This window comes from Bubalus kerabau, unplaced genomic scaffold (assembly GCF_029407905.1).
Source record: "Bubalus kerabau isolate K-KA32 ecotype Philippines breed swamp buffalo unplaced genomic scaffold, PCC_UOA_SB_1v2 scaffold_37, whole genome shotgun sequence".
Lineage (NCBI taxonomy): Eukaryota > Metazoa > Chordata > Mammalia > Artiodactyla > Bovidae > Bubalus > Bubalus kerabau.
In genome coordinates, this window is record NW_026577891.1 from 3536191 (window position 1) to 3605888 (window position 69698).

Here is a 69698-nt window from a genome sequence, read left to right on the forward strand (position 1 = left end):
ATGCATAGGAGGAGGAAATGGCAACCCACTCCAGTGTTCTTGCCTAGAGAACCCCAGGGACTGCGGGGCCTGGTGGGCTGCCATCTATGGCGTGGCACAGGGTCGGCCTCAACTGAACCACTTAGCAGCTGCAGCAGCAGCAGCAGCAGTGCATAGATATCAAAGGGGATGAGAACAGTCAGGTAGGATCACATATGTCACCGTGAAACAATACTTCTCCTCTTAGCCAAAGCTAACAAAAGATTTCTGTTCTAGGTCAACCTAGAAGAGATCACTTAAGAGGTAAAGAAACTTAAACTCCATTAGCAAAGGCAGTTCAACATCTCAAGAAAACTTGTGCTAGGCACAAAACTCTTTTCTGGGGGCCTACTTTCCCTACAACCTCCTTATCCCATTCTGTACCCATTCCTTTGCTTCTCCCGTCCTGAAAATGCCACCTGTAAGACAGAACTACTTCGTTTTCCTTCTTAAAGTGTGATTGCATTCCATACATTCTTGTAATAACAAGTCATACATTTCCCTTCAGCAACCAAGAACTGACTCTTATATTGGCATTTGATAGATTGGTGAGCATACCTATCAGTGATAATAGCGCCCACCCCGCTTCCTGCAAGAACAGAACAAAACAAAACAAAACAAAAAAATTGCTTTCTTACATTTAATATGTTCGGATGGTGCCAGTCACTATTCATGCAGAGTCAAAAATCTCTTTTGTTTCTGTGTAAAAGGGAGGTCCTTTCAAGTCGTGAATGTTTCAGAAGTTTCATTTATTTGGAAGTGACCTAGCTATTCAATACACTGTCGTCACTTAGTTTAGCACCAGGATAGAAACTCAGGTAACCAAAACACCTGGAGGAACGATTGTAAGTTCAGTTCAGTTCAGTTGCTCAGTCGAGTCTGACTCTTTGTGACCCCGTGGCCTGCAGGACGCCAGGCTTCCGTGTCCATCACCAACTCCAGGGGCTTGCTCAAACTCATGTCCATCGAGTCAGTGATGCCATCCAACCATCTTATCCTCAGTCATCCCCTTCTCCTCTGCCTTCAATCAAGACTATGAGAGGCGGATATTTTAGAGTATAATTATTGTAAAGAGTTTGTCTAAAAGCTCATATCACATTTACATTTTTTACATTGGTTGTTGCTGTTTCCAGATACTTTCTTGCTGACAAGCTTGTGACACATATAACAATAGAGCAATTTTTACCTTAGAATAAACCTAGGCACTATGAACATGTTGTGCTTAATGTTGTTGACTCTTAGACATGTCTATAGTGGAGGAGCAAAACCAAAAATACTAGATATTTAATATTGACTAGTTCCCAGTTCACGGGACTCTGACATTCATTTAGGTCAATGTTTTCTTGTATTTCCAGCAGTTTGATTTGGAAGGGCTGCCTTGTCTTGAGACCATTGAAATCAGAACTCAGAACTTGAGCAATATTATCAAAAAACACAAGGCTCACACTGACACATACCTTAATCCAGACAGACAGACAAGACATCTTCCAGTTTTCCGCCTGAGATTTAAAACATTTCTTTGAGCCGTTTTCCTGGGGAGTGGGGGGGGGGAGTGGGGGTGGCAGCGAGGCAGGCTTGGGTAACAAGCTAATTGTTGGTCATTGCATATGCAAAGAACCAGCTTTCCGGGTTCCAAGGGAAAAAGTTTCCTTGGTACCCAATTTTGTTTGGATCTATAGACTCTCATGGCCCTCCTAGGTCAGGACATCTTTCCTTTCTGTAGTCCTCGTTTTATCCCTAAATCATAGACAGCTTGGATTGTCTCTGTGGGGTGGATGTATTGTCCTCATGTTTGACCTGGCGGCAGTAGCGAGGTCCGAGAGCCTCTCCTGGAACCGGGCGTGGGGATGGGGCTCACCAGGAGCCCCTGGTGGAAGTGGGCAACGCGCCGGGAGTGCGCCAGGGGCGGGGCGATCCCGGGCGGCGCGGGTCGGGGTTCTGGTCGGGAGGGGGTGGGGGGCGGTAACAGTTGTGCTCTCGGGGGTCCCCACTGCAGCTGGAAACGCGCTGGGAGTGCGGCAGGGGCGGGGTGAACCCGGGTGGCGCGGGGCGGGGTTCGGCTCCTGGCGGGGGTGGGGGAGGGCTTCCCAGTTGTGCTCTCGGTGGTGGCCACTGCGGCTGGAAACGCGCCGGGAGCGCACCCGGGGCGGGGTAAACCTGGGCTGCGCGGGTCGAGATTTAGATGGCTGTGGGTGGGGGTTCGGTCCCAGTTGTGCTCTCGGGGGTCGCCACTGTGGCTAGGAACGCCCATTTCCTACGCTCCTGTGTCCCCAAGGATCCACATCTAGTGGGTGCAGCGGAGGGCTGCGGGCCACAGGTCAGGGAACTGGGACTGCTTGGAGCAGGGAACCACGTATTCCGCCCTCTGTTGGCACATTCTCGGAGCTCCCCAACCTGGCGGTTGCAGAAAGGCCTCGCCCTTGGTGTCAAGGCCTTTACCGATCCACCCCTTTGCTGAAAAATCTCAGTCTGCACGGTTTTCCCAAGCAGCCTAGTGTCCCCTGGAAGTCCAAGGGACAGAACACTGAACTCTGGCCGGCTGGCCCAGCCCTGCTTCTGGCACTTTGTAAGCCAGCGGGCCCTTGAGCACCTGCTGGGATGGGAAAGGGAAGGGTCCACGGATTGCACCCTAGAAACTTAGTAGGGTGCATGGATTTCAAACCCTGGTGGCCGCCCAGGCAGCAAAGAAGGGGGGAGGGCACCTTGCTGCCCTTTCATGGCAGAATCTGTGGCTGTCCTGATGCGTGGGCCTTTTCATGGGGACTTTGTGCAATAAAAGTTTGGTGTTTTGGTACTGAATAATTAGAAATTGTAAAAAGTTTAAATTATGTGGTGGTGTAATTAAAAAACAAAACAAAACAAAACCAAGCCCCAAGTGTTTGGCACAGGGAGGGTTAAGTATTGAAGGCCTGTTTTCCTTGCACTGTGGCATTCTATCAAGAAGTGTGCAGGATTTTTTTTTTTTTTAAGAAAAGTGTTCGAAGTGAGGGAAACAGGAAACCCAGAGGTGCCCCTGTATTTTGGGGAAGGCCTTAGGAGGTCACTTGGAAATGCTGCTGGCTGTGGGGGAGGGGGGAAGATGGGCTGTGCAGGCTTGTCCTTTGCATTCGTGTTCTTGTGTGTAGAAACCCAGCTCAGAGCCATCTCCTGATGTGTAAGAATTTCGCAGACAAACCTTGAGCTAAGGAATGCATTTGTTCCTGAGGAAATGTTTGTCTTAAGCGATGTAAATATCCTATGTATATCTGCTGGACTCTGGCTTCAGGTCGGTTCCCCCAATAGGCTCAGAAGTGACTTGAACAAAACAGTATGTTTTCCTCGTACCTTGTTCTCCTAATCTATGTTAAGGAAATGATATATTTGCCTGGAATACTGCCTTTCTTCAAGATTCATGTCAATCAGTTTTTGGCCCAGGATGACTCACCTGCTGCCAATGTGACCTCAAGGCATGTCGTGGGGGAGGGACCTGGGGCCATTCCCTGAGACAGTGCCTTTCTTTCCTTAGCTGACTGCTAGTGCCTGTAGAATATCTGGCTAGAGCCCAGCAGGGCGTACACCCCCCCTCAAGTCTAAGTCAGCAGCTTTCTCTATCTCATTTATACTTTAATAACAATTGATGACACAAAAGCTCTGAGCGATCAAATCATATCAAATCTTCATTTCAGATTGAAGATGCATTCCATGGTATTGCCATCTTAAGTCTTTCCATTGTTATGGAATACCTGTCCATGTATTCAGGATAGTTTTCAGCCAGGGTGTATAAGTTCCAGTGTGCCAGTCTTGTCATCCTCGTTACATCCATGGCAAAGTGTTGTATTCATGTTGACATTATTGAAAGGGAATTTTTTTAAATTCCTTTTCAGATTATTATCTGGTAATATATACAGAAAAAACTGTGTAATCTTTCGTTTTTATGAGTTTGGACAGCTTGATAGTTGTCTTTAATTTCTTTCCTTTCTCATACTTTAAGATTTTCCGGGCACCGTACATGTACTGCCTCACCCCTAATCTCAGTCATGTGTTCAAAGAACTTCTGTCCTTTATTTGTTTACTTATTTTTTGCAACATTGAATTCGTTTTGACTATGCTGGGTCTCTGCTGCAAGATGGAAGTTGCTAGGACCTCTGGACTTCAGTCTTCCATCTCTTACTGACCTCTTGTTGACCTCTGCAGAATCCTGGTTGGTGGGAGCTTGTTAGTTCCTCGTTCCTTACCAGGACCTCCTGTGGTAAGTGTTTTTCTCTTCTCTGTTGCCTTGTAAGGGTGGATGGTCATTGGCATCCCAAAGCTAGCTAGAAGTCAATTATTTAGGCAGGCTTGTGCATAGATATGGGAGAAGGCAATGGCACCCCATTCCAGTACTCTTGCGTGGAAAATCCCATGGATTGAGGAGCCTGGTAGGCTGCAGTCCATGGGGTCGCTAAGAGTCAGACACCACTGAGCGACTTCACGTTCACTTTTCACTTTCATGCATGGGAGGAGGAAATGGCAACCCACTCCATTGTTCTTGCCTAGAGAACCCCAGGGACTGCGGGGCCTCGTGGGCTGCCATCTATGGGGTCGCACAGAGTCGGACACGACTGAAACGACTTAGCAGCAGCAGCGGCGGCAGCAGCAGCAGAAGCAGTGCATCGATATCAAAAGGGCTGCAAACAGTCAGGAAGGATCACATATGTCACCGTGAAACACTATTTCTCCACTTAGCCAAAGCTAACAAAAGATTTCTGTTCTAGGTCAACCTAGAAGAGATCACTTAAGAGGTAAAGAAACTTAAACTCCATTAGCAAAGGCAGTTCGACATCTCAAGAAAACTTGTGCTAGGCACAGAACTCTTTTCTGGGGGTCCACTTTCCCTACAACCTCCTTATCCCATTCTGTACCCATTCCTTTGCTTCTCCCATCCTGAAACGGCCACCTGTAAGACAGAACTACTTTGTTTTCCTTCCTCAAGTGCCATTGCATTCCACATACTTTCTTGTAATAACAAGTCATACATTTCCCTTCAGCAACCAAGAACTGACTTTTATATTGGCATTCGCTATAGCCCGCCCCCCTCCCCCCACCCCCAAGAACAGAAAAAAAACAAAACAAAACAAAACAATTGCTTTCGTACATTTAACATGTCAGGATGGTGCCAGACACTATTCATGGAGAGTCAAAAATCTCTTTTGTTTCTGTGTAAAAGGGAGGTCCTTTCAAGTCGTGAATGTTTCAGAACTTTCATTTATTTGGAAATGACCTAGCTATTCAATACACTGTCGTCACAAGGATAGAAACTCGGGTAACCAAAACACTTGGAGAAACGTTTGTTAGTTCAGTTCAGTTCAGTTGCTCAGTCGTGTCTGACTCTTTGGGACCCCGTGGCCTGAAGGACGCCAGGCTTCCGTGTCCGTCACCAGCTCCAGGGGCTTGCTCAAACTCATGTCCATCGAGTCAGTGATGCCATCCAACCATCTTATCCTCTGTCATCCCCTTCTCCTCTGCCTTCAATCAAGACTATGAGAGGCAGATATTTTAGAGTATAATTATTGTAAAGAGTTTGTCTAAAAGCTCATATCACATTTACATTTTTTACTTTTGTTGTTGTCGTTTCCAGGTACTTTCTTGCTGACAAGCTTGTGACAGATATAACAATAGAGCAATTTTTACCTCAAAAGAAACCTAGGCACTATGAACATGTTGTGCTTAATGTTGTTGACTCTTAGACATGTCTATAATGGAGGAGCAAAACCAAAAATACTAGACATTTAATATTGACTAGTTCCCAGTTCACGGGACTCTGACATTCATTTAGGTCAATGTTTTCTTGTATTTCCAGCAGTTTGATTTGGAAGGGCTGCCTTGTCTTGAGACCATTGAAATCAGAACACAGAACTTGAGCAATATTATCAAAAAACACAGGGATCACACTGACACATACCTTAATCCAAACAGACAGACAAGACATCTTCCAGGTTTCCGCCTGAGATTTAAAATATTTCTTTGAGCCAGTCTTCTGGGGAGTGGGGGGATGGGGGTGGCAGCGAGGCAGGCTTGGGTAACAAGATAATTGTTGGTCATTGCATATGCAAAGAACCAGCTTTCCGGGTTCCAAGGAAAAAAGTTTCCTTGGTAACCAACTTTGTCTGGTTCTATAGAATATCATGGCCCTCCTAGGTCAGGTCATCTTGCCTTTCTGTAGTCCTCGTTTTATCCCTAAATCATAGACAGCTTGGATTGTCTCTGTGGGGTGTATGTATTGTCCTCATGTTTGACCTGGCGGCAGCAGCGAGGTCCGAGAGCCTCTCCTGGAACCGGGCGTGGGGACGGGGCTCACCAGGAGCCACTGGTGAAGGTGGGCAGCGCCCCTGGAGCGCGGCAGGGGCGGGGCAAACCCGGGTGGTGCAGGGCGGGTGTCGGCTCCTGGCGGGGTTGGGGGAGGGCTTCCCAGTTGTGCTCTCGGAGATGGCCACTGCGGCTGGAAACGCTCTGGGAGCGCACCCAGGGCGGGGTAAACCTGGGCTGCACAGGTCGAGATTCCGCTCGCTGTGGGTGGGGGGTCGGTCCCTGTTGTGCTCCCGGGGGTCGCCAATGTGGCTGGGAACCCGCCGGGAGCCCGGCAGGGCCAGGGAGAAACCTGGCGGCGCGGGGCGGGGTGGGGGGTCCGTTCGCAGCGGGGGTCGGCTCCTGGCGGGGGTGGGGAGGGCTTTCCAGATGTGCTGTTGGGGTCGCCATTGCGGCTGGGAATGCCCATTTCGTGAACTCCTGGATCCCCAAGGATCGGCATCCATTGGCCACAGCGGAGGGGTGCGGAACACAGGTAAGGGAACGGGGACTGCCTGGAGCAGGGAACCATGTATTCCGCCCTGTGTTGGCACAGTCTCAGAGCTCCCCAACCTGGCGGTCGCAGAAAGGCCTCGTCTTTGGGGTCAAGGCCTTTACCGCTCCACCCCTCTGCTGAAAAACCTCAGAGTCTGCGCGGTTTTCCCAAGCAGCCTAGTGTCCGCTGGAACTCCAAGGGACAGAACCCTGAATTCTGGCCGGCTGGCCCAGCCCTGCTTCTGGCACTTTGTAGGCCAGCGGGCCCTGGAGCACCTGCTAGGATGGGAAAGGGAAGGGTACGCGAATTGCACCCTGGTGGCCGCCGAGGCAGCAAAGAAGTGGGGAGGGCACCTTACTCCCCTTTAATGGCAGACAGAATCTGTGGATGTCCTGCTGCGTGGGCCATTTCATGGGGACCTTGTGCAATAAAAGTTTACCGGTGACCTTAGGGAACTTCCCAGTGTGCTTCTGACAGATGAGGGATGCTGTGGAGTTGGCGGGGCCTCTCAGGACTCCGCTGGGTTTGGCGCAATGGAAGAGGGCCTCATCTCCAGGGAAGGCAGGAACCTCAGGCTTCCTCTCCGTTTCGGACTCCGACCGCAGGGTCCCTGCAGAGTTGGGACAAGAGAGTCAGGAATCGTCTTGTCTGAGGAAGGGAACTCCGCTTGCCTCTCGAGGTGCTCAGGGGGTCTCAGGCCCCTTGTTGAGCTGTGTGTGGAACCTGCGGGTGTTTCGGGACGATGCACGACAGTGACAGTGCCCCTTCGTGTTGTGCCTTCACCCACTGGCTTGCCTTCGAAGAGGTGTCCGGGCCTCGGGTTCTTTTCAAGAGCAGACAGGGAAATTGGGGTCTTTCGGCATGTGGGACCACCCACGGGGCTAGTCTCAAATTTCCTAGTGAGGCCGGCTTCATCCTGAGGTGTGCCGGGAAGGCCGGGGACCCTTCAAGACAACGCAGGGGGATCGACTCTCCTGTCGCGGTCAGGAGGGGAGAAGGGGCTCGGATGAAGTGGGGCCGGAACCCTCGGTGTTACCCTCGAGAGAAACCGGCGTGTGAGGGACTTTTGGGGGATGCATGAAAGGAGTCAGGTACCGTTTCGCACTTCAGGACAGAACCTAGGACTTCCCTTGAGACGCCGTAGCGGGCAAGGGCCTCATCTTGCGAAGAGGTGGGAACCTCGTGGTGTTTCTCGAGATGCGGCGGGATTCTCGAGTTACGACGGGGATCTTAGGCTTCCTCTTGGGTTGTCCCTGGTAAGCCCAATCTTCCCCTCGAGTTGCCAGGGAAAGCTGGGGGTTGCGCTCGAGTCACTGCAGGGCCGAAGAGACCTCACCTAGGCGTGTGTCCGGGACCTAATATTCCTCTCCAGGGAAGGCAGGGATCTCGGGGTTGCATTCCAGGCTCCCCCGGGGAGTCAGGCCTCGTCTCGAGGGGAAGCCAAGGACTCCGCCCTCCTCTCGAGTCGCGACGCGGGTCTCTGGGAGCCCCCTGAGCGGCCTCAAGGGAGTCCGTCCTCCTCTTCCGTTTGGAGAGAGGACCCGGGATTGCTCTCCAGGCCATGCAGGAAAAGAAGGCCCTCAGCTCGCGAGGACGGGCGCGTCTCAGGGGTTTCCTCGAGCTGCGGCGCCCGTGGGGGTTTTCTCCCGAGGAACGACGAGGATCTCAGGGAGCCTCTCGTGCGGCGCCAGGGAAGTCAGGTCTCCATGCGCGTGGCGAGGGGGAGCGCGTCCTGGCTCTCGAGTCACGGGAGGGGACAAGGCCCTTGAGACGCGTTGAAGAAGGACTCTCGAGGTCTTTCTCGGGGGGCGGCGGGAAACCCTCGTTTCCCTCGCCTTCTGCCGGGGACCTTAGGGAACTTCCCAGGGTGCCTCTGAGAGGCGAGGGATCCTGTGGAGGTGGCGGGGCCCCTCGGGACTCCGCTGGGTCTGGCGCAACGGAAGAGGTCCTCATCTCGTGGGGAGGCAAGAACCTCAGGCTTCCTCTCCGTTTCGGACTCCGACCGCAGGGTCCCTGCAGAGTTGGGACAGGAGAGTCAGGCCTCGTCTTGTCTGAGGAAGGGAACCCCGCTGGCCTCTCGAGTTGCTCAGGGGGTCTCAGGCCCCTCGTCGAGCTGTGTGTGGAACCTGCGGGTGTTTCCAGACGATGCACGGGGGTGTCAGTGCCCCTTCGGGCTGTGCCTTCACCCACAGGGTTGCCTTCGAAGAGGGGTACGTCATCGGGTTCTTCTCAAGAGCGGACCGGGGAATCGGGCTCGTTCGGCATGTGGCACCACCCACGTGGCTCGTTTCGAATGTCCTCGTGAAACCGGCCTCCTCTTGATGTGCACCGGCAAGTCCGGGAACCCCTTCCAGACCACGCAGGGGAATCGCCTCTCCTGTCGCGATCAGGAGGGGAGAAGGGGCTCAGGTGAAGCGGTGCCGGGACCCTCGGTGTTCCACTCGAGGGAACCCGGCGTATCGGGGAACTTTTTGGGGTCTCATGAAGGCTGTCAGGTCCCGTTTCGCACTTCAGGGCGGAACAGGGGACTTCCCTTGAGACGCCGTTTCGGGCAAGGGCCTCATCTTGCGAAGAGGTGGGAACCACGTGGTTTTTCTCGAGTTGCGGCGGGATTCTCGTGTTACGACAGGGGATTACAGGCTTCCTCTTGTGTCGGCCCTGGGTAGCCCAATCTTCTATTCTAGTGGCGAGCGAAAGCTGGGGGTTGCGCTCGAGTCACTGCAGGGCCAAAGAGACCTCATCTAGGCGTGTGTCCAGGACCTAATGCTCCTCTCCAGGGAAGACAAGGATCTCGGGCTTGCATCCCATGCTCCCCCGGGGAGTCAGGCCTAGCCTCGAGGGGAAGCAAAGGACTCCGCTCTCCTCCCGAGTCGCGACGCTGATATCTTGGTGCCCCCTGAGTGGCCTCAAGGGAGTCCAGCCTCCTCTTCACTTTTGAGAGAGGACTCGTGATTGCTCTCCAGGCCAGGCAGAAAAAGAAGGCCCTCACCTCGCGAGGACGGGGGCATCTCAGGGGTTTCCTCGAGCTGCGGCACCCGTGGGGGTTTCCTCCCGAGGCACGACGAGGATCTCAGGGAGCCTCTCGTGCGGCGCCAGGGAAGTCATGTCTCCATGCACGTGGCGAGAAGGAGCGCGTCATTGTTCTCGAGTCATGGGAGGGGACTAGGGCCTCAAGATGCGTTGAAGAAGGACTCTCGATGTCTTTCTCGGGTTGCAGCGGGAAACCCTCCTTTCCCCCGACTTCTGCCGGGGACCATAGGGAACTTCCCAGGGTGCCTCTGAGAGGTGAGGGATGCTGTGGAGTTGGTGGGGCCTCTCGGGACTCCACTGGGTTTGTCGCAATGGAAGAGGGCCTCATCTCGAGTGGAGGCAGGAACCTCAGGCTTCCTCTCCAATTCTGACTCTGATCGTAGTGTCCCTGCAGAGTTGGGACAGGAGAGTCAGGCTATGTCTTTTCTGAGGAATGGAACTCCGCTTGCCTCTCGAGTTGTTCATGGGGTTTCAGGCCCCTTGTCAAACTGTGTGTGGAATCTGCAGGTTTTTCCAGACGATGCATGGGGGTGTCAGTGACCCTTCGTTTTGTGTCTTCATCCACAGGGTTGCCTTCAAAGAGGTGTCAGGGCATCGTGTTCTTATGAAGAGCGGACTGGGAAATCGGGGTCGTTCAGCATTTGGCACCACCCACGTGGCTAGTCTCGAATTTCCTCATGAAACCGGCCTCAACCTGAGGTGTGCCGCGAAGGTCATGAAACCCTTCCAGACAAAGCAGAGGATTCGACCCTCCTGTGGCGATCAGGTGGGGAGAAGTGGTTCAGATGAAGTGCTGCTGGAAACCTCGGTGTTTCCCTCAAGTGAGACAGGTATGTCGGGTAACTTTTGGGGTCGCATAACGCGTTCCAAGTACCGTTTCTCTCTTCAAATTGGAACGTGGGACTTCTCTTGGGGTGCTCCAGCGGGCAAGGGCCTCATCTTGGAATGACTGGGGAACCACTTGGTTTTTCTCTAGTTGCGGTGGGATATTTGAGTTACCACAGGGAATTCATGCTTCCTCTTGTGTTGGCCCACAAAAGTCTTATCTTCCATTCGAGATTCGAGGAAGAGCTGGAGGTGCGCTCTAGTCACTGAAGGCAAAAGAGACCCCACCAAGGCTTGTGTGCAGGACCTAATGTTCATGTCAAGGGGCGACAGGAATCTCGGGGTTGCATTCCAGACTCACCCTGGAGTCAGGCCTCGTCTCGAGGGGAAGCAAAGGACTCTGCTCTCCTCTCGAGTCGGACGGGTATGTCTTGGAGCCCACTGAGTGGCTTAAAGGGAGTCAAACCTCCTCTGGTGTTTGGAGGGAGGACACGGGATTGCTCTCCAGGCAATGCAGGAAATGAAGGCCCTCATCTCCCGATGACTGGGGCGTCTCGTAGGTTTTCTCGAGCTGTGGCGCTAGTGTGGGGTTTCTCACGAAGTAAGACTGGGAGCTCAGTGAGCCTCTCATGTGGTGCCAGGGCAGTCAGGTCTCTATGCACGTGGTGAGAGGGAGCCCGTCATTGTTCTCGAGTCATGGTAGGGGAATTGGGCCTGAAAACGTGTTAAAGAAGGACTCTCGACGTCTTTCTTGGGTTGCAGCAGGAAACCCTGGGTTCCATCGACTTGTGCCAGTGACCTCAGGAAGCTTCTCAGCGTGCCTCTGAGAAGTCAGGGTCACTGTGGAGTTGGGAGGGGCCTCTCGGAACTCCACTGGGTTTGGTGCAATGGAAGAGGGCCTCATGACAAGTTGAGGCAGGAACCACAGGGTTCCTCTCCTGGCTTCGAATGCGTCGTATCTGACTCGGATCGCAGAGTCCCTGCAGAGTTGGGACAGGAGAGTCAGGCCTCGTCTTGTGTGGAGGAATGGAACTCCGCTTGACTCTCGCGTTGTTCATGGGGTGACAGGCCACTTGTCGATTTGTATGTGGAACTTGCGGGTTTTTCTGGACGATGCACTGGGGTGTCACTGCCCCTTCGTGTTGTGCCTTGTTCCACAGGATTGCCTTCGAGTTGGGTTCTGCCATCGGGTTCTTATCAAGAGCGGACCAGGGAATCGGGGTCTTTTGGCATGCCACACCACCCACGAGGCTATGTCTCGAATTTCCTCGTGAGACTGGCCTCATCTTGATGTGCGCCAGGAAGGTCGGGAACGCCTTCCAGACAAAGCAGGGGAATCGAACCTCCTGTCGCGATCAAGAGGGGAGAAGAGTCTCAGATGAAGTGGTGCCGGGAACCTCGGTGTTCTCCTCAAGTGAGACTGGTATGTCGGGGAACTTTTGGGGTCGCATCAAGGGTTCCAAGTAACTTTTCGCTCTTCAATACGGAACGTGGGACTTCTCTTGAGACGCTGTAGCGGGCAAGGGCCTCATCTTTCGATGACGGGGGAACCACGTGGTTTTTCTTGAGTTGGGGCGGGATTCTCCAGTTACAACCGGGAATTCAGGCTTCCTCTTCAACTGGCCCAGGGAAGTCCAGTTTTCATTCGAATTGTGAGTTAGAACAGGGGATTGCTCTCGAGACACTGCAGGGCCAAATAGACCTCATCTAGGCTTGTGTCCAGGACCTAATGTTCCTCTGCTGGGGCGAAAGCGATCTCAGCATTGCATTCTCGACTCACCCGGGGAGTCAGGCCTCGTCTCGAGGGGAAGCCAAGGACACCGCTCTCCTGTCAAGTTGCGACGGGTATATCTTGGAGCTCACTGTGTGGCCTAAAATGAGTCAAGCCTCCTGTGGAGTTTGGAGAGAGGACTCAGGATTGCTCTCCAGGCCATACAGCAAAAGAAGGCCCTCATCTCGTGAGGACTGGGGCGTCTCGTCGGTATTCTCGAGCTGTGGCTCCAGTGTGGTGTTGCTCACGAGGTATAATGGGGAGCTCAGGGAGCCTCTCCTGTGGCGCCAGGGAAGTCAGGTTTCTATGCGCGTGGCTAGGGGGAGCGCGTCATTGCTCTCGAGTCATGGTAGGGAAATCGCACCTCAAGACGCGTTGAAGAAGGACTCTAGAGGTCTTTTACGGGTTGGGGCAGGAAACCCTTGGTTCCCTCGACTTGTGCCGGTGATCTCAGGAAGGTCTAAGGGTGCCTCTGAGAAGTCAGGGATACTGAGCAGTTGGGAGGGGTCTCTCTGGACTCCACTGGGTTCGGTGCAATGGAAGAGGGCCTCATCTCGAGTGGAGGCAGGAAACTCATGTTTCCTCTCCTGACTTCCCCTGGGCCAGATCTGACTCGGATCGCAGTTTCGCTGCAGAGTTCAAACAGGAGAGTCAGGCCTCGTCTTGTGTGGAGGAATGGAACTCTGCTTGCCTCTCCAGTTGTTCACGGGGTGACAGGTCACTTCTCGAGCTGTGTGTGGTACCTGCGGGTTTCTCCGGACGATACCCAGGGGTGTCAGTGCCCCTAAGTGTTGTGCCTTCATCAAAAGGGTTATCTTCAAAGAGGTGTCTGGGCATCAGGATCTTATCAAGAGTGGACCGGGAAATCGGGGTCTTTCGGCATGTGTCACCATCCACGTGGCTATGTCTCGAATATCCTCGTGAGACCGGCCTCATCCTGAGATGCACCGGGAAAGGTGGGAACCCCTTCAAGACAAAACAGTGGAATCGACCCTCCTGTCGCGATCAGGAGGGGAGAAGGGGCCCAGATGTAGTGGTGCCGGGAACCTCGGTGTTCTCCTCGAGTCAGACTGGTGTGTCGAGGAACTTTTGAGGGCGCATCAAGGGTGCCAATACCGTTTCGCACTTCAAGACGGAACGTGGGACTTCTCTTGAGACGCTGTAGGGGGCAAGGGCCTCATCTTGGGATGACGGGGGAACCACGTGGCGTTTCTCGAGTTGTGGCGGGATTCTCGAGTTTCGACGGGGAATACAGTCTTCCTCATGTGTTGGGCCAGGGAAGTCCTATCTTCCATTCGAGTTTAAAGGGAGAGCTGGGGATTGCTCTCGAGTCACTGCAGGGCAAAATAGACCTCATCTAGGCTTGTGTCCAGGACTTAATGTTCGTCCCTAGGGGCGACAGGGATCTTGGGGTTGCATACCAGACTCACCCGGGGAATCAGGCCTCGTCTCGAGGGGAAGCAAAGAACTCCGCTGTCCTTTTGAGTCGCGATGGGTATCTCTTGGAGCCCACTGTGTGCCCTAAAGGGAGTCAAGCCTCCTGTGGTGTTTGGATAGAGGACTCGGGATTCCTCTCCAGGCCATGCAGGAACAGAAGGCCCTCATCTCACGATGATGGCGGCGTCTCGTGGGTTTTCTAGACTGCTGCGCTAGTGCCGGGTTTCTGACGAGGTACGAGAGGGAGCTCAGGGAGCCTCTCGTGTGGCGCCAGGGAAGTCAGGTCCCCATGAGATGGCTAGGGGGAGCTCGTCATTGCTCTCGAGTCATGGTAGTGTAATCGGGCCTCAAGACGGGTTGAAGAAGGACTCTTGAGGTCTTTCTCGGGTCACTGCATAAAACCCAGGGTTCCCTTGACTTGTGCCTGCGACCTCAGGGAGCTTCTCAGAGTGCCTCTGAGAAGTCAGGGATACTGTGCAGTTTGGAGGGGCCTCTCGAGACTCCTCTGCATTTGGTGGAATGTAAGAGGGACTCATCTCGAGTTGAAGCAGGAACCTCAGTGTTCCTCTCCATTTCTGACTCAGATCGCAAGGTCCCTGCATGTTGGTACAGGAGAGTCAGGCCTCGTCTTTTCTGGAGGATGGGACTCCTCTTGCCTCTCGAGTTGTTCTCGAGGTGACAGGCCACTTGTCGAGCTGTGTGTGTAACCTGCCCGTTTTTCCGGATGATGCACAGGTGTGTTAGTGCCCCTTCGTGTTGTACCTTCATACTCAAGGCTGCCTTCCAAGAGGTGTCCGAGCATCGGATTCTTATCAAGAGCGGACCGGGAAATTGGAGTCTTTCAGCAAGTGGCACCACCCACAAAGCTACGTATCGAATTTCCCCATGAGACCGGCCTCATCCTGAGTTGTGCAGGGAAGGTCGGGCCCCCTTGCAGACAAAGCAGGGGAATCGACCCACGGGTCACGATCAGGAGGGCAGAAGGGGCTTAAATGAAGTGGTGCCGGGAACCTCGGTGTTCCCCTTGAGTGAGACCGGCGTGTTGGGGGACTTTTGGGGTCGCATCAAGGGTGCCAAGTACCGTTTCGCATTTCAAGACGGAACCTGGGACATCTTTTGAAACGCTGTAGCGGGCAAGGGCCTCATCTTGCGATGACGGGAGAACCACATGGTTTTGCTCGAGTTGCGGCAGGATTCTCGAGTTATGACAGGGAATTTAGGCTTCCTCTTGTTGGCCTTGAAATCCAATCTTCCATTCGGGTTGCGAGGGGGAGCTGGGGATTGCGCTAGAGTCACTGCAGGGCAAAAGAGACCTAATCTAGGCTTGTGTCCAGGATCTAACGTTGCTCTCCAGGGGTGACAGGGATCTCGGGTTTGCATTCCAGACTCATCCGGGGAGTCAGTTCTCACCTCGAGGGTAAGCAAAGAATTCCGCTCTCGTCTCGAGTCGCGATGGGTATCTCTTGGAGCCCACTGTGTGTACTAAAGGGAGTCAAGCCTCCTGTGGAGTTTGGAGAGAGGACTCGGGATTGGACTCCAGGCCATGCAGGAAAAGAAGGCCCTCATCTCGAGATGACGGTGGCGTCTCGTGGGTTTTCTCGAGCTGCGGCGCCAGTGTGGGGTGTCTCATGAAGTACCACGGGGATCTCAGGGAGCCTCTTGTATGGCGCCAGGAAAATCCAGTATTCCATTCGAGTTGCAAGTTAGAACTGGGGATTGCTCTCCAGTCACTGCAGGGCAAAATAGACCTCATCTACGCTTGTGTCCAGGACCTAGTGTTCCACTACTGGGCCAACAGGGACCTCAGGGTTGCATTCTCGACTCACCCGGAGAGTCAGGCCTCGTCTTGAGGGGAAAAAAAGGACTCCGCTCTCCTGTCGAGTCGCGACGGGTATCTCTTGGAGCCCACTGCGTGGCGTAAAGGGAGTGAAGCCTCCTATGGTGTTTGGAGAGATGACTCGGGATTGTTTTCCTGGCCATGCAGGAAAAAAGGCCCTCATCTCGCGATGACGGGGGCATCTCGTGGGTTTTCTCCAGCTGCGGCGCCAGTATCAGATTTCTCATGAGGTACAACAGGGAGCTCAGAGAGCCTCTCGTGTGCTGCTAGGGACGTCAGGTCTCCGTGCGTGTGGTGAAGGGGAGTGCGTGATTGCTCTCGAGTCATAGTAGGCGAATCGGGCCTCAAGACGCATTGAAGAAGGACTCTTGAGGTCTTTCTCGGGTTGCGGCAGGGAACCCTGGGTTCCCTTGATTTGTGTCGGTGACCTCAGGCAACTTCTAAGGGTGCCTCTGAGAAGTCAGGGACACTGTGGATTTGGGAGGGGCCCTTCGTTACTCAACTGGGTTTGGTGCAATCGAAGAGGGCCTCATCTCGAATGGAGGCAGGAACGTCAGGGGTCCTCTCCATTTCTGACTCGGGTCGCAGGGTACCTGCAGAGTATGGAGAAGAGAGTCACGCCTCGTCTTCTGTGGAGGAATGGATTTCCCCTTGCCTTTCGAGTTGTTCACGGAGTGACAGGCCACTTGTTGAGCTGAGTGTGGAACCTGCGGGTTTTTCCGGACGATGCACGGGGGTGTCAGTGCCCCTTCGTGTTGTGCCTTCATCCACAGGGTTGCCTTCAAAGAGGTTTCCGGGCATCGGGTTCTTTTCAAGAGCGTACCGGAAAATTGGGGTCTTTCAGCATGTGGTACCACCCACGAGGCTACGTCTCGAATTTCCTCGGGAGACCGGCCTCATCCTGAGGTGCGCCGGGAAGGTCAGGAACCCCTTGCAGACAAAGCAGGGGAATCGACCCACCGGTCGCGATCAGAAGGGGAGAAGGGGCTCAGATGAAGTGGTGCCGGGAACCTCGGTGGTCCCCTCGAGTGAGACCGGTATGTCACGGCACTTTTGAGGTCGCATCAAGGGTGCCAAGTACAGTTTCGCACTTCAAGACGGAACGTGGGAATTCTCTGGAGATGCTGTAGCGGGCAAGGGCCTCATATTGCGATGACGAGGGAAACACGTGGTTTTTCTCGAGTTGAGGCGGGATTCTTGAGTTACAACGGGGAATTCAGGCTTCCTCTTGTGTTGGCCCAGGAAGTCCAATCTTCCATTCAACTTGTCAGAGAGAGCTGGGGGTTGCTCTCGAGTCACTTCAGGGCAAAGAGTCCTCATCTAGGCTTGGGTCCAGGACGTAATGTTCCTCTCCAGGGGCGACAGGGATATCGGGGTCGCATTCCAGTCTCACCCGGTGGGTCACGCCTCGTCTCGAGAAGAAGCAAAGGACTCCACTATCCTCTCGAGTCGGGACGCGTAACTCTTGGAGCCCAATGAGTGGCCTAAAGGGAGTCAAGCGTCCTGTGTAGCTTGGACAGAAGGTTCACGCTTGATCTGCATACCATGCAGTTAAAGATGGCCCTCCTCTCGTGATGACGGGGGAGTCTCATGGGTTTTCTCGAGCTGCGGCGCCAGTGTGGGGTTTCTCACGAGATATGATGGGGAGTTCAGGGATCCTCTTGTGCAGCGCCAGAGAAGCCTGACTCCATGCGTGTGGCCAGGCAGATCGCGTCATTGCTCTCGAGTCATGGGAGGGACTAGGGCCTCAAGAGGCAATTAAGAAGGACTCTCAAGGTCTTTCTTGGGTTGGGGCGGGAAACACTCATTTCCCTCGACCTCTACAGGGGACCTTAGGGAACTTCCCAGGTGCCTCTGAGAGGTGAGGGATACTGAGGAGTTAGAGGGGCCTCTCGGGACTCCACTAGGTTTGACGAAATGAAAGAGGGCCTCATCTCGATTGGAGGCAGGAACCTCAGGCTTCCTCTCCATTTCTGACTCCGACCGCAGGGTCCCTGCAGAGTTGGGATAGGAGAGTCAGGCCTCGTCTTGTCTGAGTAACGGAACTCTGCTTGCCTCTCGAGTCGTTCAGGGGGTCTCAGGGCCCTTGACAAGCTGTGTGTGGAACCTGCGGGTGTTTCCAGAAGATGCATGGGGGTGTCAGTGCCCCTTCGTTTGGTGCCTTCCCCCACAGGGTTGCCTTCAAAGAGGTGTCCGGGCATCGGGTTCATTTCAAGAGCGGACCGGGAAATCGGGGTCATTCGGCATGTGGCACCACCCACGTGGCTCATCTCGAATTTCCTCGTGAGACCAGCATCATCCTGAGGTGCGCCGGGAAGGCCGGGAACCCCTTCCACACAAAGTAGGGGAATGGATTCTCCTGTCGCGATCAGGAGGGGAGATGGGGCTCAGATGAAGTGGTGCCGGGACCCTCGGTGTTCCACTCGAGGGAACCCGGCGTTTCAGGGAACTTTAGGGGTCGCATCAAGGGAGCCAAGTACCGTTTCCCACTTCAGGACGGAACATGGGACTTCCCTGGAGACGCTGTAGCGGGCAAGGGCCTCATCCTGTGAAGACGTTGGAACCACGTCGTTTTTCTTGAGTTGCATCGGGATTCTCGAAAACTACAGGAATTTCAGGTCTCTCTTGGGTTGGCTCTGGGAAGCCCAATCTTCAATTCGAGTTGCGATGGAAAGCTGGGGGTTCTGCTCGAGTCACTACAGGGCCAAAGAGACCTCATCGAGGCGTGTGTCCAGGACCTAATATTCCTCTCAAGGGAAGACAGGGATCCCGGGTTTCCATTCCAGACTCCCCCGGGGAGTCAGGACTCGCCTGGAGGGGAAGCAAAGGACTCCGCTTTCCTCTCAAGTCGCGACACGGATCTCTTGGAGCCCACTGAGTGGACTCAAGGGTGTCGAGCCTCCTCTTCAGTTTGGAGAGAGGACTCGGGATTGCTCTCCAGGCCAGGCAGGAAAAGAAGGCCCTCATCTCGCGATGACGGGGGCGTCTCATGGGTTTCCTCAGGCTGCTGCGCCTATGGGGGTTTTCTCACGAGGCACGATGAGGATCTCAGGGAGCCTCTCATGCGGCGCCAGGGAAGTCAGGTCTCCATGCGCATGGCGAGGGGGAGCTGGTCATCACTCTCGAGTCATGGGAAGCGGCTAGGTCGTCAAGAGGCGTTGAAGAAGGACTCTCGAGGTCTTTCTCGGGTTGCGGCGGGAAACCCTCGTTTCCCTCGACTTCTGCAGGGGACCTTAGGGAACTTCCCAGGGTGCCTCTGAGAGGTGAGGGATGCTGTGTAGTTGGCAGGGCCTCTCGGGACTCTGCTGGGTTTGGCACAATGGAAGAGGGCCTCATCTCGAGGGGAGGCAGGAACCTCAGGCTTCCTCTCCGTTTCGGACTCCGACTGCACGGTCCCTGCAGTGTTGGGACAGGAGAGTCATGCCTCGTCTTGTCTGAGGAATGGAATTCTGGTTGCCTCTCGAGTTGTTCCGGGAGTCTCAGGCCCCTTGTCGAGCTGTGTGTAGTCCCTGCGGGTTTTTCCGGATGATGCACGGGGGTGTCAGTTCCCCTTCGTGTTGTGCCTTCCCCCACAGGGTTGCCTTCAAAGAGGTGTCCGGGTATCGGGTTCTTATCAAGAGCGGACCGGAAAATCGGGGTCGTTCGGCACGTGGCACCTCACACGTGGCTAGTCTCGAATTTCCTCGTGAGACCGGCCTCCTCCTGAGGTGCGCTGGGAAGGCCGGGAACCCCTTCCAGACCACGCAGGGGAATCGCCTCTCCTGTCGCGATCAGGAGGGGAGAAGGGGCTCAGAGGAAGCAGTGCCGGGAGCCTCGGTGTTCCCCTCGAGGGAACCCGTCGTGTCGGGGGACTTTTGGGGGTCGCAGGAAGGCTGTCAGGGACCGTTTCGCCCTTAAGGGCGGAACAGGGGACTTCCCTTGAGACGCCGTGGCGGGCAAGGGCCTCATCTTGCCAAGAGGTGGGAACCACGTGGTTTTCCTCGAGGTGCGGCGGGATTCTCGAGTTACGACGGGGATCTCAGCCTTCCCCTTGGGTTGGCCCTGGGAAGCCCAATCTTCCCCTCGGGTTGCGAGGGAAAGCTGGGGGTTGCGCTCGAGTCACTGCAGGGCCGAAGAGACCTCACCTAGGCGTGTGTCCGGGACCTAATATTCCTCTCCAGGGAAGGCAGGGATCTCGGGGTTGCATTCCAGGCTCCCCCGGGGAGTCAGGCCTCGTCTCGAGGGGAAGCCAAGGACTCCGCTCTCCTCTCGAGTCGCGACGCGGGACTCTTGGAGCCCCCTGAGCGGCCTCAAGGGAGTCCAGCCTCCTCTCCGTTTGGAGAGAGGACCCGGGATTGCTCTCCAGGCCAAGCAGGAAAAGAAGGCCCTCAGCTCGCGAGGACGGGGGCGTCTCAGGGGTTTCCTCGAGCTGCGGCGCCCGTGGGGGTTTTCTCCCGAGGCACGACGAGGATCTCAGGGAGCCTCTCGTGCGGCGCCAGGGAAGTCAGGTCTCCATGCGCGTGGCGAGGGGGAGCGCGTCCTGGCTCTCGAGTCACGGGAGGGGACTAGGGCCTCGAGACGCGTTGAAGAAGGACTCTCGAGGTCTTTGTCGGGGGGCGGCGGGAAACCCTCGTGTCCCTCGCCTTCTTCCGGGGACCTTAGGGAACTTCCCAGGGTGCCTCTGAGAGGCGAGGGATCCTGTGGAGGTGGCGGGGCCCCTCGGGACTCCGCTGGGTCTGGCGCAACGGAAGAGGGCCTCACCTCGAGGGGAGGCAGGAACCTCAGGCTTCCTCTCCGTTTCGGACTCCGACCGCAGGGTCCCTGCAGAGTTGGGACAGGAGAGTCAGGCCTCGTCTTGTCTGAGGAAGGGAAGCCCGCTGGCCTCTCGAGGTGCTCAGGGGGTCTCAGGCCCCTCGTCGAGCTGTGTGTGGAACCCGCGGGTCTTTGCGGACGCTGCACGGGGGTGGCAGTGCCCCTTGGTGTTGTGCCTTCACCCACAGGGTTGCCTTCGAAGAGGGGTCCGGGCCTCGGGTCCTTCTCAAGGGCGGACCGGGGAATCGGGGGCGTTCGGCATGTGGCCCCACCCACGTGGCTCGTCTCGAATTTCCTCGTGAGACCGGCCTCATCCTGAGGTGCGCCGGGAAGGCCGGGAATCCCTTCCAGACCACGCAGGGGAATCGCCTCTCCTGTCGCGATCAGGAGGGGAGAAGGGGCTCAGAGGAAGCGGTGCCGGGACCCTCGGTGTTCCCCTCGAGGGAACCCGGCGTGTCGGGGGACTTTAGGGGGCCGCAGGAAGGCTATCAGGGACCGTTTCGCCCTTCAGGGCGGAACAGGGGACTTCCCTTGAGACGCCGTGGCGGGCAAGGGTCTCATCTTGCCAAGAGGTGGGAACCACGTGGTTTTTCTCGAGTTGCGGCGGCATTCTCGAGTTACGAAAGGGATCTCAGCCTTCCCCTTGGGTTGGCCCTGGGAAGCCCAATCTTCCCCTCGGGTTGCGAGGGAAAGCTGGGGGTTGCGCTCGAGTCACCGCAGGGCCGAAGAGACCTCACCTAGGCGTGTGTCCGGGACCTAATATTCCTCTCCAGGGAAGGCAGGGATCTCGGGGTTGCATTCCAGGCTCCCCCGGGGAGTCAGGCCTCGTCTCGAGGGGAAGCCAAGGACTCCGCTCTCCTCTCGAGTCGCGACGCGGGTCTCTTGGAGCCCCCTGAGCGGCCTCAAGGGAGTCCAGCCTCCTCTTCCTTTTTTTAGAGAGGACCCGGGATTGCTCTCCAGGCCATGCAGGAAAAGAAGGCCCTCAGCTCGCGAGGACGGGGGCGTCTCAGGGGTTTCCTCGAGCTGCGGCGCCCGTGGGGGTTTTCTCCCGAGGCACGACGAGGATCTCAGGGAGCCTCTCGTGCGGCGCCAGGGAAGTCAGGTCTCCATGCGCGTGGCGTGGGGGAGCGCGTCCTGGCTCTCGAGTCACGGGAGGGGACTAGGGCCTCGAGACGCGTTGAAGAAGGACTCTCGAGGTCTTTGTCGGGGGGCGGCGGGAAACCCTCGTGTCCCTCGACTTCTGCCGGGGACCTTAGGGAACTTGCCAGGGTGCCTCTGAGAGGCGAGGGATCCTGTGGAGGTGGCGGGGCCCCTCGGGACTCCGCTGGGTCTGGCGCAACGGAAGAGGGCCTCACCTCGAGGGGAGGCAGGAACCTCAGGCTTCCTCTCCGTTTCGGACTCCGACCGCAGGGTCCCTGCAGAGTTGGGACAGGAGAGTCAGGCCTCGTCTTGTCTGAGGAAGGGAACCCCGCTGGCCTCTCGGGGTGCTCAGGGCGTCTCAGGCCCCTCGTCGAGCTGTGTGTGGAACCCGCGGATCTTTGCGGACGCTGCACGGGGGTGGCAGTGCCCCTTCTTGTTGTGCCTTCACCCACAGGTTTGCCTTCGAAGAGGGGTCCGGGCCTCGGGTCCTTCTCCAGGGCGGACCGGGGAATCGGGGGCGATCGGAATGTGGCCCCACCCACGTGGCTCGTCTCGAATTTCCTCGTGAGACCAGCCTCATCCTGAGGTGCGCCGGGAAGGCCGGGAACCCCTTCCAGACCACGCAGGGGAATCGCCTCTCCTGTCGCGATCAGGAGGGGAGAAGGGGCTCAGAGGACGCGGTGCTGGGACCCTCGGTGTTCCCCTCGAGGGAACCCGGCGTGTCGGGGGACTTTTGGGGGTCGCAGGAAGGCTGTCAGGGACCGTTTCGACCTTCAGGGCGGAACAGGGGACTTCCCTTGAGACGCCGTGGCGGGCAAGGGCCTCATCTTGCCAAGAGGTGGGAACCACGTGGTTTTTCTCGAGTTGCGGCGGCATTCTCGAGTTACGACGGGGATCTCAGCCTTCCCCTTGGGTTGGCCCTGGGAAGCCCAATCTTCCCCTCGGGTTGCGAGGGAAAGCTGGGGGTTGCGCTCGAGTCACCGCAGGGCCGAAGAGACCTCACCGAGGCGTGTGTCCCGGACCTAATATTCCTCTCCAGGGAAGGCAGGGATCTCGGGGTTGCATTCCAGGCTCCCCCGGGGAGTCAGGCCTCGTCTCGAGGGGAAGCCAAGGACTCCGCTCTCCTCTCGAGTCGCGACGCGGGTCTCTTGGAGCGCCCTGAGCGGCCTCAAGGGAGTCCAGCCTCCTCTTCCGTTTGGAGAGAGGACCCGGGATTGCTCTCCAGGCCATGCAGGAAAGAAGGCCCTCAGCTCGCGAGGACGGGTCGTCTCAGGCGTTTCCTCGAGCTGCGGCACCCGTGGGGGTTTTCTCCCGAGGCACGACGAGGATCTCAGGGAGCCTCTCGTGCGGCGCCAGGGAAGTCAGGTCTCCATGCGCGTGGCGAGGGGGAGCGCGTCCTGGCTCTCGAGTCACGGGAGGGGACTAGGGCCTCGAGACGCGTTGAAGAAGGACTCTCGAGGTCTTTCTCGGGGGGCGGCGGGAAACCCTCGTGTCCCTCGCCTTCTGCCGGGGACCTTAGGGAACTTGCCAGGGTGCCTCTGAGAGGCGAGGGATCCTGTGGAGGTGGCGGGGCCCCTCGGGACTCCGCTGGGTCTGGCGCAACGGAAGAGGGCCTCACCCCGAGGGGAGGTAGGAACCTCAGGCATCCTCTCCGTTTCGGACTCCGACCGCAGGGTCCCTGCAGAGTTGGGACAGGAGAGTCAGGCCTCGTCTTGTCTGAGGAAGGGAACCCCGCTGGCCTCTCGAGTTGCTCAGGGGGTCTCAGGCCCCTCGTCGAGCTGTGTGTGGAACCCGCGGGTCTTTGCGGACGATGCACGGGGGTGGCAGTGCTCCTTCGTGTTGTGCCTTCCCCCACAGGGTTGCCTTCGAAGAGGGGTCCGGGCCACGGGTCCTTCTCAAGGGCGGACCGGGGAATCGGGGGCGTTCGGCATGTGGCCCCACCCACGTGGCTCGTCTCGAATTTCCTCGTGAGACCGGCCTCATCCTGAGGTGCACCGGGAAGGCCGGGAACCCCTTCCAGACCACGCAGGGGAATCGCGTCTCCTGTCGCGATCAGGAGGGGAGAAGGGGCTCAGAGGAAGCGGTGCCGGGACCCTCGGTGTTCCCCTCGAGGGAACCCGGCGTGTCGGGGGACTTTTGGGGGTCGCAGGAAGGCTGTCAGGGACCGTTTAACCCTTCAGGGCGGAACAGGGGACTTCTCTTGAGACGCCGTGGCGGGCAAGGGCCTCATCTTGCCAAGAGGTGTGAACCACGTGGTTTTTCTCGAGTTGCGGCGGCATTCTCGAGTTACGACGGGGATCTCAGCCTTCCCCTTGGGTTGGCCCTGGGAAGCCCAATCTTCCCCACGGGTTGAGAGGGAAAGCTGGGGGTTGCGCTCGAGTCACCGCAGGGCCGAAGAGACCTCACCGAGGCGTGTGTCCGAGACCTAATATTCCTCTCCAGGGAAGGCAGGGATCTCGGGGTTGCATTCCAGGCTCCCCCGGGGAGTCAGGCCTCGTCTCGAGGGGAAGCCGAGGACTCCGCTCTCCTCTCGAGTCGCGATGCGGGTCTCTTGGAGCCCCCTGAGCGGCCTCAAGGGAGTCCAGCCTCCTCTTCCGGTTGGAGAGAGTACCCGGGATTACTCTCCAGGCCATGCAGGAAAAGAAGGCCCTCAGCTCGCGAGGACGGGTCGTCTCAGGGGTTTCCTCGAGCTGCGGCACCCGTGGGGGTTTTCTCCCGAGGCACGACGAGGATCTCAGGGAGCCTCTCGTGCGGCGCCAGGGAAGTCAGGTCTCCGTGCGCGTGGCGAGGGGGAGCGCGTCCTGGCTCTCGAGTCACGGGAGGGGACTAGGGCCTCGAGACGCGTTGAAGAAGGACTCTCGAGGTCTTTCTCGGGGGGCGGCGGGAAACTCTCATGTCCCTCGCCTTCTGCCGGGGACCTTAGGGAACTTGCCAGGGTGCCTCTGAGAGGCGAGGGATCCTGTGGAGGTGGCGGGGCCCCTCGGGACTCCGCTGGGTCTGGCGCAACGGAAGAGGGCCTCACCTCGAGGGGAGGCAGGAACCTCAGGCTTCCTCTCCATTTCGGACTCCGACCGCAGGGTCCCTGCAGAGTTGGGAGAGGAGAGTCAGGCCTCGTCTTGTCTGAGGAAGGGAACCCCGCTGGCCTCTCGAGTTGCTCAGGGGGTCTCAGGCCCCTCGTCGAGCTGTGTGTGGAACCCGCGGGTCTTTGCGGACGATGCACGGGGGTGGCAGTGCCCCTTCGTGTTGTGCCTTCCCCCACAGGGTTGCCTTCGAAGAGGGGTCCGGGCCTCGGGTCCTTCTCCAGGGCGGACTGGGGAATCGGGGGCGTTCGGCATGTGGCCCCACCCACGTGGCTCGTCTCGAATTTCCTCGTGAGACCGGCCTCATCCTGAGGTGCGCCGGGAAGGCCGGGAACCCCTTCCAGACCACGCAGGGGAATCGCCTCTCCTGTCGCGATCAGGAGGGGAGAAGGGGCTCAGAGGAAGCGGTGCCGGGACCCTCGGTGTTCCCCTTGAGGGAACCCGGCGTGTCGGGGGACTTTTGGGGGTCGCAGGAAGGCTGTCAGGGACCGTATCGCCCTTCAGGGCGGAACAGGGGACTTCCCTTGAGACGCCGTGGCGGGCAAGGGCCTCATCTTGCCAAGAGGTGGGAACCAGGTGGTTTTTCTCGAGTTGCGGCGGGATTCTCGAGTTACGACGGGGATCTCAGCCTTCCCCTGGGTTGGCCCTGGGAAGCCCAATCTTCCCCTCGGGTTGCGAGGGAAAGCTGGGGGTTGCGCTCGAGTCACCGCAGGGCCGAAGAGACCTCACCTAGGCGTGTGTCCGGGACCTAATATTCCTCTCCAGGGAAGGCAGGGATCTCGGGGTTGCATTCCAGGCTCCCCCGGGGAGTCAGGCCTCGTCTCGAGGGGAAGCCAAGGACTCCGCTCTCCTCTCGAGTCGCGACGCGGGTCTCTTGGAGCCCCCTGAGCGGCCTCAAGGGAGTCCAGCCTCCTCTTCCGTTTGGAGAGAGGACCAGGGATTGCTCTCCAGGCCATGCAGGAAGAGAAGGCCCTCAGCTCGCGAGGACGGGGGCGTCTCAGGGGTTTCCTCGAGCTGCGGCGCCCGTGGGGGTTTTCTCCCGAGGCACGACGAGGATCTCAGGGAGCCTCTCGTGCGGCGCCAGGGAAGTCAGGTCTCCATGCGCGTGGAGAGGGAGAGCGCGTCCTGGCTCTTGAATCACGGGAGGGGACAAGGGCCTCGAGACGCGTTGAAGAAGGGCTCTCGAGGTCTTTCTCGGGGGGCGGCGGGAAACCCTCGTGTCCCTCGCCTTCTGCCGGGGACATTAGGGAACTTCCCAGGGTGCCTCTGAGAGGCGAGGGATCCTGTGGAGGTGGCGGGGCCCCTCGGGACTCCGCTGGGTCTGGCGCAACGGAAGAGGGCCTCACCTCGAGGGGAGGCAGGAACCTCAGGCTTCCTCTTCGTTTCGGACACCGACCGCAGGGTCCCTGCAGAGTTGGGACAGGAGAGGCAGGCCTCGTCTTGTCTGAGGAAGGGAACCCCGCTGGCCTCTCGAGTTGCTCAGGGAGTCTCAGGCCCCTCGTCGAGCTGTGTGTGGAACCCGCGGGTCTTTGCGGACGATGCACGGGGGTGGCAGTGCCCCTTCGTGTTGTGCCTTCACCCACAGGGTTGCCTTCGAAGAGGGGTCCGGGCCTCGGGTCCTTCTCAAGGGCGGACCGGGGAATCGGGGGTGATCGGCATGTGGCCCCACCCACGTGGCTCGTCTCGAATTTCCTCGTGAGACCGGCCTCATCCTGAGGTGCGCCGGGAAGGCCGGGAACCCCTTCCAGACCACGCAGGGGAATCGCCTCTCCTGTCGCGATCAGGAGGGGAGAAGGGGCTCAGAGGAAGCGGTGCCGGGACCCTCGGTGTTCCCCTCGAGGGAACCCGGCGTGTCGGGGGACTTTTGGGGGTCGCAGGAAGGCTGTCAGGGACCGTTTCGCCCTTCAGTGCGGAACAGGGGACTTCCCTTGAGACGCCGTGGCGGGCAAGGGCCTCATCTTGCCAAGAGGTGGGAACCACGTGGTTTTTCTCGAGTTGCGGCGGGATTCTCGAGTTACGACGGGATCTCAGCCTTCCCCTTGGGTTGGCCCTGGGAAGCCCAATCTTCCCCTCGGGTTGCGAGGGAAAGCTGGGGGTTGCGCTCGAGTCACCGCAGGGCCGAAGAGACCTCACCTAGGCGTGTGTCCCGGACCTAGTATTCCTCTCCAGGGAAGGCAGGGATCTCGGGGTTGCATTCCAGGCTCCCCCGGGGAGTCAGGCCTCGTCTCGAGGGGAAGCCAAGGACTCCGCTCTCCTCTCGAGTCGCGACGCGGGTCTCTTGGAGCCCCCTGAGCGGCCTCAAGGGAGTCCAGCCTCCTCTTCCGTTTGGAGAGAGGACCCGGGATTGCTCTCCAGGCCATGCAGGAAGAGAAGGCCCTCAGCTCGCGAGGACGGGGGCGTCTCAGGGGTTTCCTCGAGCTGCGGCGCCCGTGGGGGTTTTCTCCCGAGGCACGACGAGGATCTCAGGGAGCCTCTCGTGCGGCGCCATGGAAGTCAGGTCTCCATGCGCGTGGCGAGGGGGAGCGCGTCCTGGCTCTCGAGTCACGGGAAGGGTCTAGGGCCTCGAGACGCGTTGAAGAAGGACTCTCGAGGTCTTTCTCGGGGGGCGGCGGGAAACCCTCGTGTCCCTCGCCTTCTGCCGGGGACATTAGGGAACTTGCCAGGGTGCCTCTGAGAGGCGAGGGATCCTGTGGAGGTGGCGGGGCCCCTCGGGACTCCGCTGGGTCTGGCGCAACGGAAGAGGGCCTCACCTCGAGGGGAGGCAGGAACCTCAGGCTTCCTCTCCGTTTCGGACTCCGACCGCAGGGTCCCTGCAGAGTTGGGACAGGAGAGTCAGGCCTCGTCTTGTCTGAGGAAGGGAACCCCGCTGGCCTCTCGAGTTGCTCAGGGGGTCTCAGGCCCCTCGTCGAGCTGTGTGTGGCACCCGCGGGTCTTTGCGGACGATGCACGGGGGTGGCAGTGCCCCTTCGTGTTGTGCCTTCACCCACAGGGTTGCCTTCGAAGAGGGGTCCGGGTCTCGGGTCCTTCTCCAGGGCGGACCGGGGAATCGGGGGCGATCGGCATGTGGCCCCACCAACGTGGCTCGTCTCAAATTTCCTCGTGAGACCGGCCTCATCCTGAGGTGCGCCGGAAAGGCCGGGAACCCCTTCCAGACCACGCAGGGGAATCGCCTCTCCTGTCGCGATCAGGAGGGGAGAAGAGGCTCAGAGGAAGCGGTGCCGGGACCCTCGGTGTTACCCTCGAGGGAACCCGGCGTGTCGGGGGACTTTTGGGGGTCGCAGGAAGGCTGTCAGGTACCGTTTCGCCCTTCAGGGCGGAACAGGGGACTTCCCTTGAGATGCCGTGGCGGGCAAGGGCCTCATCTTGCCAAGAGGTGGGAACCACGTGGTTTTTCTCGAGTTGCGGCGGGATTCTCGAGTTACGACGGGGATCTCAGCCTTCCCCTTGGGTTGGCCCTGGGAAGCCCAATCTTCCCCTCGGGTTGCGAGGGAAAGCTGGAGGTTGCGCTCGAGTCACTGCAGGGCCGAAGAGACCTCACCTAGGCGTGTGTCCGGGACCTAATATTCCTCTCCAGGGAAGGCAGGGATCTCGGGGTTGCATTCCAGGTTCCCCGGGGAGTCAGGCCTCGTCTCGAGGGGAAGCCAAGGACTCCGCTCTCCTCTCGAGTCGCGACGCGGGTCTCTTGGAGCCCCCTGAGCGGCCTCAACGGAGTCCAGCCTCCTCTTCCGTTTGGAGAGAGGACCCGGGATTGCTCTCCAGGCCATGCAGGAAAAGAAGGCCCTCAGCTCGCGAGGACGGGGGCGTCTCAGGGGTTTCCTCGAGCTGCGGCGGCCGTGGGGGTTTTCTCCCGAGGCACGCGGAGGATCTCAGGGAGCCTCTCGTGCGGCGCCAGGGAAGTCAGGTCTCCATGCGCGTGGCGAGGGGGAGCGCGTCCTGGCTCTCGAGTCACGGGAGGGGACTAGGGCCTCGAGACGCGTTGAAGAAGGACTCACGAGGTCTTTCTCGACGGGCGGCGGGAAACCCTCGTGTCCCTCGCCTTCTGCCGGGGACCTTAGGGAACTTGCCAGGGTGCCTCTGAGAGGCGAGGGATCCTGTGGAGGTGGCGGGGCCCCTCGGGACTCCGCTGGGTCTCCGCAACGGAAGAGGGCCTCACTTCGAGGGGAGGCAGGAACCTCAGGCTTCCTCTCCGTTTCGGACTCCGACGGCAGGGTCCCTGCAGAGTTGGGACAGGACAGTCAGGCCTCGTCTTGTCTGAGGAAGGGAACCCCGCTGGCCTCTCGAGTTGCTCAGGGGGTCTCAGGCCCCTCGTCGAGCTGTGTGTGGCACCCGCGGGTCTTTGCGGACGATGCACGGGGGTGGCAGTGCCCCTTCGTGTTGTGCCTTCACCCACAGGGTTGCCTTCGAAGAGGGGTCCGGGCCTCGGGTCCTTCTCAAGGGCGGACTGGGGAATCGGGGGCGTTCGGCATGTGGCCCCACCCACGTGGCTCGTCTCGAATTTCCTCGTGAGACCGGCCTCATCCTGAGGTGCGCCGGGAAGGCCGGGAACCCCTTCCAGACCACGCAGGGGAATCGCCTCTCCTGTCGCGATCAGGAGGGGAGAAGGGGCTCAGAGGAAGCGGTGCCGGGACCCTCGGTGTTCCCCTCGGGGGACCCCGGCGTGTCGGGGGACTTTTGGGGGTCGCAGGAAGGCTGTCAGGGACCGTTTCGCCCTTCAGGGCGGAACAGGGGACTTCCCTTGAGACGCCGTCACGGGCAAGGGCCTCATCTTGCCAAGAGGTGGGAACCACGTGGTTTTTCTCGAGTTGCGGCGGCATTCTCGAGTTACGACGGGGATCTCAGCCTTCCCCTTGGGTTGGCCCTGGGAAGCCCAATCTTCCCCTCGGGTTGCGGGGGAAAGCTGGGGGTTGCGCTCGAGTGACTGCAGGGCCGAAGAGACCTCACCTAGGCGTGTGTCCGGGACCTAATATTCCTCTCCAGGGAAGGCAGGGATCTCGGGGTTGCATTCCAGGCTCCCCCGGGGAGTCAGGCCTCGTCTCGAGGGGAAGCCAAGGACTCCGCTCTCTTCTCCAGTCGCGATGCGGGTCTCTGGTAGCCCCCTGAGTGGCCTCAAGGGAGTCCAGCCTCCTGTTTAGTTTGGAGACAGGACCCGGGATTGCTCTCCAGGCCATGCAGGAAAAGAAGGCCCTCTGCTCGCGAGGATGCGGTGTCTCAGGGGTTTCCACAAGCTGTGGCGCCCCTAGGGGTTTTCTCCCTAGGCACGACGAGGATCTCAGGAAGCCTCTCGTGCGGCGCCAGTGAAGTCAGGTCTCCATGCGCGTGGCGAGGGGGAGCGCGTCATGGCTAACGAGTCATGGGAGGGGACTAGGGCCTCGAGACGTGTTGAAGAAGGACTCTCGAGGTCTTTCTCGGGGGGCGGCAGGAGACCCTCGTTTCCCTCGCCTTCTGCCGGGGACATTAGGGAACTTCCCAGGGTGCCTCTGAGAGGCGAGGGATCCTGTAGAGGTGGCGGGGCCTCTCGGGACTCCGCTGGGTCTGGCGCAACGAAAGAGGGCCTCACCCGAGGGGAGGCAGGAAGCCCAGGCTTCCTCTCCGTTTCGGACTCCGACCGTAGGGTCCCTGCAGAGTTGGGACAGGAGAGTCAGGCCTCATCTTGTCTGAGGAAGGGAACCCCGCTTGCCTCTCGAGTTGTTCAGAGGGCCACAGGCCCCTCGTCGAGTTGTGTGTGGAACCCGCGGTTGTTTCCGCACGATGCACGGGGGTGTCAGTGCCGCTTCGGGCTGTGCCTTCACCCACAGGGTTGCCTTCGAAGAGGGGTCCGTCATCGGGTTCTTCTCAAGAGCGGACCGGGGAATCGGGCTCGTTCGGCATGTGGCACCACCCACGTGGCTCGTCTCGAATGTCCTCGTGTGACCGGCCTCCTCTTGAGATGCGCCGGCAAGTCCGGGAACCCCTTCCAGACCACGCAGGGGAATCGCCTCTCCTGTCGCGATCAGGAGGGGAGAAGGGGCTCAGATGAAGCGGTGCCGGCACCCTCGGTGTTCCACTCGAGGGAACCCGGCGTATCGGGGAACTTTTTGGGGTCGCATGAAGGCTGTCAGGTTCCGTTTCGCACTTCAGGGCGGAACAGGGGACTTCCCTTGAGACGCCGTCACGGCCAAGTGCCTCATCTTGCCAAGAGGTGGGAACCACGTGGTTTTTCTCGAGTTGCGGCGGGATTCTCATGTTACGACAGGGGATTACAGGCTTCCTCTTGTGTCGGCCCTGGGTAACCCAACCTTCTATTCTACTGGCGAGGGAAAGCTGGGGGTTTCGCTCGAGTCACTGCAGGGCCAAAGAGACCTCATCTAGGCGTGTGTCCAGGACCTAATGCTCCTCTCCAGGGAAGACAAGGATCTCGGGGTTGCATCCCATGCTCCCCCGGGGAGTCAGGCCTCGCCTCGAGAGGAAGCAAAGGACTCCGCTCTCCTCCCGAGTCGCGACGCTGATATCTTGCTGCCCCCTGAGTGGCCTCAAGGGCGTCCAGCCTCCTCTTCACTTTTGAGAGAGGACTCCTGATTGCTCTCCAGGCCAGGCAGGAAAAGACGGCCCTCACCTCGCGAGGACGGTGGCATCTCAGGGGTTTCCTCGAGCTGCGGCACCCGTGGGGGTTTTCTCCCGAGGCACGACGAGGATCTTAGGGAGCCTCTCGTGCGGCGCCAGGGAAGTCATGTCTCCATGCACGTGGCGAGAAGGAGCGCGTCATTGTTCTCGAGTCATGGGAGGGGACTAGGGCCTCAAGACGCGTTGAAGAAGGACTCTCGATGTCTTTCTCGGGTTGCAGCGGGAAACCCTCGTTTCCCCCGACTTTTGTCGGGGACCTGAGGGAACTTCCCAGGGTGCCTATGAGAGGTGAGGGTCGCTGTGGTGTTGGTGGGGCCTCTCGGGACTCCACTGGGTTTGTCGCAATGGAAGAGGGCCTCATCTCGAGTGGAGTCAGGAACCTCAGTCTTCCTCTCCAATTCTGACTCTGATCGTAGTGTCCCTGCAGAGTTGGGACAGGAGAGTCAGGCTATGTCTTTTCTGAGGAATGGAACTCCGCTTGCCTCTCGAGTTGTTCATGGGGTTTCAGGCCCCTTGTCAAACTGTGTGTGAAATCTGCAGGTTTTTCCAGACGATGCATGGGGGTGTCAGTGACCCTTCGTTTTGTGTCTTCATCCACAGGGTTGCCTTCGAAGAGGTGTCCGGGTATCGTGTTCTTATGAAGAGCGGACTGGGAAATCGGGGTCGTTCAGCATTTGGCACCACCCACGTGGCTAATCTCGAATTTCCTCATGAAACCGGCCTCATCCTGAGGTGTGCCGCGAAGGTCATGAAACTCTTCCAGACAAAGCAGAGGATTCGACCCTCCTGTGGCGATCAGGAGGAGAGAAGTGGCTCAGATGAAGTGCTGCTGGGAACCTCGGTGTTTCCCTCAAGTGAGACAGGTATGTCGGGTAACTTTTGGGGTCGCATAACGCGTTCCAAGTACCGTTTCTCTCTTCAAATTGGAACGTGGGACTTCTCTTGGGGTGCTCCAGCGGGCAAGGGCCTCATCTTGGAATGACTGGGGAACCACTTGGTTTTTCTCTAGTTGCGGTGGGATATTTGAGTTACCATAGGGAATTCATGCTTCCTCTTGTGTTGGCCCACAAAAGTCTTATCTTCCATTCGAGATTCGAGGAAGAGCTGGAGGTGCGCTCTAGTCACTGAAGGCAAAAGAGACCCCACCAAGGCTTGTGTGCAGGACCTAATGTTCATGTCAAGGGGCGACAGGAATCTCGGGGTTGCATTCCAGACTCACCCTGGAGTCAGGCCTCGTCTCGAGGGGAAGCAAAGGACTCTGCTCTCCTCTCGAGTCGGACGGGTATGTCTTGGAGCCCACTGAGTGGCTTAAAGGGAGTCAAACCTCCTCTGGTGTTTGGAGGGAGGACACGGGATTGCTCTCCAGGCAATGCAGGAAATGAAGGCCCTCGACTCCCGATGACTGGGGCGTCTCGTAGGTTTTCTCGAGCTGTGGCGCTAGTGTGGGGTTTCTCACGAAGTAAGACTGGGAGCTCAGTGAGCCTCTCATGTGGTGCCAGAGCAGTCAGGTCTCTATGCACGTGGTGAGAGGGAGCCCGTCATTGTTCTCGAGTCATGGTAGGGGAATTGGGCCTGAAAACGTGTTAAAGAAGGACTCTCGAGGCCTTTCTTGGGTTGAAGCAGGAAACCCTGGGTTCCATCGACTTGTGCCAGTGACCTCAGGAAGCTTCTCAGCGTGCCTCTGAGAAGTCAGGGTCACTGTGGAGTTGGGAGGGGCCTCTCGGAACTCCACTGGGTTTGGTGCAATGGAAGAGGGCCTCATGACAAGTTGAGGCAGGAACCTCAGGGTTCCTCTCCTGGCTTCGAATGCGCCGGATCTGACTCGGATCGCAGAGTCCCTGCAGAGCTGTGACAGGAGAGTCAGGCCTCGTCTTGTGTGGAGGAATGGAACTCTGCTTGACTCTCGCGTTGTTCATGGGGTGACAGGCCACTTGTCGATTTGTATGTGGAACTTGCGGGTTTTTCTGGACGATGCACTGGGGTGTCACTGCCCCTTCGTGTTGTGCCTTGTTCCACAGGATTGCCTTCGAGTTGGGTTCTGCCATCGGGTTCTTATCAAGAGCGGACCAGGGAATCGGGGTCTTTTGGCATGCCGCACCACCCACGAGGCTATGTCTCGAATTTCCTCGTGAGACTGGCCTCATCTTGATGTGCGCCAGGAAGGTCGGGAACGCCTTCCAGACAAAGCAGGGGAATCGAACCTCCTGTCGCGATCAAGAGGGGAGAAGAGTCTCAGATGAAGTGGTGCCGGGAACCTCGGTGTTCTCCTCAAGTGAGACTGGTATGTCGGGGAACTTTTGGGGTCGCATCAAGGGTTCCAAGTAACTTTTCGCTCTTCAATACGGAACGTGGGACTTCTCTTGAGACGCTGTAGTGGGCAAGGGCCTCATCTTTCGATGACGGGGGAACCACGTGGTTTTTCTTGAGTTGGGGCGGGATTCTCGAGTTACAACCGGGAATTCAGGCTTCCTCTTCAACTGGCCCAGGGAAGTCCAGTTTTCATTCGAATTGTGAGTTAGAACTGGGGATTGCTCTCGAGACACTGCAGGGCCAAATAGACCTCATCTAGGCTTGTGTCCAGGACCTAATGTTCCTCTGCTGGGGCGAAAGCGATCTCAGCATTGCATTCTCGACTCACCCGGGGAGTCAGGCCTCGTCTCGAGGGGAAGCCAAGGACACCGCTCTCCTGTCAAGTTGCGACGGGTATATCTTGGAGCTCACTGTGTGGCCTAAAATGAGTCAAGCCTCCTGTGGAGTTTGGAGAGAGGACTCAGGATTGCTCTCCAGGCCATACAGCAAAAGAAGGCCCTCATCTCGTGAGGACTGGGGCGTCTCGTGGGTATTCTCGAGCTGTGGCTCCAGTGTGGTGTTGCTCACGAGGTATAATGGGGAGCTCAGGGAGCCTCTCCTGTGGCGCCAGGGAAGTCAGGTTTCTATGCACGTGGCTAGGGGGAGCGCGTCATTGCTCTCGAGTCATGGTAGGGGAATCGCACCTCAAGACGCGTTGAAGAAGGACTCTCGAGGTCTTTTACGGGTTGGGGCAGGAAACCCTTGGTTCCCTCGACTTGTGCCGGTGATCTCAGGAAGGTCTAAGGGTGCCTCTGAGAAGTCAGGGATACTGTGCAGTTGGGAGGGGTCTCTCGGGACTCCACTGGGTTCGGTGCAATGGAAGAGGGCCTCATCTCGAGTGGAGGCAGGAAACTCATGTTTCCTCTCCTGACTTCCCCTGGGCCAGATCTGACTCGGATCGCAGTTTCGCTGCAGAGTTCGAACAGGAGAGTCAGGCCTCGTCTTGTGTGGAGGAATGGAACTCTGCTTTCCTCTCCAGTTGTTCACGGGGTGACAGGTCACTTCTCGAGCTGTGTGTGGTACCTGCGGGTTTCTCCGGATGATACCCAAGGGTGTCAGTGCCCCTAAGTGTTGTGCCTTCATCAAAAGGGTTATCTTCAAAGAGGTGTCCGGGCATCAGGATCTTATCAAGAGCGGACCGGGAAATCGGGGTCTTTTGGCATGTGTCACCATCCACGTGGCTATGTCTCGAATATCCTCGTGAGACCGGCCTCATCCTGAGATGCACCGGGAAAGGCGGGAACCCCTTCAAGACAAAACAGGGGAATCGACCCTCCTGTCGCGATCAGGAGGGGAGAAGGGGCCCAGATGTAGTGGTGCCGGGAACCTCGGTGTTCTCCTCGAGTCAGACTGGTGTGTCGAGGAACTTTTGAGGTCGCATCAAGGGTGCCAATACCGTTTTGCACTTCAAGACGGAACGTGGGACTTCTCTTGAGACGCTGTAGGGGGCAAGGGCCTCATCTTGGGATGACGGGGGAACCACGTGGCGTTTCTCGAGTTGTGGCGGGATTCTCGAGTTTCGACGGGGAATACAGTCTTCCTCATGTGTTGGGCCAGGGAAGTCCTATCTTCCATTCGAGTTTAAAGGGAGAGCTGGGGATTGCTCTCGAGTCACTGCAGGGCAAAATAGACCTCATCTAGGCTTGTGTCCAGGACTTAATGTTCGTCCCTAGGGGCGACAGTGATCTTGGGGTTGCATACCAGACTCACCCGGGGAATCAGGCCTCGTCTCGAGGGGAAGCAAAGAACTCCGCTGTCCTTTTGAGTCGCGATGGGTATCTCTTGGAGCCCACTGTGTGCCCTAAAGGGAGTCAAGCCTCCTGTGGTGTTTGGATAGAGGACTCGGGATTCCTCTCCAGGCCATGCAGGAAAAGAAGGCCCTCATCTCGCGATGATGGCGGCGTCTCGTGGGTTTTCTAGACTGCCGCGCTAGTGCCGGGTTTCTGACGAGGTACGAGAGGGAGCTCAGGGAGCCTCTCGTGTGGCGCCAGGGAAGTCAGGTCCCCATGAGATGGCTAGGGGGAGCTCGTCATTGCTCTCAAGTCATGGTAAGGTAATCGGGCCTCAAGACGGGTTGAAGAAGGACTCTCGAGGTCTTTCTCGGGTCACTGCATAAAACCCAGGGTTCCCTTGACTTGTGCCTGCGACCTCAGGGAGCTTCTCAGAGTGCCTCTGAGAAGTCAGGGATACTGTGCAGTTTGGAGGGGCCTCTCGAGACTCCTCTGCATTTGGTGGAATGTAAGAGGGACTCATCTCGAGTTGAAGCAGGAACCTCAGTGTTCCTCTCCATTTCTGACTCAGATCGCAAGGTCCCTGCATGTTGGTACAGGAGAGTCAGGCCTCGTCTTTTCTGGAGGATGGGACTCCTCTTGCCTCTCGAGTTGTTCTCGAGGTGACAGGCCACTTGTCGAGCTGTGTGTGTAACCTGCCCGTTTTTCCGGATGATGCACAGGTGTGTTAGTGCCCCTTCGTGTTGTACCTTCATACTCAAGGCTGCCTTCCAAGAGGTGTCCGAGCATCGGATTCTTATCAAGAGCGGACCGGGAAATTGGAGTCTTTCAGCAAGTGGCACCACCCACAAAGCTACGTATCGAATTTCCCCATGAGACCGGCCTCATCCTGAGTTGTGCAGGGAAGGTCGGGCCCCCTTGCAGACAAAGCAGGGGAATCGACCCACGGGTCACGATCAGGAGGGGAGAAGGGGCTTAAATGAAGTGGTGCCGGGAACCTCGGTGTTCCCCTTGAGTGAGACCGGCGTGTTGGGGGACTTTTGGGGTCGCATCAAGGGTGCCAAGTACCGTTTCGCATTTCAAGACGGAACCTGGGACATCTTTTGAAACGCTGTAGCGGGCAAGGGCCTCATCTTGCGATGACGGGAGAACCACGTGGTTTTGCTCGAGTTGCGGCGGGATTCTCGAGTTATGACCGGGAATTTAGGCTTCCTCTTGTTGGCCTTGAAATCCAATCTTCCATTCGGGTTGCGAGGGGGAGCTGGGGATTGCGCTAGAGTCACTGCAGGGCAAAAGAGACCTAATCTAGGCTTGTGTCCAGGATCTAACGTTGCTCTCCAGGGGCGACAGGGATCTCGGGTTTGCATTCCAGACTCATCCGGGGAGTCAGTTCTCACCTCGAGGGTAAGCAAAGAATTCCGCTCTCGTCTCGAGTCGCGATGGGTATCTCTTGGAGCCCACTGTGTGTACTAAAGGGAGTCAAGCCTCCTGTGGAGTTTGGAGAGAGGACTCGGGATTGGACTCCAGGCCATGCAGGAAAAGAAGGCCCTCATCTCGAGATGACGGTGGCGTCTCGTGGGTTTTCTCGAGCTGCGGCGCCAGTGTGGGGTGTCTCATGAAGTACCACGGGGATCTCAGGGAGCCTCTTGTGTGGCGCCAGGAAAATCCAGTATTCCATTCGAGTTGCAAGTTAGAACTGGGGATTGCTCTCCAGTCACTGCAGGGCAAAATAGACCTCATCTATGCTTGTGTCCAGGACCTAGTGTTCCACTACTGGGCCAACAGAGATCTCAGGGTTGCATTCTCGACTCACCCGGAGAGTCAGGCCTCGTCTTGAGGGGAAAAAAAGGACTCCGCTCTCCTGTCGAGTCGCGACGGGTATCTCTTGGAGCCCACTGCGTGGCGTAAAGGGAGTGAAGCCTCCTATGGAGTTTGGAGAGATGACTCGGGATTGTTTTCCTGGCCATGCAGGAAAAAAGGCCCTCATCTCGCGATGACGGGGGCGTCTCGTGGGTTTTCTCCAGCTGCGGCGCCAGTATCAGATTTCTCACGAGGTACAACGGGGAGCTCAGAGAGCCTCTCGTGTGGTGCTAGGGACGTCAGGTCTCCGTGCGTGTGGTGAAGGGGAGTGCGTGATTGCTCTCGAGTCATAGTAGGCGAATCGGGCCTCAAGACGCATTGAAGAAAGACTCTTGAGGTCTTTCTCGGGTTGCGGCAGGAAACCCTGGGTTCCCTCGATTTGTGTCGGTGACCTCAGGCAACTTCTAAGGGTGCCTCTGAGAAGTCAGGGACACTGTGGATTTGGGAGGGGCCCTTCGTTACTCAACTGGGTTTGGTGCAATCGAAGAGGGCCTCATCTCGAATGGAGGCAGGAACGTCAGGAGTCCTCTCCATTTCTGACTAGGGTCGCAGGGTACCTGCAGAGTATGGACAAGAGAGTCACGCCTCGTCTTCTGTGGAGGAATGGATTTCCCCTTGCCTTTAGAGTTGTTCACGGAGTGACAGGCCACTTGTTGAGCTGAGTGTGGAACCTGCGGGGTTTTCCTGACGATGCACGGGGGTGTCAGTGCCCCTTCGTGTTGTGCCTTTATCCATAGGGTTGCCTTCAAAGAGGTTTCCGGGTATCGGGTTCTTTTCAAGAGCGTACCGGAAAATTGGGGTCTTTCAGCATGTGGTACCACCCACGAGGCTATGTCTCGAATTTCCTCGGGATACCGGCCTCATCCTGAGGTGCGCCGGGAAGGTCGGGAACCCCTTGCAGACAAAGCAGGGGAATCGACCCACCGCTCGCGATCAGAAGGGGAGAAGGGGCTCAGATGAAGTGGTGCCGGGAACCTCGGTGGTCCCCTCGAGTGAGACCGGTATGTCACGGCACTTTTGAGGTCGCATCAAGGCTGCCAAGTACAGTTTCGCACTTCAAGACGGAACGTGGGAATTCTCTGGAGATGCTCTAGCGGGCAAGGGCCTCATATTGCGATGACGAGGGAAACACGTGGTTTTTCTCGAGTTGCGGCGGGATTCTCGAGTTACAACGGGGAATTCAGGCTTCCTCTTGTGTTGGCCCAGGAAGTCCAATCTTCCATTCAACTTGTCAGAGAGAGCTGGGGGTTGCTCTCGAGTCACTTCAGGGCAAAGAGTCCTCATCTAGGCTTGGGTCCAGGACGTAATGTTCCTCTCCAGGGGCGACAGGGATATTGGGGTCGCATTCCAGTCTCACCCGGTGGGTCACGCCTCGTCTCGAGTGGAAGCAAAGGACTCCACTATCCTCTCGAGTCGCGACACGTAACTCTTGGAGCCCAATGAGTGGCCTAAAGGGAGTCAAGAGTCCTGTGTAGCTTCGACAGAAGGTTCACGCTTGATCTGCATACCATGCAGTTAAAGATGGCCCTCCTCTCGAGATGATGGGTGCGTCTCATGGGTTTTCTCGAGCTGCGGCGCCAGTGTGGGGTTTCTCACGAGATATGATGGGGAGTTCAGGGAGCCTCTTGTGCAGCGCCAGAGAAGCCTGACTCCATGCGTGTGGCCAGGCAGATCGCGTCATTGCTCTCGAGTCATGGGAGGGACTAGGGCCTCAAGAGGCATTTAAGAAGGACTCTCAAGGTCTTTCTTGGGTTGGGGCGGGAAACACTCGTTTCCCTCGACCTCTACAGGGGACCTTAGGGAACTTCCCAGGTGCCTCTGAGAGGTGAGGGATACTGAGGAGTTAAAGGGGCCTCTCGGGACTCCACTAGGTTTGACGAAATGAAAGAGGGCCTCATCTCGATTGGAGGCAGGAACCTCAGGCTTCCTCTCCATTTCTGACTCCGACCGCAGGGTCCCTGCAGAGTTGGGACAGGAGAGTCAGGCCTCGTCTTGTCTGAGTAACGGAACTCTGCTTGCCTCTCGAGTCGTTCAGGGGGTCTCAGGGCCCTTGACAAGCTGTGTGTGGAACCTGCGGGTGTTTCCAGAAGATGCATGGGGGTGTCAGTGCCCCTTCGTTTTGTGCCTTCCCCCACAGGGTTGCCTTCAAAGAGGTGTCCGGGCATCGGGTTCATTTCAAGAGCGGACCGGGAAATCGGGGTCATTCAGCATGTGGCACCAACCACGTGGCTCATCTCGAATTTCCTCATGAGACCAGCATCATCCTGAGGTGCGCCAGGAAGGCCGGGAACCCCTTCCACACAAAGTAGGGGAATCGATTCTCCTGTCGCGATCAGGAGGGGAGATGGGGCTCAGATGAAGTGGTGCCGGGACCCTCGGTGTTCCACTCGAGGGAACCCGGCGTTTCAGGGAACTTTAGGGGTCGCATCAAGGGAGCCAAGTACCGTTTCCCACTTCAGGACGGAACATGGGACTTCCCTGGAGACGCTGTAGCGGGCAAGGGCCTCATCCTGTGAAGACGTTGGAACCACGTCGTTTTTCTTGAGTTGCATCGGGATTCTCGAAAACGACAGGATTTTCAGGTCTCTCTTGGGTTGGCCCTGGGAAGCCCAATCTTCAATTCGAGTTGCGATGGAAAGCTGGGGATTCTGCTCGAGTCACTACAGGGCCAAAGAGACCTCATCGAGGCGTGTGTCCAGGACCTAATATTCCTCTCAAGGGAAGACAGGGATCCAGGGTTTCCATTCCAGACTCCCCCGGGGAGTCAGGACTCGCCTGGAGGGGAAGCAAAACACTCCGCTTTCCTCTCAAGTCGCGACACGGATCTCTTGGAGCCCACTGAGTGGACTCAAGGGTGTCGAGCCTCCTCTTCAGTTTGGAGAGAGGACTCGGGATTGCTCTCCAGGCCAGGCAGGAAAAGAAGGCCCTCATCTCGCGATGACGGGGGCGTCTCATGGGTTTCCTCAGGCTGCTGCGCCCATGGGGGTTTTCTCACGAGGCACGATGAGGACCTCAGGGAGCCTCTCGTGCGGCGCCAGGCAAGTCAGGTCTCCATGCGCATGGCGAGGGGGAGCTGGTCATCACTCTCGAGTCATGGGAAGCGGCTAGGTCCTCAAGAGGCGTTGAAGAAGGACTCTCGAGGTCTTTCTTGGGTTGCGGCGGGAAACCCTCGTTTCCCTCGACTTCTGCAGCGGACCTTAGGGAACTTCCCACGGTGCCTCTGAGAGGTGAGGGATGCTGTGTAGTTGGCAGGGCCTCTCGGGACTCTGCTGGGTTCGGCGCAATGGAAGAGGGCCTCATCTCGAGGGGAGGCAGGAACCTCAGGCTTCCTCTCCGATTCGGACTCCGACTGCACGGTCCCTGCAGTGTTGGGACAGGAGAGTCATGCCTCGTCTTGTCTGAGGAATGGAATTCTGGTTACCTCTCGAGTTGTTCCGGGAGTCTCAGGCCCCTTGTCGAGCTGTGTGTAGACCCTGCGGGTTTTTCCGGATGATGCACGGGGGTGTCAGTGCCCCTTCGTGTTGTGCCTTCACCCACAGGGTTGCCTTCGAAGAGGTGTCCGGGCATCGGGTTCTTATCAAGAGCGGACCGGAAAATCGGGGTCGTTCGGCACGTGGCACCTCACACGTGGCTAGTCTCGAATTTCCTCCTGAGACCGGCCTCATCCTGAGGTGCGCCAGGAAGGCCGGGAACCCCTTCCAGACAAAGCAGGGGAATCGACTCTCCTGTCGCGATCAGGAGGGGAGAAGGGGCTCAGATGTAGTGGTGCCGGGACCCTCGGTGTTCCCCTCGAGGGAACCCAGCGTGTCGGGGAACTTTTGCGGTCGCATCAAGGGTGTCAAGTAAAGTTTCGCACTTAAGGACGGAATATGGGACTTCCCTGGAGACACCAGGAACTTCGGTGTTCCCTTGGAGTGAGACCGGTATGTTGGGGAACTTTGGGGTCGCATCAAGGGTGCCAAGTAGCATTTCGAACTTTAAGATGGAACGTGGGACTTCTCTTGAGACTCTAGCTGGCAAGGGCCTCATATTGGGATGAAGGGGGAACCACATGGTTTTTAAGACTTGAGGCTGAATTCTCGAATTACGATGGGAAATTCAGACTTCCTCTTGTGTTGACCGTGGGAAGACCAATCTTCCATTCAAATTGTGAGGGAGAGATGGAGGTTGCTCTCGAGTCACTGTAGGGCAAAATAGACCTCATCTAGGCTTGTGTCTAGGACAAAATGTTCCACTCCAGGGGCGACAGGGATCTTGGGGTTGCATTCCAAACTCACCCGGGGAGTCAGGCCTCGTCTCCAGGGAAGCAAAGGACTCCGCTCTCCTCTCGAGTCGCACCGGGTATTTCTTGGACCCAACTGAGTGGCCTAAAGGGAGTCAATACTCCTGTGAAGTTTGGAGAGAGGACCAGGAATTGCTCTCCAGGTCAGGCAGGAAAAGAAGGCCCCCATCTCTCCTTGACGGGGGCATCTTGTGGTTTTTCTCAAACTGCGGCGCCAGTGTGGGTTTTCTTACGAGGTACGATGGGGTACTCAGGGAGCCTCTTGTGTGGTACTAGGGAAGTCAGTTTTCCTGCTTGTGGCGAGGGGAGCGCGTCCTTGCTCTGGAGTCATGGTAGAGGAATCGGGCATCAAGAGACGTTGAAAAGGGACTCTCCAAGTCTTTCTCGGGTTACTTCAGGAAACTCTGGGTTCCCTCGACTTGTGCCAGTGACCTCAGGTAGCTTCTCACGGAGCCTCTGAGAATTCAGGGATACTGTGGTGTTGGGAGGGGCCTCTCGGGACACCACTGAGTTTGGTTCAATGGAAGAGGGCCTCTTCTCTAGTTGAGGCAGGAACCTCAGGGTTCCTCTTCATTTCTGACTCCAATTGCAGGGTCCCTGAAGAGTTGGGACAGGAGAGTAAGGCCTCGTCTTGTGTGAAGAAATGCAACTTCACTTGCCTCTCGAGTTGTTCACGAGGTGACAGTCCACATTTGGAGCTGTGAGTGGAATCTGCGGGTTTTTCCAGACGATGCATGGGGATGTCAGTGTCCCTTCGTGTTGTGCCTTCATCCACAGGGTTGCCTTCGAAGAGATGTCCGGGCGTCAGGTTCTTATCTAGAGTGGACCGGGAATTCGGGATCTTTCAGCATATGGCACCAACCATGAGGCTACTTTTCGAATTTCCTCATGAGACCGGCCTCATCCGGAGGTTCGCGGGGAACGTCGGGAACCCCTTGCAGACAAAACATGGGAATCGACCCTTCTGTCGCGATCAGGAGGGGTGAAGGGGCTCACAGGAAGTGGTGCCGTGAACTTTGGTGTTTCCCTCGAGTGAGACCGGTATGTCAGGGAACTTTGGGGGTCGCATCAAGGGTGCCAAGTACCGTTTTGTACTTCAGGATGGAACGTGGGACTTCTCTTGATACGCTGTAGCGGCCAAGGGCCTCATCTTGCGATGACGGGGGAGCCACGTGGTTTTTCTCGAGTTGCGGCGGGATTCTCGAGTTACGACGGGGATTTCAGGCTTCCTCTTGTGTTGGGCCAGGGAAGTCCAATCATCCATTCGAGTTGCGAGGGAGAGCTGGGGGTTGCGCTCGAGTCACTGCAGGGCAAAGGAGACCTCATCTAGGCTTGTGTCCAGGACCTAATGTTCCTCTCCAAGGGCCACAGGGATCTCAGGTTTGCATTCCAGACTCACCCAGGGAGTCAGGCCTCATGTCGAAGGGAAGCAAAGGACTCCGCTCTCCTTTTGAGTCGCGACGGGCACCTCTTGGAGCCCACTTTGTGGCCTAAAGGGAGTCAAGCCTCCTGTGAAGTTTGGAGAGAGGACTTGGGACTGCTCTCCAGGCCATGCAGGAAAAGATGGCCCTCATCTCGCGATGACGGAGGGATCTTGTGGGTTTTCTCGAGCTGCGGCGCCAGTGTGGGGTTTCACACGAGGTAGGACGGGGAGCTCAGGGAGCCTCTCGTGTGGTGCCAGGGAAGTCAGGTCTCCATGTGCGTGGCGAGGGGGAGCGCATTATTGCTCTCGAGCTATGGTAGGGGAATCTGACCTCAAGACGCATTGAAGAAGGACTCTCGAGGTCTTTCTTCGGTTGTGGCAGGAAACTCTTATTTCCCTCGACTTTTGCCGGTGGCCTCAAGGAGCTTCTCAGAATGCCTATGAGAAGTCAGGGATACTGTGGAGATGGGAGGGGCCTCTCGGGACTCCGCTGGCGTTGTCGCAATGGAAGAGGGCCTTATCTCGAGGGGAGGCAGTAACCTCAGGCTTCCTCTCTGTTTCTGACTCCGACCCTCCGACCTCAGGGTCCCTGCAGAGTTGGGAGCGGAGAGTTAGGCCTCGTCTTGTCTGAGGAAGGGAACTCCGCTTGCCTCTCGAGTTGCTCAGGGGGTCTCAGGCCCCTCTTCGAGCTGTGTGTGGAACCCACGGGTGTTTCTGGATGATGCACGGGAGTGTCAGTGCCCCTTCGTGTTGTGCCATCACCCACAGGGTTGCCTTCGAAGAGGTGTCCGTGCAACGGGTTCTTCTCAAGAGTGGACCGGGAAATCGAGGTCGATCGGCATGTGGCACCACCCCCGTGGCTCATCTCGAATTTCCTTGTGCGGACGGCCTCATCCTGAGATGCGCCGGGAAGGCCGGGAATCCCTTCCAGACCACGCAGGGGAATCGACACTCCTGTCGCCATCAGGAGGGGAGAAGGGGCTCAGATGAAGTGGTGTCGGGACCCTCGGTGTTTCCCTCGAGGGAACTCGGTGTGTCGGGGAAATTCTGGGGGTCGCATGAAAGGTGTCAGGTACTGTTTGGCACTTCAGGACAGAAACTGGGACTTCCCTTGAGACGCCATAGCGGGCAAGAGGCTCATCTTGCAAAGACGTAGGAACCACGTGGTTTTCCTCGAGTTGCCGCGGGATTCTCGAGTTACGACGGGGATCTCAGGCTTCCCCTTGGGTTGGCCCTGGGAAGCCCAATCTTCCCTTCGAGTGAGAGGGAAAGCTGGGGGTTGCGCTCGAGTCACTGCAGGGCCGAAGAGACCTCACCTAGGCGTGTGTCCGGGACCTAATATTCCTCTCCAGGGAAGGCAAGGATCTCGGGGTTGCATTCCAGGCTCCCCTGGGGAGTCAGGCCTCGTCTCGAGGGGAAGCCAAGGACTCCGCTCTCCTCTCGAGTCGCGACGCGGGTTTCTGGGAGCCCCCTGAGGGGCCTCAAGGGAGTCCAGCCTCCTTTTCAGTTTGGAGACAGGACACGGGATTGCTCTGCAGGCCATGCAGGAAAAGAAGGCCCTCAGCTCGCGAGGACGGGGGCGTCTCAGGGGTTTCCTCGAGCTGCGGTGCCCATTGGGGTTTTCTCCCGAGGCACTACGAGGATCTCAGGGAGCCTCTCGTGTGGCGCCAGGGAAGTCAGGTCTCCATGCGGTGGCGATGGGGATCGAGTCATGGCTCTCGAGTCATGGGAGGGGACTAGGGCCTCGAGACGCGTTGAAGAAGGACTCTCGAGGTCTTTCTCGGGGGGCGGCGGGAAACCCTCGTTTCCCTCGCCTTCTGCCGGGGACCTTAGGGAACTTCCCAGGGTGCCACTGAGAGGCAAGGGATCCTGTGGAGTTGGCGGGGCCTCTCGGGACTCCGCTGGGTCTGGCAAAACGGAAGAGGGCCTCACCTCGAGGGGAGGCAGGAACCCCAGGCTGCCTCTCCGTTTCGGACTCCGACCGCAGGGTCCCTGCAGAGTTGGGACAGGAGAGTCAGGCCTCATCTTGTCTGAGGAAGAGAACCCCGCTTGCCTCTCGAGTTGTTCAGGGGGTCTCAGGCCCCTCGTCGAGCTGTGTGTGGAATCCGCGGGTCTTTGCGGACGATGCACGGGGGTGGCAGTGCCCCTTCGTGTTGTGCCTTCACCCACAGGGTTGCCTTCGAAGAGGGGTCCGGGCATAGGGTCCTTCTCAAGAGCGGACCGGGGAATCGGGAGCGTTCGGCATGTGGCACCACCCACGTGGCTCGTCTCGAATTTCCTCGTGAGACAGGCCTCATCCTGAGGTGCGCCGGGAAGGCCGGGAACCCCTTCCAGACCACGCAGGGGAATCGCCTCTCCTGTCGCGATCAGGAGGGGAGAAGGGGCTCAGAAGAAGCGGTGCTGGGACCCTCGGTGTTCCCCTCGAGGGCACCCGGCGTGTCGGGGGACTTTTGGGGGTCGCAGGAAGGCTGTCAGGGACCGTTTCGCCCTTCAAGGAGGAACAGGGGACTTCCCTTGAGACGCCGTGGCGGGCAAGGGCCTCATCTTGCCAAGAGGTGGGAACCACGTGGTTTTTCTCGAGTTGCGGCGGGATTCTCGAGTTACGACGGGGTCTCAGCCTTCCCCTTGGGTTGGCCCTGGGAAGCCCAATCTTCCCCTCGGGTTGCGAGGGAAAGCTGGGGGTTGCGCTTGAGTCACTGCAGGGACGAAGAGACCTCAACTAGGCGTGTGTCCGGGACCTACTATTCCTCTCCAGGGAAGGCAGGGATCTCGGGGTTGCATTCCAGGCTCCCCCGGGGAGTCAGGCCTCATCTCGAGGGGAAGCCAAGGACTCCGCTCTCCTCTCGAGTCGCGACGCGGGTCTCTTGGAGCCCCCTGAGCGGCCTCAAGGGAGTCCAGCCTCCTCTTCCGTTTGGAGAGAGGACCCGGGATTGCTCTCCAGGCCATGCAGGAAAAGAAGGCCCTCAGCTCGCGAGGACGGGGGCGTCTCAGGGGTTTCCTCGAGCTGCGGCGCCCGTGGGGGTTTTCTCCCGAGGCACGACGAGGATCTCAGGGAGCCTCTCGTGCGGCGCCAGGGAAGTCAGGTCTCCATGCGCAAGGCGAGGGGGAGCGCGTCCTGGCTCTCGAGTCACGGGAGGGGACTAGGGCCTCGAGACGCGTTGAAGAAGGACTCTCGAGGTCTTTCTCGGGGGGCGGCGGGAAACCCTCGTGTCCCTCGCCTTCTGCCGGGGACCTTAGGGAACTTGCCAGGGTGCCTCTGAGAGGCGAGGGATCCTGTGGAGGTGGCGGGGCCCCTCGGGACTCCGCTGGGTCTGGCGCAACGGAAGAGGGCCTCACCTCGAGGGGAGGCAGGAACCTCAGGCTTCCTCTCCGTTTCGGACTCCGACCGCAGGGTCCCTGCAGAGTTGGGACAGGAGAGTCAGGCCTCGTCTTGTCTGAGGAAGTGAACCCCGCTGGCCTCTCGAGTTGCTCAGGGGGTCTCAGGCCCCTCGTCGAGCTGTGTGTGGAACCCGCGGGTCTTTGCGGACGATGCACGGGGGTGGCAGTGCCCCTTCGTGTTGTGCCTTCACCCACAGGGTTGCCTTCGAAGAGGGGTCCGGGCCTCGGGTCCTTCTCAAGGGCGGACCGGGGAACCGGGGGCGTTCGGCATGTGGCCCCACCCACGTGGCTCGTCTCGAATTTCCTCGTGAGACCGGCCTCATCCTGAGGTGCGCCGGGAAGGCCGGGAACCCCTTCCAGACCACGCAGGGGAATCGCCTCTCCTGTCGCGATCAGGAGGGGAGAAGGGGCTCAGAAGAAGCAGTGCCGGGACCCTCGGTGTTCCCCTCGAGGGAACCCAGCATGTCGGGGGACTTTTGGGGGTCGCAGGAAGGCTGTCAGGGACCATTTCGCCCTTCAGGGCGGAACAGGGGACTTCCCTTGAGACGCCCTGGCGGGCAAGGGCCTCATCTTGCCAAGAGGTGGGAACCACGTGGATTTTCTCGAGTTGCGGCGGGATTCTCGAGTTACGACGGGGATCTCAGCCTTCCCCTTGGGTTGGCCCTGGGAAGCCCAATCTTCCCCTCGGGTTGCGAGGGAAAGCTGGGGGTTGCGCTCGAGTCACCGCAGGGCCGAAGAGACCTCACCTAGGCGTGTGTCCGGGGCCTAATATTCCTCTCCAGGGAAGGCAGGGATCTCGGGGTTGCATTCCAGGCTCCCCCGGGGAGTCAGGCCTCGTCTCGAAGGGAAGCCAAGGACTCCGCTCTCCTCTCGAGTCGCGACGCGGGTCTCTTGGAGCCCCCTGAGCGGCCTCAAGGGAGTCCAGCCTCCTCTTCCGTTTGGAGAGCGGACCCGGGATTGCTCTCCAGGCCATGCAGGAAAAGAAGGCCCTCAGCTCGCGAGGACGGGGGAGTCTCAGGGGTTTCCTCGAGCTCCGGCGACCGTGGGTGCCGGGGTCCAGCCCCGGCTGATCCAGGGTCTTCGAAGGAGAGACGGCTAGGCGACCTATTCAAATGTTAATTAGATATAATAAAGAGGAATAGAATGAGGATAGCTCAGTAGGAAAATTCAGTGGAGAAAAGAAGCTGAGTGGCTTGGTTTACGCGGAAAATCAATATAACCCGTGACACCAGGATAGCTCTGACCACGGAGGCCGCAGGCGCCCTCTCGAATAGCGGAAGGTGCCCCACCTTAGACACCTTCTCGAATGGGTCTTAGAAGCCCAGGCAAATAAATGGTCGCAGAGGACATCCACGCTCCAGATGGACACTCAGCTAGAAGTTAAAGGGAAGAATGACATGGGGAGACCAAGCGTTGGTGAGCAAGGCCCATAGCTTTATTTTCAACAGGGGCTTTTATACCCTAAGTTACACATAGAGGACAATAGGGGATGCAAAATCAGCAGTCTTTGATGCTTATCAAAAACCAGGGTTTCTTTCCTGCAGATTTATCGTATACAAATGGTTTAGGTGATTTACATCATCTTCTGGCCAGAGGCCTATTAACATTTTATGACTCTTGACAAGGACTTATCAACAAAGACTTATTTTCTCTAAGAGTAATTATTTTAAGGTTTGGCGCCATCCTCCGAAGATAAGATTACGTTCCTATAGGGTGGATGTGTAATGGGTTTACAAAGGAAAGAATTTACTACCTTAAGGGTCTAAAGTTACTAACACCAAGGCCACTACTTATTTTTTCTACATACCAACTATATTAATTAATGCACATTCAAGGATACAATTCAAGGGATGTGAAAACTTGGCAACAAACATTGGCTCATCAATGAAATCTTTTACTAGTTTTATTCTGACAGTTTCTAATTCTCTGAGAGGCTCTAAGCTATTTGAATATCTTAAGCTTCCCGTGCCTCTGGAGGCTGGGAGACTGTAAACAATCGTATGCATAGCTGTAGGTGTCTGGGTAAACTTGTCAGGCGAGTTAGAGAGCCATCTGAGGGGTTTGGATTTAAACACTCCTAATTGCCCAGGAACTTTATTAATTGGAGCTGTAAGTTAACTCTTTGACAGAGAGAGTGAGATGGTGGTGGGGCACAGCCCCTAGTAAAGTCAGAGGCGAGAGCACAAAGCAATAAAGTAGGCAGACTCTGGTTTTTGGGGGGTAGATGCTCGAGAATATCCGGGGGCACTCCCGAGGCTCGATCCCGCCTTTGCGTATGCCGAGCCCCCTTCCTCATGACCTTTGTCACGAGTGGAATGTCTCTCGCCGGCTCCCGGCATCTCCCCCTTTTTTATTTCTTAAAACAGCCAGATGTAGCTCAGTCGCGAGCCTCTGAATGCTCTGCCGAAGAATCCTGACAATACAAGGAAGAATGAATATGAGAAGCAGAATTAAAACAGCCACCGTAACATAGCTAAGGAAGGTAGACAGCATATTTTTTCCTGAAATGTAGTTAGAGAAAGTATGGAAGAAATCATTTGCTGTTCCAGCGGCAGTAAAATCTAATCGGGAGTGTTCCATAGTTGCTATTTGATTGTGAAGTTTCCCTAAGTCTAGACCAATGTCAGAGCTGTTCCAGATACCTGAAATATGGTTTTTAATCTTTTCCCATTCAAAATCTGTCTCATTTACTTTCAGGGGTGTTACACATATCCACCGATAGTCAGCATGACAGGACAATGCCATTTTCACCTTTAAAGCCTGCAATTCAGTCCCAATATGTATTACTGCTTCCTCTAGGGCGTCTACCCTCATTTCTAATTTCCTGTCTATAGCTTCCTGTGTTGCCAATGCTAAAGAAACATTTTTGGACATAGAATCAACATATTGAGCAGTATGTACTTGTTGAGTCAATGATATTGCTGTCACAGTAACAGAAGTGATTGCACTTATCAAAGCTGCTATTCCCAAGATAAGTAAGCCCACAAACCGTCGGGTTCGCATTAAATCCTGCAGTTGTTGTGATACAGCCAAACCGTAATTATCATACCAATAAGAATGCACAGACACAGGTATCATGAGATAGGGTGGGCGTTTCAACACAACAAAAGAACAAACATTATATTTGGGGGTCAAACAAGATGAAAGCACACATTGTTCACAACACCACTACCACAAAGGAGCAAACATTATATTGAGGGTTTAAACAAGATGAGCCAGGAAGCAGCTGCAGGCGTCGGCCCCGGGGAGCAGTGTCCCCAGCATCAGGAGGCAGAACGCGAGCGGCAAGCTGTGGGCCTCGGCGCTTACGGCGGGCAGAGGGGCGGGGCTCGCGGCCTTGGGCTAGTCGCCGCGGCTTGGGCTCTCAGCGTTCCCCTCTCGCCGGCGGGAGCGCACTGGTCTGGACTGCATTCCGCGGGCGCGCTTTCCTCTCTGGCCCTCACTCACCGCACAGACTTCTTTGCTCTAGGTCGCAGGGTGCAGCGAGAAGGGTACCGGGCGCTGCTGGCAGCGCGGAGGCGAGAGCTGGCTGGGGGAGGGGGAGCGAGCGAGTGCGCGCCGCGAACCTGGTCTTTGGGGAACGTGACATGACGAATTTGTCTGAGATCCAAATCGAAGAATCTGCATTCTGTAGAAATATACAAGCATACCCTCTCCCACAAGTTAGCAACACATCTGGCCTTTTTCACTCTCCAGTATGGAGGTCTTTTTACTTGACCAGGGGCCGAGTCGTAGCCTGTAATTCAGGCATCTAGTGTCTCATCATTGTAGTCTGCCCCTGTGTGTTTACGTTTAAGTGATTAATTACAATTTGGACATAACTATTTGTCTAGCTGTTTACCTAGAGATATGAAATTTATACCTTGAACCAGCTGCATTTTGATGGTGAATTTTGTGAGAATTTTTGGCCTTATCAATCTTTTTATTTAAGTTTAAAACAATTACTTTAGTCAATGCATCTGCCAAAGCATTTCCTTCATGTAAAGGGCCGGGCAAGCTGGAATGGGCTCTATGTCCCACAAAATATTTTTTATCTCTGTGTTTAATCTTTCTGTAAATCAGATAACAAGGAGAAGATAGTAGTTTTATTTTTTGGAATATTAGCAGTTTCAATATGAGGAAACAACCCTACAATATATCAGGAGTCAGTCAAAAGATTAAAGGTGTGGTCTCCTAAATGTTGAAAGGCCTAAATAACTGCTTGTAACTCAGTCTTGACATTTTATTCCCTTGAATTAAAAGATCTTTTAAAGGCCTTGGAGCTGTAATTTCCTGCACCCAAAAGGCTAGATCACTAGATTCAAATGTTTTGTGGCTCTTATCTTGAGAAGTCAAGTTTTTTCTTTTCTGATAATAAGGTAAAAGCAAAAGCTATGTTACTCTTTAACCTTTATTAATTTATACAGTTTTGGTAGACAGTGAGATCAAGACTTTAATTTCTCAATATAATCAGAATCTACTACACCATGCACCACCGAAATTTCTTTTTTTCTTTCTTTTTTTTTTTTTTATTTGAAAAGAAAGCGAGCTACGCCCCAGGACAAATCTTCCAAAGTCCTCGGGTAGGGGGCCAGCCACTCCCGTTGGAATTGAAGTAAGCGGCACGTCAGGGGTTAATATTGTTGCTCAATCCTCTTGCCTTTTCTCCTAGCCTGGGTGAGACCCCCCCTGAGGGGGTTTTCTCCAAGGAGCACGCTCTGCATATTGTGTACTAAAAGCTCCTTTGTTTAAAAAACTTTTTATCTTCCTCAGGCTTAGGCAACTCTTTGAGAGGCTTTGGGGGCAAAGTGGGGAACTCCTGGGTCCTGGGAGGCACAAACGGAGGCGGTGGCAATCGCCTTAAATCAGAAAGTGGTGGATAAGTTTTTTAAAGGTTTGCACAGAGGGGGAGGGAGCTCGCCAGGGCGCTCAGCCGCAGCGTCCTGTAAGCCCTCTCCTTCCTTGGGAGGTAAAGCACTTTCTCCCTCTTTTTTTTTTTTTTTTTCCAATAGCAGAAATTATGATCTGTGCAGAAAGTGGAGACTCACCACCATCCACCGCTATAGCCTCTCTCATAGGCTATTTAACAGCCTCATGACGGAGGTCCAGGACATGTCTAATCATAATACACAGAGCCAATAAACATTTGTCTATTCTTAGATGCAGAGAAACCCATTTTTTTTTTGAGAATATTTTTATTTATTTTGTACCCTCTTTACCCTATCTAAACTGCAGAGGGGACTAAAAAAGAAGCCTCAAGGTGAGGATCAAATTTATCCTCGGGACTAGAGAAAACCCCTTTCCGGGAAACTCCTAGCGGAGGCCCTTTACCCCCACATGGAGGAGGAGGCATGGGGGGATGGGAGCGTCCCGTATTTCTCTTCTCCTGTTCTGGAGATCTTTTAACTGTTTGGTGACTAAATCTTACAGACTGTCTGATAAGGGATGTTTCCCTCAAGCTCCTAGGAACGGGTGGTCTGACAGGGGAAGTTTCTCTTAGGCCTTTTGGGGCATCATTGTTTAAGAGATGCCGATCTCCATCAGAGTGATATTTAGCTATTATCTCGCCTAAATTCTCTTTTTCTTTTGGGGAAGGCTGATCTTGTTTCTCATCCCTAACTTTAAGTTGTTCCTGAGTAGTCATGGCTGCTAACATTTTTCTTAGTTGCCAATAGTCAGGTGGGTCTTCATTTTTCTCATTTTCCTGAGGTTTAACTACAGTTTCGACCTCATTTTCCTCTTTAAGGTTACTTTTTTAGATTCAGGGGCAGGTTTAGCCACAGCATTTTCTTCACTATCCCCTTTAAGATGTACTTTTTCTGAATCGGGGGCAGGGTCTAAGACATCTCTAATGATGTTCCATAAGGAAAAAGCGTCATTAGGGACATTTTCTGAGCCATGTTCGGCATGGTAAGTTTTTAGCTGTTTTCCTACTTTTTCCCAGACATCTAAGTTAACAGAGCCTTCGTCTGGGAACCAGGGACAGTGCTCTTGTACAAATGAAAAAAATGATTGAATGGCAGATTTTTTAACTTTGATTCCTCTTTTATTTAATAACTGTAAGATTACTCCTATAAAGAGCTGTCTTTCATTTGATTCAGTGTTACCCATGTCAGAAAATTAAGTATAGTAAAAGATTTTGCTTTTAGCTATCAAAAGATCAGGCTTTTCTTTGGCCTTTTAACTTCAGAAACTGTTTTCTCTCTCTAAGTCTAACACTTTAACACTTTCAACACTTCCCACTCCTCTCGCCCTGTCTGTCCTACAGGGGGGTCCGCGGCACCCTTGAGTGGGGTCCTAGCCGTCCCGAACACTGGAAGGACATTAGGGCTGATGACCCAGATTGTCCCGGGGGGGGAACAGAAGGCTGGTGACCCAAACTGTTCCGAGGGGGGAGCAGTAGAGCTGATGACCCAAAATGCTCCGTGGGGGAACAAGAGAGCTGATGACCCAGGTGTTCCGAGAACGGGGGAGCAAAAGGGCTGATGACCCTAATTGCTTTGGGGAGCTTACCTTCGAAAAACCTGTTTCGGGCGCCACCTGCCGGGGTCCAGCCCCGGCTGATCCAGGGTCTTCGAAGGAGAGACGGCTAGGCGACCTATTCAAATGTTAATTAGATATAATAAAGAAGAATAGAATGAGGATAGCTCAGTAGGAAAATTCAGTGGAGAAAAGAAGCTGAGTGGCTTGGTTTACGCGGAAAATCAATATAACCCGTGACACCAGGTTAGCTCTGACCACGGAGGCCGCAGGCGCCCTCTCGAATAGCGGAAGGTGCCCCACCTTAGACACCTTCTCGAGTGGGTCTTAGAAGCCCAGGCAAATAAATGGTCGCAGAGGACATCCACGCTCCAGATGGACACTCAGCTAGAAGTTAAAGGGAAGAATGACATGGGGAGACCAAGCGTTGGTGAGCAAGGCCCATAGCTTTATTTTCAACAGGGGCTTTTATACCCTAAGTTACACATAGAGGACAATAGGGGATGCAAAATCAGCAGTCTTTGATGCTTATCAAAAACCAGGGTTTCTTTCCTGCAGATTTATCGTATACAAATGGTTTAGGTGATTTACATCATCTTCTGGCCAGAGGCCTATTAACATTTTATGACTCTTGACAAGGACTTATCAACAAAGACTTATTTTCTCTAAGAGTAATTATTTTAAGGTTTGGCGCCATCCTCCGAAGATAAGATTACGTTCCTATAGGGTGGATGTGTAATGGGTTTACAAAGGAAAGAATTTACTACCTTGCCGGGGTCCAGCCCCGGCTGATCTAGGGTCTTCGAAGGAGGACGGCTAGGCGGCCTATTCAAATGTTAATTAGATATAATAAAGAGGAATAGAATGAGGATAGCTCAGTAGGAAAATTCAGTGGAGAAAAGAAGCTGAGTGGCTTGGTTTACGCGGAAAATCAATATAACCCGTGACACCAGGTTAGCTCTGACCACGGAGGCCGCAGGCGCCCTCTCGAATAGCGGAAGGTGCCCCACCTTAGACACCTTCTCGAGTGGGTCTTAGAAGCCCAGGCAAATAAATGGTCGCAGAGGACATCCACGCTCCAGATGGACACTCAGCTAGAAGTGAAAGGGAAGAATGACATGGGGAGACCAAGCGTTGGTGAGCAAGGCCCATAGCTTTATTTTCAACAGGGGCTTTTATACCCTAAGTTACACATAGAGGACAATAGGGGATGCAAAATCAGCAGTCTTTGATGCTTATCAAAAACCAGGGTTTCTTTCCTGCAGATTTATCGTATACAAATGGTTTAGGTGATTTACATCATCTTCTGGCCAGAGGCCTATTAACATTTTATGACTCTTGACAAGGACTTATCAACAAAGACTTATTTTCTCTAAGAGTAATTATTTTAAGGTTTGGCGCCATCCTCCGAAGATAAGATTACGTTCCTATAGGGTGGATGTGTAATGGGTTTACAAAGGAAAGAATTTACTACCTTAAGGGTCTAAAGTTACTAACACCAAGGCCACTACTTATTTTTTCTACATACCAACTATATTAATTAATGCACATTCAAGGATACAATTCAAGGGATGTGAAAACTTGGCAACAAACATTGGCTCATCAATGAAATCTTTTACTAGTTTTATTCTGACAGTTTCTAATTCTCTGAGAGGCTCTAAGCTATTTGAATATCTTAAGCTTCCCGTGCCTCTGGAGGCTGGGAGACTGTAAACAATCGTATGCATAGCTGTAGGTGTCCGGGTAAACTTGTCAGGCGAGTTAGAGAGCCATCTGAGGGGTTTGGATTTAAACACTCCTAATTGCCCAGGAACTTCATTAATTGAAGCTGTAAGTTAACTCTTTGACAGAGAGAGAGAGATGGTGGTGGGGGACAGCCCCCAGTAAAGCCAGAGGTGAGAGCACAAAGCAATAAAGTAGGCAGACTCTGGTTTTTTGGGGGGTAGATGCTCGAGAATATCCGGGGGCACTCCCGAGGCTCGATCCCGCCTTTGCGTATGCCGAGCCCCCTTCCTCATGACCTTTGTCACGAGTGGAATGTCTCTCGCCGGCTCCCGGCATCTCCCCCTTTTTTATTTCTTAAAACAGCCAGATGTAGCTCAGTCGCGAGCCTCTGAATGCTCTGCCGAAGAATCCTGACAATACAAGGAAGAATGAATATGAGAAGCAGAATTAAAACAGCCACCGTAACATAGCTAAGGAAGGTAGACAGCATATTTTTTCCTGAAATGTAGTTAGAGAAAGTATGGAAGAAATCATTTGCTGTTCCAGCGGCAGTAAAATCTAATCGGGAGTGTTCCATGGTTGCTATTTGATTGTGAAGTTTCCCTAAGTCTAGACCAATGTCAGAGCTGTTCCAGATACCTGAAATATGGTTTTTAATCTTTTCCCATTCAAAATCTGTCTCATTTACTTTCAGGGGTGTTACACATATCCACTGATAGTCAGCATGACAGGACAGTGCCATTTTCACCTTTAAAGCCTGCAATTCAGTCCCAATATGTATTACTGCTTCCTCTAGGGCGTCTACCCTCATTTCTAACTTCCTGTCTATAGCTTCCTGTGTTGCCAATGCTAAAGAAACATTTTTGGACATAGAATCAACATACTGAGCAGTATGTACTTGTTGAGTCAATGATATTGCTGTCACAGTAACAGAAGTGATTGCACTTATCAAAGCTGCTATTCCCAAGATAAGTAAGCCCACAAACCGTCGGGTTCGCATTAAATCCTGCAGTTGTTGTAATACAGCCAAACCGTAATTATCATACCAATAAGAATGCACAGACACAGGTATCATGAGATAGGGTGGGCGTTTCAACACAACAAAAGAACAAACATTATATTGGGGGGTCAAACAAGATGAAAGCACACATTGTTCACAACACCACTACCACAAAGGAGCAAACATTATATTGAGGGTTTAAACAAGATGAGCCAGGAAGCAGCTGCAGGCGTCGGCCCGGGGGAGCAGTGTCCCCAGCATCAGGAGGCAGAACGCGAGCGGCAGGCTGTGGGCCTCGGCGCTTACGGCGGGCGGAGGGGCGGGGATCGCGGCCTTGGGCTAGCCGCCGCGGCTTGGGCTCTCAGCGTTCCCCTCTCGCCGGCGGGAGCGCGCTGGTCTGGACTGCATTCCGCGGGCGCGCTTTCTTCTCTGGCCCTCACTCACCGCACAGACTTCTTTGCTCTAGGTCGCGGGGTGCAGCGAGAAGGGTACCGGGCGCTGCTGGCGGCGCGGAGGCGAGAGCTGGCTGGGGGAGGGGGAGCGAGCGAGTGCGCGCCGCGAACCTGGTCTTTGGGGAACGTGACATGACGAATTTGTCTGAGATCCAAATCGAAGAATCTGCATTCTGTAGAAATATACAAGCATACCCTCTCCCACAAGTTAGCAACACATCTGGCCTTTTTCACTCTCCAGTATGGAGGTCTTTTTACTTGACCAGGGGCCGAGTCGTAGCCTGTAATTCAGGCATCTAGTGTCTCATCATTGTAGTCTGCCCCTGTGTGTTTACGTTTAAGTGATTAATTACAATTTGGACATAACTATTTGTCTAGCTGTTTACCTAGAGATATGAAATTTATACCTTAAACCAGCTGTATTTTGATGGTGAATTTTGTGAGAATTTTTGGCCTTATCAATCTTTTTATTTAAGTTTAAAACAATTACTTTAGTCAATGCATCTGCCAAAGCATTTCCTTCATGTAAAGGGCCGGGCAAGCTGGAATGGGCTCTATGTCCCACAAAATATTTTTTATCTCTGTGTTTAATCTTTCTGTAAATCAGATAACAAGGAGAAGATAGTAGTTTTATTTTTTGGAATATTAGCAGTTTCAATATGAGGAAACAACCCAACAATATATCAGGAGTCAGTCAAAAGATTAAAGGTGTGGTCTCCTAAATGTTGAAAGGCCTAAATAACTGCTTGTAACTCAGTCTTGACATTTTATTCCCTTGAATTAAAAGATCTTTTAAAGGCCTTGGAGCTGTAATTTCCTGCACCCAAAAGGCTAGATCACTAGATTCAAATGTTTTGTGGCTCTTAGCTTGAGAAGTCAAGTTTTTTCTTTTCTGATAATAAGGTAAAAGCAAAAGCTATGTTACTCTTTGACCTTTATTAATTTATACAGTTTTGGTAGGCAGTGAGATCAAGACTTTAATTTCTCAATATAATCAGAATCTACTACACCATGCACCACCGAAATTTCTTCTTTTTTTTTTTTTTTTTTATTTGAAAAGAAAGCGAGCTACGCCCCAGGACAAATCTTCCAAAGTCCTCAGGTAGGGGGCCAGCCACTCCCGTTGGAATTGGAGTAAGCGGCACGTCAGGGGTTAATATTGTTGCTCAATCCTCTTGTCTTTTCTCCTAGCCTGGGTGAGACCCCCCCTGAGGGGGTTTTCTCCAAGGAGCACGCTCTGCATATTGTGTACTAAAAGCTCCTTTGTTTAAAAAACTTTTTATCTTCCTCAGGCTTAGGCAACTCTTTGAGAGGCTTTGGGGGCAAAGTGGGGAACTCCTGGGTCCTGGGAGGCACAAACGGAGGCGGTGGCAAAGTGGTGGATAAGTTTTTTTTGTTTTTTTGTTTTTTTTTTTTAAAGTTTGCGCAGAGGGGGAGGGAGCTCGCCAGGGCGCTCAGCCGCAGCGTCCTGTAAGCCCTCTTTTTTTTTTTTTTTTTTTTTTTTTCCAATAGCAGAAATTATGATCTGTGCAGAAAGTGGAGACTCACCACCATCCACCGCTATAGCCTCTCTCATAGGCTATTTAACAGCCTCATGACGGAGGTCCAGGACATGTCTAATCATAATACACAGAGCCAATAAACATTTGTCTATTCTTAGATGCAGAGAAACCCATATTTTCTTTTTTGAGAATATTTTTATTTATTTTGTACCCTCTTTACCCTATCTAAACTGCAGAGGGGACTAGAAAAGAAGCCTCAAGGTGAGGATCAAATTTATCCTCGGAACTAGAGAAAACCCCTTTCCGGGAAACTCCTAGCGGAGGCCCTTTACCCCCACATGGAGGAGGAGGCATGGGGGGATGGGAGCGTCCCGTATTTCTCTTCTCCTGTTCTGGAGATCTTTTAACTGTTTGGTGACTAAATCTTACAGACTGTCTGATAAGGGATGTTTCCCTCAAGCTCCTAGGAGCGGATGGTCTGACAGGGGAAGTTTCTCTTAGGCCTTTTGGGGCATCATTGTTTAAGAGATGCCGATCTCCATCAGAGTGATATTTAGCTATTATCTCGCCTAAATTCTCTTTTTCTTTTGGGGAAGGCTGATCTTGTTTCTCATCCCTAACTTTAAGTTGTTCCTGAGTAGTCACGGCTGCTAACATTTTTCTTAGTTGCCTATAGTCAGGTGGGTCTTTATTTTTCTCATTTTCCTGAGGTTTAACTACAGTTTTGACCTCATTTTCCTCTTTAAAGGTTACTTTTTTAGATTCAGGGGCAGGTTTAGCCACAGCATTTTCTTCACTATCCCCTTTAAGATGTACTTTTTCTGAATCGGGGGCAGGGTCTAAGACATCTCTAATGATGTTCCATAAGGAAAAAGCGTCATTAGGAACATTTTCTGAGCCATGTTCGGCATGGTAAGTTTTTAGCTGTTTTCCTACTTTTTCCCAGACATCTAAGTTAACAGAGCCTTCGTCTGGGAACCAGGGACAGTGCTCTTGTACAAATGAAAAAAATGATTGAATGGCAGATTTTTTAACTTTGATTCCTCTTTTATTTAATAACTGTAAGATTACTCCTATAAAGAGCTGTCTTTCATTTGATTCAGTGTTACCCATGTCAGAAAATTAAGTATAGTAAAAGATTTTGCTTTTAGCTATCAAAAGATCAGGCTTTTCTTTGGCCTTTTAACTTCAGAAACTGTTTTCTCTCTCTAAGTCTAACACTTTAACACTTTCAACACTTCCCACTCCTCTCGCCCTGTCTGTCCTACAGGGGGGTCCGCGGCACCCTTGAGTGGGGTCCTAGCCGTCCCGAACACTGGAAGGACATTAGGGCTGATGACCCAGATTGTCCCGGGGGGGGGGAACAGAAGGCTGGTGACCCAAACTGTTCCGAGGGGGGAGCAGTAGAGCTGATGACCCAAACTGCTCCGTGGGGGAACAAGAGAGCTGATGACCCAGTTGTTCCGAGAACGGGGGAGCAAAAGGGCTGATGACCCTAATTGCTTTGGGGAGCTTACCTTCGAAAAACCTGTTTCGGGCGCCACCTGCCGGGGTCCAGCCCCGGCTGATCCAGGGTCTTCGAAGGAGAGACGGCTAGGCGGCCTATTCAAATGTTAATTAGATATAATAAAGAGGAATAGAATGAGGATAGCTCAGTAGGAAAATTCAGTGGAGAAAAGAAGCTGAGTGGCTTGGTTTACGCGGAAAATCAATATAACCCGTGACACCAGGTTAGCTCTGACCACGGAGGCCGCAGGCGCCCTCTCGAATAGCGGAAGGTGCCCCACCTTAGACACCTTCTCGAGTGGGTCTTAGAAGCCCAGGCAAATAAATGGTCGCAGAGGACATCCACGCTCCAGATGGACACTCAGCTAGAAGTGAAAGGGAAGAATGACATGGGGAGACCAAGCGTTGGTGAGCAAGGCCCATAGCTTTATTTTCAACAGGGGCTTTTATACCCTAAGTTACACATAGAGGACAATAGGGGATGCAAAATCAGCAGTCTTTGATGCTTATCAAAAACCAGGGTTTCTTTCCTGCAGATTTATCGTATACAAATGGTTTAGGTGATTTACATCATCTTCTGGCCAGAGGCCTATTAACATTTTATGACTCTTGACAAGGACTTATCAACAAAGACTTATTTTCTCTAAGAGTAATTATTTTAAGGTTTGGCGCCATCCTCCGAAGATAAGATTACGTTCCTATAGGGTGGATGTGTAATGGGTTTACAAAGGAAAGAATTTACTACCTTAAGGGTCTAAAGTTACTAACACCAAGGCCACTACTTATTTTTTCTACATACCAACTATATTAATTAATGCACATTCAAGGATACAATTCAAGGGATGTGAAAACTTGGCAACAAACATTGGCTCATCAATGAAATCTTTTACTAGTTTTATTCTGACAGTTTCTAATTCTCTGAGAGGCTCTAAGCTATTTGAATATCTTAAGCTTCCCGTGCCTCTGGAGGCTGGGAGACTGTAAACAATCGTATGCATAGCTGTAGGTGTCCGGGTAAACTTGTCAGGCGAGTTAGAGAGCCATCTGAGGGGTTTGGATTTAAACACTCCTAATTGCCCAGGAACTTCATTAATTGAAGCTGTAAGTTAACTCTTTGACAGAGAGAGAGAGATGGTGGTGGGGGACAGCCCCCAGTAAAGCCAGAGGTGAGAGCACAAAGCAATAAAGTAGGCAGACTCTGGTTTTTTGGGGGGTAGATGCTCGAGAATATCCGGGGGCACTCCCGAGGCTCGATCCCGCCTTTGCGTATGCCGAGCCCCCTTCCTCATGACCTTTGTCACGAGTGGAATGTCTCTCGCCGGCTCCCGGCACTACCTTAAGGGTCTAAAGTTACTAACACCAAGGCCACTACTTATTTTTTCTACATACCAACTATATTAATTAATGCACATTCAAGGATACAATTCAAGGGATGTGAAAACTTGGCAACAAACATTGGCTCATCAATGAAATCTTTTACTAGTTTTATTCTGACAGTTTCTAATTCTCTGAGAGGCTCTAAGCTATTTGAATATCTTAAGCTTCCCGTGCCTCTGGAGGCTGGGAGACTGTAAACAATCGTATGCATAGCTGTAGGTGTCCGGGTAAACTTGTCAGGCGAGTTAGAGCGCCATCTGAGGGGTTTGGATTTAAACACTCCTAATTGCCCAGGAACTTTATTAATTGGAGCTGTAAGTTAACTCTTTGACAGAGAGAGTGAGATGGTGGTGGGGGACAGCCCCCAGTAAAGTCAGAGGCGAGAGCACAAAGCAATAAAGTAGGCAGACTCTGGTTATTGGGGGGTAGATGCTCGAGAATATCAGGGGGCACTCCCGAGGCTCGATCCCGCCTTTGCGTATGCCGAGCCCCCTTCCTCATGACCTTTGTCACGAGTGGAATGTCTCTCGCCGGCTCCCGGCACGTGGGGGTTTTCTCCCGAGGCACGACGAGGATCTCAGGGAGCCTCTCGTGCGGCGCCAGGGAAGTCAGGTCTCCATGCGCGTGGCGAGGGGGAGCGCGTCCTGGCTCTCGAGTCACGGGAGGGGACTAGGGCCTCGAGACGCGTTGAAGAAGGACTCTCGAGGTCTTTCTCGGGGGGCGGCGGGAAACCCTCGTGTCCCTCGCCTTCTGCCGGGGACCTTAGGGAACTTGCCAGGGTGCCTCTGAGAGGCGAGGGATCCTGTGGAGGTGGCGGGGCCCCTCGGGACTCCGCTGGGTCTGGCGCAACGGAAGAGGGCCTCACCTCGAGGGGAGGCAGGAACCTCAGGCTTCCTCTCCGTTTCGGACTCCGACCGCAGGGTCCCTGCAGAGTTGGGACAGGAGAGTCAGGCCTCGTCTTGTCTGAGGAAGGGAACCCCGCTGGCCTCTCGAGTTGCTCAGGGGGTCTCAGGCCCCTCGTCGAGCTGTGTGTGGAACCCGCGGGTCTTTGCGGACGATGCACGGGGGTGGCAGTGCCCCTTCGTGTTGTGCCTTCCCCCCCAGGGTTGCCTTCGAAGAGGGGTCCGGGCCTCGGGTCCTTCTCAAGGGCGGACCGGGGAATCGGGGGGCTTCGGCATGTGGCCCCACCCACGTGGCTCGTCTCGAATTTCCTCGTGAGACCGGCCTCATCCTGAGGTGCGCCGGGAAGGCCGGGAACCCCTTCCAGACCACGCAGGGGAATCGCCTCTCCTGTCGCGATCAGGAGGGGAGAAGGGGCTCAGAGGAAGCGGTGCCGGGACCCTCGGTGTTCCCCTCGAGGGAACCCGGCGTGTCGGGGGACTTTTGGGGGTCGCAGGAAGGCTGTCAGGGACCGTTTCGCCCTTCAGGGCGGAACAGGGGACTTCCCTTGAGACGCCGTGGCGGGCAAGGGCCTCGTCTTGCCAAGAGGTGGGAACCACGTGGTTTTTCTCGAGTTGCGGCGGGATTCTCGAGTTTCGACGGGGATCTCAGCCTTCCCCTTGTGTTGGCCCTAGGAAGCCCAATCTTCCCCTCGGGTTGCGAGGGAAAGCTGGGGGTTGCGCTCGAGTCACTGCAGGGCCGAAGAGACCTCACCTAGGCGTGTGTCCGGGACCTAATCTTCCTCTCCAGGGAAGGCAGGGATCTCGGGGTTGCATTCCAGGCTCCCCCGGGGAGTCAGGCCTCGTCTCGAGGGGAAGCCAAGGACTCCGCTCTCCTCTCGAGTCGCGACGCGGGTCTCTTGGAGCCCCCTGAGCGGCCTCAAGGGAGTCCAGCTTCCTCTTCCGTTTGGAGAGAGGACCCGGGATTGCTCTCCAGGCCATGCAGGAAAAGAAGGCCCTCAGCTCGCGAGGACGGGGGCGTCTCAGGGGTTTCCTCGAGCTGCGGCGCCCGTGGGGGTTTTCTTCCGAGGCACGACGAGGATCTCAGGGAGCCTCTCGTGCGGCGCCAGGCAAGTCAGGTCTCCATGCGCGTGGCGAGGGGGAGCGCGTCCTGGCTCTCGAGTCACGGGAGGGGACTAGGGCCTCGAGACGCGTTGAAGAAGGACTCTCGAGGTCTTTGTCGGGGGGCGGCGGGAAACCCTCGTGTCCCTCGCCTTCTGCCGGGGACCTTAGGGAACTTGCCAGGGTGCCTCTGAGAGGCGAGGGATCCTGTGGAGGTGGCGGGGCCCCTCGGGACTCCGCTGGGTCTGGCGCAACGGAAGAGGGCCTCACCTCGAGGGGAGGCAGGAACCTCAGGCTTCCTCTCCGTTTCGGACTCCGACCGCAGGGTCCCTGCAGAGTTGGGACAGGAGAGTCAGGCCTCGTCTTGTCTGAGGAAGGGAACCCCGCTGGCCTCTCGAGTTGCTCAGGGGGTCTCAGGCCCCTCGTCGAGCTGTGTGTGGAACCCGCGGGTCTTTGCGGACGATGCACGGGGGTGGCAGTGCCCCTTCGTGTTGTGCCTTCCCCCCCAGGGTTGCCTTCGAAGAGGTGTCCGGGCCTCGGGTCCTTCTCAAGGGCGGACCGGGGAATCGGGGGCGTTCGGCATGTGGCCCCACCCACGTGGCTCGTCTCGAATTTCCTCGTGAGACCGGCCTCATCCTGAGGTGCGCCGGGAAGGCCGGGAACCCCTTCCAGACCACGCAGGGGAATCGCCTCTCCTGTCGCGATCAGGAGGGGAGAAGGGGCTCAGAGGAAGCGGTGCCGGGACCCTCGGTGTTCCCCTCGAGGGAACCCGGCGTGTCGGGGGACTTTTGGGGGTCGCAGGAAGGCTGTCAGGGACCGTTTCGCCCTTCAGGGCGGAACAGGGGACTTCCCTTGAGACGCCGTGGCGGGCAAGGGCCTCGTCTTGCCAAGAGGTGGGAACCACGTGGTTTTTCTCGAGTTGCGGCGGGATTCTCGACTTTCGACGGGGATCTCAGCCTTCCCCTTGGGTTGGCCCTAGGAAGCCCAATCTTCCCCTCGGGTTGCGAGGGAAAGCTGGGGGTTGCGCTCGAGTCACTGCAGGGCCGAAGAGACCTCACCTAGGCGTGTTTCCGGGACCTACTCTTCCTCTCCAGGGAAGGCAGGGATCTCGGGGTTGCATTCCAGGCTCCCCCGGGGAGTCAGGCCTCGTCTCGAGGGGAAGCCAAGGACTCCGCTCTCCTCTCGAGTCGCGACGCGGGTCTCTTGGAGCCCCCTGAGCGGCCTCAAGGGAGTCCAGCCTCCTCTTCCGTTTGGAGAGAGGACCCGGGATTGCTCTCCAGGCCATGCAGGAAAAGAAGGCCCTCAGCTCGCGAGGACGGGGGCGTCTCAGGGGTTTCCTCGAGCTGCGGCGCCCGTGGGGGTTTTCTCCCGAGGCACGACGAGGATCTCAGGGAGCCTCTCGTGCGGCGCCAGGGAAGTCAGGTCTCCATGCGCGTGGCGAGGGGGAGCGCGTCCTGGCTCTCGAGTCACGGGAGGGGACTAGGGCCTCGAGACGCGTTGAAGAAGGACTCTCGAGGTCTTTGTCGGGGGGCGGCGGGAAACCCTCGTGTCCCTCGCCTTCTGCCGGGGACCTTAGGGAACTTGCCAGGGTGCCTCTGAGAGGCGAGGGATCCTGTGGAGGTGGCGGGGCCCCTCGGGACTCCGCTGGGTCTGGCGCAACGGAAGAGGGCCTCACCTCGAGGGGAGGCAGGAACCTCAGGCTTCCTCTCCGTTTCGGACTCCGACCGCAGGGTCCCTGCAGAGTTGGGACAGGAGGGTCAGGCCTCGTCTTGTCTGAGGAAGGGAACCCCGCTGGCCTCTCGAGTTGCTCAGGGGGTCTCAGGCCCCTCGTCGAGCTGTGTGTGGAACCCGCGGGTCTTTGCGGACGATGCACGGGGGTGGCAGTGCCCCTTCGTGTTGTGCCTTCCCCCCCAGGGTTGCCTTCGAAGAGGTGTCCGGGCCTCGGGTCCTTCTCAAGGGCGGACCGGGGAATCGGGGGCGTTCGGCATGTGGCCCCACCCACGTGGCTCGTCTCGAATTTCCTCGTGAGACCGGCCTCATCCTGAGGTGCGCCGGGAAGGCCGGGAACCCCTTCCAGACCACGCAGGGGAATCGCCTCTCCTGTCGCGATCAGGAGGGGAGAAGGGGCTCAGAGGAAGCGGTGCCGGGACCCTCGGTGTTCCCCTCGAGGGAACCCGGCGTGTCGGGGGACTTTTGGGGGTCGCAGGAAGGCTGTCAGGGACCGTTTCGCCCTTCAGGGCGGAACAGGGGACTTCCCTTGAGACGCCGTGGCGGGCAAGGGCCTCGTCTTGCCAAGAGGTGGGAACCACGTGGTTTTTCTCGAGTTGCGGCGGGATTCTCGACTTTCGACGGGGATCTCAGCCTTCCCCTTGGGTTGGCCCTAGGAAGCCCAATCTTCCCCTCGGGTTGCGAGGGAAAGCTGGGGGTTGCGCTCGAGTCACTGCAGGGCCGAAGAGACCTCACCTAGGCGTGTTTCCGGGACCTACTCTTCCTCTCCAGGGAAGGCAGGGATCTCGGGGTTGCATTCCAGGCTCCCCCGGGGAGTCAGGCCTCGTCTCGAGGGGAAGCCAAGGACTCCGCTCTCCTCTCGAGTCGCGACGCGGGTCTCTTGGAGCCCCCTGAGCGGCCTCAAGGGAGTCCAGCCTCCTCTTCCGTTTGGAGAGAGGACCCGGGATTGCTCTCCAGGCCATGCAGGAAAAGAAGGCCCTCAGCTCGCGAGGACGGGGGCGTCTCAGGGGTTTCCTCGAGCTGCGGCGCCCGTGGGGGTTTTCTCCCGAGGCACGACGAGGATCTCAGGGAGCCTCTCGTGCGGCGCCAGGGAAGTCAGGTCTCCATGCGCGTGGCGAGGGGGAGCGCGTCCTGGCTCTCGAGTCACGGGAGGGGACTAGGGCCTCGAGACGCGTTGAAGAAGGACTCTCGAGGTCTTTGTCGGGGGGCGGCGGGAAACCCTCGTGTCCCTCGCCTTCTGCCGGGGACCTTAGGGAACTTCCCAGGGTGCCTCTGAGAGGCGAGGGATCCTGTGGAGGTGGCGGGGCCCCTCGGGACTCCGCTGGGTCTGGCGCAACGGAAGAGGGCCTCACCTCGAGGGGAGGCAGGAACCTCAGGCTTCCTCTCCGTTTCGGACTCCGACCGCAGGGTCCCTGCAGAGTTGGGACAGGAGGGTCAGGCCTCGTCTTGTCTGAGGAAGGGAACCCCGCTGGCCTCTCGAGTTGCTCAGGGGGTCTCAGGCCCCTCGTCGAGCTGTGTGTGGAACCCGCGGGTCTTTGCGGACGATGCACGGGGGTGGCAGTGCCCCTTCGTGTTGTGCCTTCCCCCCCAGGGTTGCCTTCGAAGAGGGGTCCGGGCCTCGGGTACTTCTCAAGGGCGGACCGGGGAATCGGGGGCGTTCGGCATGTGGCCCCACCCACGTGGCTCGTCTCGAATTTCCTCGTGAGACCGGCCTCATCCTGAGGTGCGCCGGGAAGGCCGGGAACCCCTTCCAGACCACGCAGGGGAATCGCCTCTCCTGTCGCGATCAGGAGGGGAGAAGGGGCTCAGAGGAAGCGGTGCCGGGACCCTCGGTGTTCCCCTCGAGGGAACCCGGCGTGTCGGGGGACTTTTGTGGGTCGCAGGAAGGCTGTCAGGGACCGTTTCGCCCTTCAGGGCGGAACAGGGGACTTCCCTTGAGACGCCGTGGCGGGCAAGGGCCTCCTCTTGCCAAGAGGTGGGAACCACGTGGTTTTTCTCGAGTTGCGGCGGGATTCTCGACTTTCGACGGGGATCTCAGCCTTCCCCTTGGGTTGGCCCTGGGAAGCCCAATCTTCCCCTCGGGTTGCGAGGGAAAGCTGGGGGTTGCGCTCGAGTCACTGCAGGGCCGAAGAGACCTCACCTAGGCGTGTGTCCGGGACCTACTCTTCCTCTCCAGGGAAGGCAGGGATCTCGGGGTTGCATTCCAGGCTCCCCCGGGGAGTCAGGCCTCGTCTCGAGGGGAAGCCAAGGACTCCGCTCTCCTCTCGAGGCGCGACGCGGGTCTCTTGGAGCCCCCTGAGCGGCCTCAAGGGAGTCCAGCCTCCTCTTCCGTTTGGAGAGAGGACCCGGGATTGCTCTCCAGGCCATGCAGGAAAAGAAGGCCCTCAGCTCGCGAGGACGGGGGCGTCTCAGGGGTTTCCTCGAGCTGCGGCGCCCGTGGGGGTTTTCTCCCGAGGCACGACGAGGATCTCAGGGAGCCTCTCGTGCGGCGCCAGGGAAGTCAGGTCTCCATGCGCGTGGCGAGGGGGAGCGCGTCCTGGCTCTCGAGTCACGGGAGGGGACTAGGGCCTCGAGACGCGTTGAAGAAGGACTCTCGAGGTCTTTCTCGGGGGGCGGCGGGAAACCCTCGTGTCCCTCGCCTTCTGCCGCGGACCTTAGGGAACTTCCCAGGGTGCCTCTGAGAGGCGAGGGATCCTGTGGAGGTGGCGGGGCCCCTCGGGACTCCGCTGGGTCTGGCGCAACGGAAGAGGGCCTCACCTCGAGGGGAGGCAGGAACCTCAGGCTTCCTCTCCGTTTCGGACTCCGACCGCAGGGTCCCTGCAGAGTTGGGACAGGAGAGTCAGGCCTCGTCTTGTCTGAGGAAGGGAACCCCGCTGGCCTCTCGAGTTGCTCAGGGGGTCTCAGGCCCCTCGTCGAGCTGTGTGTGGAACCCGCGGGTCTTTGCTGACGATGCACGGGGGTGGCAGTGCCCCTTCGTGTTGTGCCTTCCCCCCCAGGGTTGCCTTCGAAGAGGGGTCCGGGCCTCGGGTCCTTCTCAAGGGCGGACCGGGGAATCGGGGGCGTTCGGCATGTGGCCCCACCCACGTGGCTCGTCTCGAATTTCCTCGTGAGACCGGCCTCATCCTGAGGTGCGCCGGGAAGGCCGGGAACCCCTTCCAGACCACGCAGGGGAATCGCCTCTCCTGTCGCGATCAGGAGGGGAGAAGGGGCTCAGAGGAAGCGGTGCCGGGACCCTCGGTGTTCCCCTCGAGGGAACCCGGCGTGTCGGGGGACTTTTGGGGGTCGCAGGAAGGCTGTCAGGGACCGCTTCGCCCTTCAGGGCGGAACAGGGGACTTCCCTTGAGACGCCGTGGCGGGCAAGGGCCTCGTCTTGCCAAGAGGTGGGAACCACGTGGTTTTTCTCGAGTTGCGGCGGGATTCTCGAGTTTCGACGGGGATCTCAGCCTTCCCCTTGCGTTGGCCCTGGGAAGCCCAATCTTCCCCTCGGGTTGCGAGGGAAAGCTGGGGGTTGCGCTCGAGTCACTGCAGGGCCGAAGAGACCTCACCTAGGCGTGTGTCCGGGACCTAATATTCCTCTCCAGGGAAGGCAGGGATCTCGGGGTTGCATTCCAGGCTCCCCCGGGGAGTCAGGCCTCGTCTCGAGGGGAAGCCAAGGACTCCGCTCTCCTCTCGAGTCGCGACGCGGGTCTCTTGGAGCCCCCTGAGCGGCCTCAAGGGAGTCCAGCCTCCTCTTCCGTTTGGAGAGAGGACCCGGGATTGCTCTCCAGGCCATGCAGGAAAAGAAGGCCCTCAGCTCGCGAGGACGGGGGCGTCTCCGGGGTTTCCTCGAGCTGCGGCGCCCGTGGGGGTTTTCTCCCGAGGCACGACGAGGATCTCAGGGAGCCTCTCGTGCGGCGCCAGGGAAGTCAGGTCTCCATGCGCGTGGCGAGGGGGAGCGCGTCCTGGCTCTCGAGTCACGGGAGGGGACTAGGGCCTCGAGACGCGTTGAAGAAGGACTCTCGAGGTCTTTGTCGGGGGGCGGCGGGAAACCCTCGTGTCCCTCGCCTTCTGCCGGGGACCTTAGGGAACTTCCCAGGGTGCCTCTGAGAGGCGAGGGATCCTGTGGAGGTGGCGGGGCCCCTCGGGACTCCGCTGGGTCTGGCGCAACGGAAGAGGGCCTCACCTCGAGGGGAGGCAGGAACCTCAGGCTTCCTCTCCGTTTCGGACTCCGACCGCAGGGTCCCTGCAGAGTTGGGACAGGAGGGTCAGGCCTCGTCTTGTCTGAGGAAGGGAACCCCGCTGGCCTCTCGAGTTGCTCAGGGGGTCTCAGGCCCCTCGTCGAGCTGTGTGTGGAACCCGCGGGTCTTTGCGGACGATGCACGGGGGTGGCAGTGCCCCTTCGTGTTGTGCCTTCCCCCCCAGGGTTGCCTTCGAAGAGGTGTCCGGGCCTCGGGTCCTTCTCAAGGGCGGACCGGGGAATCGGGGGCGTTCGGCATGTGGCCCCACCCACGTGGCTCGTCTCGAATTTCCTCGTGAGACCGGCCTCATCCTGAGGTGCGCCGGGAAGGCCGGGAACCCCTTCCAGACCACGCAGGGGAATCGCCTCTCCTGTCGCGATCAGGAGGGGAGAAGGGGCTCAGAGGAAGCGGTGCCGGGACCCTCGGTGTTCCCCTCGAGGGAACCCGGCGTGTCGGGGGACTTTTGGGGGTCGCAGGAAGGCTGTCAGGGACCGTTTCGCCCTTCAGGGCGGAACAGGGGACTTCCCTTGAGACGCCGTGGCGGGCAAGGGCCTCGTCTTGCCAAGAGGTGGGAACCACGTGGTTTTTCTCGAGTTGCGGCGGGATTCTCGACTTTCGACGGGGATCTCAGCCTTCCCCTTGGGTTGGCCCTAGGAAGCCCAATCTTCCCCTCGGGTTGCGAGGGAAAGCTGGGGGTTGCGCTCGAGTCACTGCAGGGCCGAAGAGACCTCACCTAGGCGTGTTTCCGGGACCTACTCTTCCTCTCCAGGGAAGGCAGGGATCTCGGGGTTGCATTCCAGGCTCCCCCGGGGAGTCAGGCCTCGTCTCGAGGGGAAGCCAAGGACTCCGCTCTCCTCTCGAGTCGCGACGCGGGTCTCTTGGAGCCCCCTGAGCGGCCTCAAGGGAGTCCAGCCTCCTCTTCCGTTTGGAGAGAGGACCCGGGATTGCTCTCCAGGCCATGCAGGAAAAGAAGGCCCTCAGCTCGCGAGGACGGGGGCGTCTCAGGGGTTTCCTCGAGCTGCGGCGCCCGTGGGGGTTTTCTCCCGAGGCACGACGAGGATCTCAGGGAGCCTCTCGTGCGGCGCCAGGGAAGTCAGGTCTCCATGCGCGTGGCGAGGGGGAGCGCGTCCTGGCTCTCGAGTCACGGGAGGGGACTAGGGCCTCGAGACGCGTTGAAGAAGGACTCTCGAGGTCTTTCTCGGGGGGCGGCGGGAAACCCTCGTGTCCCTCGCCTTCTGCCGGGGACCTTAGGGAACTTCCCAGGGTGCCTCTGAGAGGCGAGGGATCCTGTGGAGGTGGCGGGGCCCCTCGGGACTCCGCTGGGTCTGGCGCAACGGAAGAGGGCCTCACCTCGAGGGGAGGCAGGAACCTCAGGCTTCCTC